This window comes from Epinephelus moara, chromosome 3, assembly GCF_006386435.1.
Source record: "Epinephelus moara isolate mb chromosome 3, YSFRI_EMoa_1.0, whole genome shotgun sequence".
Taxonomy (NCBI): Eukaryota; Metazoa; Chordata; class Actinopteri; order Perciformes; family Serranidae; genus Epinephelus; species Epinephelus moara.
Window position 1 is genome coordinate 34,186,814 of NC_065508.1, and position 60,948 is coordinate 34,247,761.

General features: G+C 41.1%; 4 protein-coding genes across 6 annotated transcripts; 2 read left to right on the plus strand and 2 right to left on the minus strand.

The window, feature by feature from the left end:
- Positions 1–1,894: 1,894 nt before the first annotated feature.
- On the minus strand, positions 1,895–4,133 carry LOC126387916 (endonuclease domain-containing 1 protein). Its single transcript, XM_050040693.1, has 2 exons — positions 3,811–4,133; positions 1,895–3,546 (listed from the first exon to the last, which is right to left on the minus strand). Exons 1-2 carry the CDS (start codon positions 4,111–4,113, stop codon positions 2,938–2,940), a joined length of 912 nt encoding a protein of 303 aa, XP_049896650.1. The 5' UTR covers positions 4,114–4,133; the 3' UTR covers positions 1,895–2,937.
- Positions 4,134–11,371: 7,238 nt separating this feature from the next.
- LOC126387699 (uncharacterized) lies at positions 11,372–40,846 on the plus strand. Of its 3 annotated transcripts, XM_050040316.1 has the most exons (22): positions 11,372–11,513; positions 13,819–13,951; positions 18,147–18,185; positions 19,323–19,446; positions 21,382–21,438; positions 21,670–21,889; positions 22,007–22,240; positions 22,372–22,527; positions 22,617–22,901; positions 23,785–26,381; positions 26,500–26,626; positions 28,343–28,448; positions 29,245–29,450; positions 31,086–31,252; positions 31,342–31,410; positions 31,501–31,649; positions 31,745–31,859; positions 31,956–32,143; positions 33,269–33,410; positions 33,495–33,621; positions 33,719–33,889; positions 37,717–40,846. In XM_050040316.1, the coding sequence occupies exons 4-22, from the start codon at positions 19,328–19,330 to the stop codon at positions 37,738–37,740; spliced, it is 5,259 nt and encodes a 1,752-aa protein (XP_049896273.1). In that variant the 5' UTR covers positions 11,372–11,513; positions 13,819–13,951; positions 18,147–18,185; positions 19,323–19,327; the 3' UTR covers positions 37,741–40,846. The 3 variants fall into 3 exon arrangements, 2 of the variants coding, with proteins under 2 accessions (XP_049896273.1, XP_049896274.1); XM_050040317.1 differs by lacking the exon at positions 18,147–18,185; XR_007569703.1 differs by lacking the exons at positions 31,956–32,143; positions 33,269–33,410; positions 33,495–33,621; positions 33,719–33,889; positions 37,717–40,846 and having other exon boundaries at positions 31,075–31,252; positions 31,745–31,858.
- Positions 40,847–45,412: 4,566 nt separating this feature from the next.
- Positions 45,413–48,529, plus strand: tmem88a (transmembrane protein 88 a). The gene is made up of 3 exons (XM_050041141.1): positions 45,413–45,922; positions 47,187–47,515; positions 47,987–48,529. Exons 2-3 carry the CDS (start codon positions 47,204–47,206, stop codon positions 48,272–48,274), a joined length of 600 nt encoding a protein of 199 aa, XP_049897098.1. The 5' UTR covers positions 45,413–45,922; positions 47,187–47,203; the 3' UTR covers positions 48,275–48,529.
- A 4,161-nt stretch (positions 48,530–52,690) lies between these two features.
- pcolcea (procollagen C-endopeptidase enhancer a) lies at positions 52,691–60,362 on the minus strand. Its single transcript, XM_050040988.1, has 9 exons — positions 60,210–60,362; positions 56,565–56,673; positions 56,210–56,468; positions 55,107–55,231; positions 53,993–54,129; positions 53,544–53,890; positions 53,379–53,456; positions 53,135–53,305; positions 52,691–53,041 (listed from the first exon to the last, which is right to left on the minus strand). Exons 1-9 carry the CDS (start codon positions 60,296–60,298, stop codon positions 52,911–52,913), a joined length of 1,446 nt encoding a protein of 481 aa, XP_049896945.1. The 5' UTR covers positions 60,299–60,362; the 3' UTR covers positions 52,691–52,910.
- Positions 60,363–60,948: the final 586 nt, after the last annotated feature.

Consider the following 60,948-nt stretch of genomic DNA (forward strand, 5'->3'; position numbering starts at 1 on the left):
TATTCTCAAATGTATGCTGTTGATATAAATATGTAAGTTATCCTTTCTAATGGAAGGCTGGATAAAATCCGTCTTATCCATTAAGTGGTGCTTAGCCTGTGAATGTTTTTCCATAAACTTGCAATCCTTTTTTTGGCGTAAAGCAAGCTGAGGTCTATACAGTAAATGCTCATTCATTTTACCTGTAGTTGTTTGTCTGGATATAAGCCCAACAAAAACAAAGCTTAGGGTCCAGTAATTTTTTTCAAATTATCGTCTTGATTATAACTCTTACCTCTTCCCAGAATTTTTAATCTTTCTGCACTGCCAAATAAAGTGAAACAGTGTTCCTCTGTTTTCTGTAGGCCTACATGTTGTGCCTTTGTCTGGTATGTTTTTGTTATAATGATATAATTCCACAGGTGTCACACGTGTTCACATTAACCATTTATATTGTGTGAATTTAAGGCTTGTATTTATATATTTAGTATAAGCATCAGCACACGTTGTATCCTAAGCTTCATCCGAAGTTTCAGATTGCAGGTTTTCCCTCCAGGTATTTAACTTGTACTGTGAATTTTTGGTTTAGTAAGATGTCAGCAAATTATAAAACTCTGAAATGACCTTTTCTCAAGCTATCCTTTATCATCATTCTTTTCAAAGATGAGTGTAGGGGTCTGGTCTTTTTTATTATTTTGATTTACTTTAACAAGGCTTCTTAGCTGAAAGGTATTTAAAGAAATGTTTTCTATCAAGCTAGTAATACCACCTCAGCTCATCAAAAGACAATGCATCCATTTTCAAAAACTTTTCTGTTTTTTTTTTTTTGTTTTTGTTTTTCATGTCTGAAATATTAAATCCTTACTTTTGGTTTAGAATTACTGGCTTGAGTTATTGCTGCAATAAGAAGCCAGTTATTAAATCCCACTGTGTCTAATAACTCTTGTGGTTGATGTGCACTGTCCAAATCATGTTTGTTATAAGTTCAGCAGATTCATCATAAACAGATAGCACAGTTGTTTAGATGACTGATGTTTATATTTAGCATTGTTCTTTTGTGCTTATCCTAATTACAGATAATGATGCTCTGTTGGTCTCTCTGTGAGCAGTGAAGGTACTCTTCCTCTGTCACTAGATGGCAGTGTGCAGCTATGATGGATAGAAAAGGCCTGCTGCATCAGAAAATGACTGAAAGTAAACCAGGCTCTATTTTAAGAAGAAGAAAAAAACTCCCTTACTTTCATTTTGGAATGATGGCTGATGATGCTTTAACAGCTCAAAAGCTCAAAAAGTGTCTTCATCTTCAGAACTGCAAACAGAAACGTCGCTCTCAAAACCTTTAAAGAAGATATCTTCGCCATCACATGAAACCAAGAACCACTTTTTAAATTATGACAAGTCAAATATGCCTTTATGATATGATATTCACAGAGGTAATATTTGAACATTTTTCATGTTTCATTGGATACCCAAATATTATTCTCATTATTCTTGTCTTTTAAATGATAAAAGTAAGATGGTAAGTTTGCAAGGGTTTTTAAGTCCTGCTGGTTTTCTAAAAGTTAAAGAACTCTGCAACGAGTTACGCAGCTGCCCATGGATTTTTTATTATATTCAAAAGACTTTTATGACTAGTAGATTTACTAAATGATTAAAGACACTAAAACCCATCAGACAGCCATAAAAGTCAAATCCAATTTTCATAACTGACCCAACATTCAAACTCATATGCTCAAGACTATCATGAAAGGAAGCTTACCACAGCTCTACAGTGGCATTTCATATGAATTTAAAGTAAATAAAAGCCTGAATAACACAAGCACATGAAGATATTTTATTAAATTAGCTGATTTGCATAACCTCCAACACAGCAGTATTATAATGTTATCCCTCTTCCAACAAAAGAGCTCTCCTGTAAAATGTGTCATGCTTTTATTTTTGATAATGAAATGAAATGATAATCAAAGATAACATTCTTACAATAAAGTTTTTAAGAGTATTACCAATTCTGTTTTTCCAAAAAAAATAACTGAGTTGCAAGAGGGATTTTAGATTAACACTACAGAGAATCAATATCTAATTTTTTTCAGCCCAGTCCTCAGAAGAAAATGTTGCCATTGTATGTTTCTGCAAATCACGTGTTACATTTTTACATTTTGTGAGTATCATTTATACGTTTCTAAAGCGACGCTCTGATTACATGTATATAAGCTGAGTTTGTCATCGGGCTGCAGACCATTGTTCAAGACCAACAAACAACAAAACTGGTCACTTTTTAGGGAGACATTGGTGCCAACAAAACCGGGTATTTTAAGCCAAAACATCTTTTCCTCTTTGCCTAAACCTAAACACGTTAACCACAGCACTGTTGAAAGTAAAAAGTTGAAAGAAAGGAAAGTTTCAATGGGTCTGCTACATCAGTGGGCCCCAAGTGGTGGCTCGCGGTCCAAAAGTAGGTCGCAGATCTATTCTGAATGGACCACATGTGACTCTGAAACATGTCAAGTTTGTACAAACACACTTGATTTTTAACTACAGTGAATTTCTGGCACAGAGCTTTTATTTTGAAGTGCTGTTTCCTGCTATAGAATGAGTGATTAATGGTTAACCGCTTAACAGAGACAGCAAACGAGCTCAATGACATGGCCAAACACAAGTATGGCCCTAAATGTATTAAACTGTGTGGACCTTGAACTAATGACTAAGGAGAAATCTGGACCCCAGGGCTGCACCAGTTGGGAACCACTGTAGCACATAAGAATGTACACATAAATGTAAAGTAATATTTGGCTACATAACCATAGTTTGCAGAAATGTACAATACTAACATTTATTCTGGCGATTGGGCTGATTTTTTCATCACTCTTAAGCACAAAAAAAGCACAAATGTCTACCATTATCTACGTTAACTTGAACCTAAGTAGAAACCCATGTGCACACAGAAGGTAGGATGAGCTATCAGATAGTATGTTGGAGGTAAAGAGGGAGGGGTGAGGGAGAGACGCAGTTGTCATAAAAGAGCTGAAGGTTCTGGTCAACATCAAGATTATTTTTCAGAAAGATCTCAAGCTCCAGCACTGGCATCTCATTCACACTGTTGCCCTCTCTGGCATTTTTGGCCAAGGCTCCATAAGACGGGAAGCGGATGCGAACATCATGGGGTGCGTTCCGGTCATAGTCAGTGCAGCAGTAAGCGGACCACACATCTTCGGGGATGGCCACGCGGTCTTGGTTGTTTCTGCGGATCATGTTGCCCCTGGTTGTCACTCCGGTCACGATGTAGGCCGTGCCCCGGCAGAAGTTGTTGAGGCGGACCCGGATCCGCTCCTCATACTCACGCCAAGGCCCGATGTTGAACTCGCGTATCTCTGGGACCACGTTGGTTAGAGTGTAGGTGGCAGCACGGTCGTGGGGCGTGGATTGGTGCTGGTCCGGGTTCAGGTGACCTCTCTCATACAAGACCACATCAGAGTAGTCATCCAGGACCGCCTGGCTGTCCTCAAACTTCATGTGGAGGTAGCCAGTAGGGAAGGGCTGCATGTTTCCATTCCCATCAACTTCTGCCAGCTGGGGAGACAAAAGAGCACTTAGAGTAGAGTTCTTTTTATATACTGGGAAACAATACAAAGCCAATAATGTCTGTGAGGCCTCTTTGTATCTGGAGTAGACCTATCGGCTATTTCAGCAGCTGGCATCCTCTTTGAAAGAGAGTTTATAGTTTTTTGTGAGCTACCTGGTTAAACAATGGTTAAAAATGAATAGGAGATCCTTTATGAATAAAGCATTTTTTACAAACAAACTTGAACTACTACACAAAGACAAGTCTCTGACCTGTGGCTCATACATCCAGGGGTAGTCCACACGTCTGTCTCCTTCTGTTTTCTTGAAAGTATAAGCTGAGTAAACTGGAATCCGCTTCTGGGGGTCGTACAGGGTCACATAGCGAGGTCTGTCAGCGTAACGTTGGCAGATCCTCTTCAGTTTGGTGTCGGTGAACCCGCGTGGTGGTGTCCCCATGTACAGGGAGTCCTTGCATCTCTCTACGTGATTAAAATCTAGAACAACTGTTGCTGACATTAGAGGCAAAAAACAGCCCAGCAAAGGAACAAAAAGGGAAGCTGGTGACAAATTCATGATCCGATCTGTCTCCTCAGTGTGTGCTATATTGAAGCTTCTGGAAAGCAATGGCAGAGAGGGTTTGCAGTTATGATTATGACAAATCAGATATGCAAAGCAAGAGTGCGAGCAAGACCGGCCTCATGACACATGTGGGCGTGGATGTTCAGGTCATTGCTTTAACCTAGGAATCTGCTGAATGCTGTGTTAAATGTTAGTTGTTCTTTTTCTTTTTAAGTTAAGCTACTGTAACAAACTTATGGATCCAGTGAGGTTGCGTCCATCATCTCCTCTGGCCTTAAGTGACAGGTTTGTCCGCAGTGAGTTCTTAATGAGGTTATGGTTTGACCTTTGAGATAGAGGCCATTCTATTATACTAATGGTGCCATCAAATGATGAGGCAACACGATACTGGATCATTGAGTCCCCAAGGGGTGCAGACAGTGCTGTCAAATGTCAAATTTTCAGCATGTCATTACTTTACATATTCACCTTAATGCCTCGAGTTATTCAGGACCAGCAAACCTAATCTGAAAAACTTGTGAAGGCTTTAATTTGAAGGCTTTAAATCCAAACCACTTGCCAAAATAATTTCCCCCTGCAAAAACATTTTGGCCTTGCAGGATCCCGTTGCTTCCTGCTCACAACTCACTCTCAAAGAGTTAGGTGATGTAATACAGGGACACTGAAATGGGACATTCAGAGACGTGCTATCAATGTCATAGTAAAATGCAAAACTGTCTAATCTGTTTTAGCAATGAACAAAAGGTCCTCAGTGAGCAGTATGCTTCAGAGGTACTATGCTGCTCGACATGAATGGTGAAGATAAAGTTTAACTACGCCACAGCGACAGAGACCAAACATGCACAGTAATCAAAGACAAAGTTGAATTGTATATAAACCAAATGTGAAGATAATGATGAATTTCAATAAGCAAAATAAGAAAATAACCCAGTGCTCCATTGAAACTGAAGAAACTTCATCTCCCATGAAGTAGAATGAGTTATTTCATAGCAAATGGCTCAATGTTCTGCCAAAATGGGTGCTTGACTTATTCTGGCAGCTCACTGTGTACAGAGCAATTAATCCATCTGAAAGTCTCTTCCTGTCTCCAAAGTTTTTTTGTCTTGAGTCCTTCATGACAGCTTGGACACATTATGCAAATTCTTTATCTTTATGGGTGCACAGTTTTCTCTTTCCAGTGCTGCAGGGGACACTTGGATGTTTTCTTTGCAAGTATCATTTGATAACAACATGCCATGTGGCTCAGTGGTTGCACTGACAGAGGGGTAACTGACTGATCCACTCATCAGCCACGTGTCCTGACACTGTCCTTGAGGTCATTACACATGCCCTGGGATTATCATCTCAGTTAGTGATGCCCAACCAGGGTTTCTCAAACCCTACAGGGGCACGTCTTCACATGCTAGGGGGTAGGTGGAAAGATTGTGGAGTAGCTCAAGTAATAACGAGGGCAAAAAGGGAGAGGAAGGGGAGAGAAAAAGAAATATGCTCATTTGGGTCATATTGAGTACCTGAACACCCCGGAGTATTCATTCACACTTAGCTGAAATTAATGACTAAACACTTGAATAGCAGCCCAATCACCAGAATAAAATGTTAGCATTGTGCATTTCTGCAAACCATGGATACATTACACATTTTTATGCTTTATAATATCATATCAACATTTCTGAAGTGAGGTAGTTTATGAGCGGACTGTCACCAGTAGGTGGAAGGGATGGTGGATGGCATGTCACCTATAGGCAAAACACCTACCAAGCTGCAGACCAACAAACAACACAAGCGATTGGTTTTTAGTGAGTCATCAGTGTGTTTTCTGCCAGGAAAGTGCCACTAAAAGCTTTTGTTTTTACTGAGACATCAATGCATTTCTAGCTTGGATTGTGCCATCAAAACAAGATCTGTTAACCACAGTGTTGTTGAACTGTGAGGAAACACAGAAGTTTCAACATATCCGCTATAATATACAAATTTAAAATGTGGCTTGCCAATATGCACAATGCCAACATTTATTCTGGCAATCGGATTAGAAATAGCTTGCCAAAAGCAGGTGATAAACTACAATCACATCACACTAGTTTTAGCCTCTTTAAATTGGCTACCTGTCTGTTTAAGATTGATTGTAAGATCTTATTAATTACCTTTAAGGCTCTTTACGGCCTGGCTCTAATTTATATTTCAGACCTTTCATCCCTTATGAAACTTTGCAAGGTTTGCGATCCTTGGACAGTGGTCTTTTTGTCTGTTCCAGAGTCCAGGCTAAAGAGTAAAGGGGACTGAGCCTTTGCAAGCAGCACCCTGATGCTCTGAACAGCCTGCCAGAGGAAATAGGATTGTCTCACTCAGTGTTTTCATTTAAGTCAGTCCTACAAACATACTTTGATCAGAAAGCATATCCTGATTTCATATGAGCTGTCTGCCTATTTTATTGCTATCTTATTGATTTTTTTTATTTCTTGTTCATTTTTCTTGGTTTAAGTTTTGGCCTTCTTGTGGTTTATCTTTTATCTTGGTGACACTATGACATTTTGGTTCATTTTAGTGTGTTTAATTTTACTGTAAAGCACTGTTTTGAAAGGTGCTATATATAAGTATCATAACAATATCCACTTCTATAATCAATAGAGTTACATAACAACTTGATGGACGGTGTTAATGAAGGAGCATGTGAGCTCATGTAACAGGGCTGTGTCAGAAGAGACTGGGAAGCACCTTTCTAAATATCTGAAATATAAAGGAAATAAACTGTGCTGCATATCAATGGATGGGCTGTCTGGTGCTGAGCTACAGTATACTGCCCTCTTCTCAAGTCGCTCTTATGCAAATGGAAACTGTTTGTCAGATTAGCTGGAGCAACAATCCCTCACTGCCCTAATAAGTCAATTTGAGTGACTGAGTGTGGTTATTCATCGAGGGACCAGCTTGCCTCTCTGATCTAATCCTGAGTTATGACAATCATAACTTATGTAGCTGGGGCTGATGATGCAGTTATGTGAACAGACATTTTTCAGCTGTCAGCATTTTTACCAATTAGAATTATAAATTCAGACCAAGTGCAGTCACGGTTCAGCTGCTCTCTGCTGCTTCATCAGTGGAGGAGGGAGAGCATTTTGCTGCTGCTGTGTTTAATGTTAGCACTACCTTAGAAGAAAATGTAATTACTGGTCACGATTTGTTCAAACAGTGGTTATCAATGTGAGTCATGGGGGCAGCACTTTAGGGTATGATTTTAAATATGACAAAAATCATACCTTCATCTGTTTATTTGTTTCTCTGAGTAAATTTCTGTAATCCTCAATACAAAGTTCTTTATAAACATTGTTATAATATATCCCACAATTCCATATTTTTCAGACTGGAGTGGAAAAGTCAAATTTAATGACCTGTCAGTTCAAAGACACGTCCAGCTGACCTGGAATAAATCCATTAGACATGTAAGTATGTTTTAGGCTGTTAGATGATTTAATGAATGATTAATTGACCCTGGTAAGTAGCTAGTGATTGTAAAAATGATAATATGACAATTGAATATAATTCATACTCAAGATATTTTACCAATTCTACTGCATTTTTCAGCACCCACATGGCTGCCAGCTGCCATATGGATACTTCACATACTGCACGTGCACAAAATCCAGGAAGTCATCATGCAGTAATACATGTCCCCCACTTAGAGGCAGTGTAGGCTTGATTGTTGCTTGTTTCCATTCCCTCTTCCTTGATGATAAATGCATAAAAATACAGATAAAACTTTTTAAAAAAAAAAAAATCCAACAACAGCATTTGTCATGTCTGTTGACTAAGAATTGTGATACACACCATAATTGTCATTTTTAATGTTTTTTTAGCATGAATCTTATTGTTTTTATGTCAGAGAGGTCCTCTTCACTGACAGGTGTACAGTGAGGTTATACAGTATTGTGTTGTTTCTGCTATGTAGGTTAAAGTAATATCTTTCAGTTTTGAAAATTCTGCTCAATGTTTCTCAGAATTTAACATGAATCATTTTATGAATTTGTATTAAATATATTATGTAACTTTTTCACATTAAAATGCCTAAAAACAACTAAACTAATATCATATATTTTGTTGTATTCTTACATGATCTGAAATGTTTCCAACAGTGCTTAAACCCAGAGAAATCTGTCATTTTAATCAAGGACACGGTCTGTGTCATTTGGTCGCTGTCACCTGTCAGTGGCTTCATATCCCCTTTGCGCATGCGTCAGGGTTGTGGTTGTATGAAAGAAGCTGTCATAAAATTACTTTTTATCCAGTTTCAAGCCACATTTTTATGATAAACATTTTAGATCTTGGTCACTTTTTACTAGCCTATATATTTTAATGGGATGAAGGATTTTAAGTTGGACATCTGGAAGTTATTATCAGAGAAACACAGAGCTAACATTAGAAGCAAATCAGCTCAAGGCCCTGCTGTGCTGAACAGCATCAGAGAAACACTGATCTGTAACATGAAACTGCTTTATTCAGTGTTTTAGTGGGTTAAATCACCTGGTCTATTTGTTTTGGAGAAGAAGAGACCTCTGCGGATAATTCAGCTACCAGTAAAAACCTCCTGGACAATGAACACTGAAGGAATCCTAAACTCAGTTGGAAACTGACTGCAATGAAAGCATTGCTCTGTCTTTTGGCATTGTGTTGACGGAGCAATCCCTAACAGCAGAAAATTATATATTATACATTTAAAGGAACAGTGTGTAGGATTTAGTGTCATCTAATGGTGAGGTTTGCAGAATACAACCTGCTGAAACTTCTCCCATGTGCCAAGCATTAACTCCTGTTTCTACCTGGCGTGAAATTATGCGCAGAGGTCTCTTCCTCTCCAAAACAAACAGAATGACTGAAATTAATTAATTAAAACTAGCAAAAACACTGAATAAAGCAGTTTAATGGCTAATAACTACGGTTCCTGACATAAAAATGCAAATGGCTCTATTTTGAGTCAGTGTTTGGTTTGTCTGTTCCAGGCTACTGTAGAAACATGGCGGTGCAACATGGCAAACTCTGTGTACAAGGACCCATTTCCTAGCCAACATTTGTATGTGGAGTTCATGTGGGCTGTAAATGGACTGAAAATGGGCCCTGTATAAGACTGTCCACGGGTTTCACATTGGCCCCACGCCAATTGCCCACATTGGTGGATTTACACAAGTGGGGAATTGGTAAGATGCACATTTTGGGCCCATTCCCACTTGGTACCAAGGTAGCCCTCGCATAACCCATGTGAGGGCCAACTTGTGTAACCCCACCCATATAGTGCCCATTTTTCAGCCCATTTACCACCCACATGGGCCCCATATAGGCCTACAAATGCTGGCTGGGTATGTAAATATAAGCAGGTTAATCTAAAACATAACAACTGTTATTTTCAGGTAATCATACACTAAAGAGAGCATATTTAGTCTGCCTAGGTAACCCCCTGAATTCTACACTCTTAAGTCGACTAAATTTTATCTTCTAGTTTTGGGCCGCTGGGTTTTTCCTTTTCCTTTCTTAATGTTTATGTTGCCTTGTGTCAGTCAGTTTAACATAGGGTTTTATCAGTGCTGTATTTTGTCAGAATATGAGTCAATTATTGGTTAAACAAAAACACATTTGTTACTTATTCAATTGTTGTTACATTACATTTGTGTTTAACGATATAACTTTTGCTTAAATTCACATTAGTATTATATCTATAACTGCTTCTTAAGTCCATGGGTGGCATTTTGTAAAACATTTGCTGTATCATTACATGACAGCTTTTTGTTTTTTCCCTAGTAACTTTCCAGACAGACCAGATGCTTCCTTCACACTGAGCTACAGGAGACAGTTTGTGGGCCTTCACTGAGCCACCAGGGGGCACAATTTAGCAGCTATTCCAGCCTATGAAGCTGTCCCTTCTTAGTTCTGCACCAAAGCCTTCTGATTGGCCCAAATACCCACATGGCTCCCGCATTGACCAATAGCGTTTGGGTTGATCGGGGGCTGTTGCTAAGGCACTTGAGAGGTAAAAAACCTGTCAGCGGGCTGCTTCCACCATTTCACTCTCACACTCGTCTGGCTCCTCATCAGCGCTGCCTCCGTCTCTACCTCTCAGCGTGCACTCAGGCACCGGCAGCTCTGCCTGCTTTTTATTGGTCGCTGATGGGTGGAGAAAAAAAAGCAGAGGGGGTGAGTGGAGGGGGTTTTGCATCCCGAGCCACAAAGTGTAGGCCCTCCCTCGTGAACCTGGAGCCGTAGCCCCACCTCCCCCCTGCTTCTCCTGTCACTTGACATTTGAGCTCAGCCAACACTCGCAGCCCCTCTGTCACAGTTTCACTCAAATTCATCCAAAGACACCTGGGCAAACAGCTCCAGCATGAGCCCCAAAAAGTGGGATATACCATTGTGCATATATTTGAATTTGATGTGTTATGATCTAGTGACCCTTTAGGGACTGTTAGTTACTAGAGGGAAGGAGGTGTTGCAAAAAAAGCAAAGGCACTCCAAATCATTTTTTAAACATTAGGAAGAGAGATGTGTTTTTGATTTGGCATAGGGAGGGGGCGTTCAACTTTAAATGGGTGTATTTTGTATTTATTTTAAACATCATCAGAACACTAAAACCCTCAAGTGGGTTTTAAAGGTATGTTTTCTTTAAAAATCCCCCAAGTCACACCATTTATCATGGCAAGAAATGGTGAAATATGGTTATTTATGGTGAAAGGAGGGTCATAAAATACATGTAGCTACAGGGAGGATCATGATTTAAGAAAGAAACATTACACTCCAGCCACCCCTACTCTGATAAGTAAAGTACAGTCCCTTCATGAAGCCATTAATATCCTATTTTTTCTATATGAGGAAAATGTGTCAACCACTCTGCAAAAAAACATGTCTGTATGAGCTCCAGAAGATTATTTTTACAGCTGTGGAGAAATTTCAAATACCTCCTCTACTGTACTGGCCACGTTCCAACTCTCACTTGCTCTCACACACACACACACACACACACACACACACACACACACACACACATTGTATAGGCAATACACACACCTACACACACAGAGGAAGAGGGAAATAAAGAGCCCCTCCAATGCCTCTGTCTGCTGTTTCTCCCCTCCTCCTGCCTCTTTCAGCTCGATGCAAAATGTGATAGATAAGATCCCCCCTCTCATTGGCTGGTGCCCGTGATTGGCAGCTCTTGGGCCCGCCCCCGTCGCTCTCGGTACATGGATCGGTCTGCTCGGAGAGCCCAAGCATCAGAGAGTGGAGTGGAAACAGGAAGAGGAGGAGAGGGGAAGAAAGAAGACAGAGGAGAGGATCGAGGTGGAGAGGAGTGAAAGGGAGGAAAAGGGGAGCAGAGGGGGTGTGTGGACCAAAGAGAGAGAAGACAGAAAAAGAAAAAGGTAAAAGAATAGAGGAGCAGCTGTATGTGCTATTTGCTTATGGCTGAGTGTAAATACAATACATGCATTGTGCTGTGTGGAAGAAGTGGGAGCTGGTATTGCTGTTAGTCTTGTGTGTGTGTGTGTGTGTGTGTGTGTGTGTGTGTGTGTGTGTGCGTGTGTGTGTGCGTGCGTGCGTGCGTGCGTGTGCGTGTGCATTTGTGTGTATTCTCTGTGTGTCATTGTTCTGAACAATCTGTCTTGGCAGAACATACTGCAGTGTGTGTGTGTGTGTGTGTGTGTGTGTGTGTGTCTGCAGACTGCTGCACATTCATGCATGAAGCTCACACGCACACACACCACACACACATATATATGCACACGTACAGTGCTCACGTGCAGACACAGTGCAGGAGCAGAAATGTGAAATGATGAATGTAGTGAAGGGAGACTGTTGCGGTTACACTCAGCTCTGTGGAACATTTAACTGTTGAATATCAGTGTGTGTGTGTGTGTGTGTGTGTGTATGTGGGAGGTGTACAGTAGTAAAGAGGCTACAGTGTCACCAAGCGTGATGATTAATGTTCATTTACAGTGTCTAAACTGTGTCACAGAAGTACTCAGCTCCGCTGAAAGTTCAGCTCAGACCTGCTGAGCGCTTTTGGCTTTGTTGGGTTTTTATCAAATAATTGTGTCAAATATTTGACACACTTTTGTTTAAAATAGAATAAACAAAAGGTAACAGGGGTTACTGTCCAAAGTACACCATGAACCCGATGTATGCTTCCAGTCAATGTGATTGCCGGCTTAGGTAACCACCTGGATGTGCTATTCTAGGTTACCATTCCTCGCACCAGCCAGCTGTCTGACACTCACTCGCACATGTGCATCCAGTGTCGTTTTCAAACCTGTTAACCTGCCTCATTGTCTTTGTTCACAAAAAGCTGTACAGTTTTTGCATTGTTTGCAAAAGACACCCCTCTTTCTTGTTCTTGACCTTGCCTTGGTACATTCCAGTACCCCTCAGAGGGGCTGTGCTTTATGGAGCATACACCAGGAGAAGCTGCTGTTACAGAGAGGGAGAAGGGGATAGAGCCGAGGGAAGCGGGGCTGCAGGGATGTTATTTTTAGAAATGTGATTGATATTCGGCTCATACTGTACGTTCTGTCTCTGTGATCGTGACGCTATTTTCAGGCCTGAATCCAATAAAATCATATATGTGCATGTGCTCAGGGAGAGCTGTCTGTCCAGAGTCTGTCTGTCTGTCTGTCTGTCTGTCTGTGTTGTCTGTCTGTCTGTCTGTATGCATGTTGTCTCCATCTGTTCTCTCTCCATGTCTCTGCTCCTGGTGTTTGCTAGGAGCCACCAGAGACAGGCCTGGTCTGCAGCCCATCCTTCCTTTTATGGTATAGGATCACTATCCTTACTACTTACACACACACACACACACACACACACACACACACACACACACACACACACACACACACATGCATGCAGAAAGTCTCTGCAAGAGATGCACATCTGCAGTGGTTCACTGCAGCTAGCAAGCAGCAGAGTGTGAGGTATGCAAGAATGTGACACACTGTTGGTTTGTCCAAATGAGGACACAAATTGGAGTGTATTTGCAGCAGTGTTCTACTAAACAGTGAATATTTTCATTCAGCAGATAGGGCAGCTAAAGGTTGCAGACATCTGAAGAGAGAACAGAGGATAGAAATGTGGAAGTATACATTCAATCCTATGGACTTCCACCATTTCACCCCCCTCTCACACTCACATGCAATCGCTCCCCTCCTTGCTGGAGGCCTTGCTCCCAGCTCTGGACTAAATGATATCATCGGTTGCCAGGGATACAAGGGACACAGCATGTAGAGAAAAGGGAGGGTGAGGCATAGGCAGAGCCATACACATAGCCTGAAAGAGAAAGGAAGAGGCTGGGATATTGGGTATCAAGGAAGAAAAGGAGCCTTGTTCAAACAAGTAGTGAAGGTAGCAAAGGGCAGGGCCATGAAGAGGAAAGATTGGAAAAAAGAAAGCCTGTCAGCCTGTCAGAGGTTACTGGCCCATCCTTCCTCTCCCATCTCATTTCATTCTCCTCCTTTGTCTCCAGAGGGTCAGGTTTGCAACAGTGCAAATGTGTGTGAAAGCAAGTGTTGTAGGAAATGAGAGACAATAGATAGAAAGGAAGAGAATGGCACTAATGGAGGAGAGATGCTGCCCTCGATTTGAGACAATAAAACCTTCCTGTCTTGTACATCTGTGTACCAACTGACTATGGCATTTCCTCACTCCCACTACTATGTGTGTCTGTGTGTTTGCCAGCTAGTGGAGGATGTCTATTTAAAGGGATCGGAGACCGCACGGGTCTGCTGTTCTGCTATTCCTGACTGACAGCATCATCGAATTTGGACCAGATTCTGTCCCCTCCCCCTTTTCTTTCAGTGCTTGTTGCAAGGTAAGACTGGTGACAGAGATGCACGTGCACAAACGCACACACAAGTACATGTCTCAAATCTACACTTAGCAGAAAGGATTGTTGGGATTGTGAGAGGTTAGACAGCCAAATAGAGGGTTTCAGCAGAGACATGGATGGATGCATGGCTATCCGTCTGTGGTGACAGAGAGATGACTGGGGTTTCCTTGGTGACAACAAGAGGGGGGGAGGGAGGAAGCAGACTGAGGGGTGCAGACAGGAAGTTTAACCCACCAGCAGGTGTCAACTGATTACCCACTAGTATAACACATTTAAGGGGACCTATTTTGTGCCTTACATATAGTGTCACAGTAAAGAATGATCATTTTTAATGTGGCCAAAGTTTACTTAAACGTGTGTAGAAGTATCCCTTCTGAGCAAAAAGCTCAGGTTTCCTCCTGTTCTGAACACTATGTTCCAACAGTTTTTTGTACTCTGGCTACAGTATGACATCATAGTGTGCCGGATTTCTCCACATGGTCATCTGTTCCAGGCATGCTACTGTACTCAAGTGTTTACATTATGTAGCCTACACTGCTACAGGAGGCTACATGCTAACATCAAGTAAAAAATGTAAACTTGGTTGCTGATGTTGTAAAATCCTCCCTGATTTTGGATCATATACCTGTTGGAACATGCTCGTTTGTGCTTTGAAGCTTTTATTAAAGATTTTCCACAGCATTAAGTGCAGCCACAGGTGTTTTTGAACAAACGAGCGTGCATCACACTGCTTAGCAAGAGCATCGTTCTCATCACACAAAAAATAGCGCTAACAAAACAGCGGGTGACATGGCAAGCTGTTGTGCTGCACGGATTGAAAAAATAAACTGATCGGCAAAAGAATGATTGACCCACACTTTAAGGAAATGATGTGTAGTTGCTTTTGGGTAAAATACAGGCAGCGCTAACGGCGATACTATTTGAACCTTGTCTGTAACATTACACAAGAAAATATAGCTGTGAAAAGGTAGAACTGGACACCAGGATCAGATGATCGTATTTGCAGTACACATTTTATTTCAGGTAAGTTACATCAGCCAACAAATTAATAAGAATTAACTCACATTAAAGTGATCTTTTACTTTAAAGGGAAAATTTAAGATGTTTTACATCTATAACGTTAGTTGGCTGCAGACATTTTAAGCGAGCTAGTGTTGCCAGAAAGCTGTCTAACGATAAGTTATGTAATGGCTCCCTATAAAATTTAACATTAGTGAGATCCACAGACTAAGCTGGCCAGGTTGTGCATACTAATGTAAGACATTATTAAAGTTATTGCACAGCTTTCTGGCAACTTTAACCAGCTTAACATTTTTGCAACCAACTTTACTCAACAACACAGACCAATGTCATTGATAAAGACATCTCAAATTTTCACTTTAAAGAAAATGATTGATGTTGATTGTGGTTCATTTGCAAGCTGTTGTTACTTGCAATGAAATGTGTATGTTACCGCAAATACGATCATCAGCTCTCAGTGTCCAGGTTTTTCTTTTCACAGCTGATACCCATGTGTATTTTCTTTCATGGTGATGTTTAGGAGGACATCTGTGCCACGGTATTCTGCTACCCATCTCCCATCTATTTGTACACTGTATTAGCACACAAGATTGCACGATGGTTACAGAGCTGATCTTGTATTTGTTTGTGTACTGAGCAGGTTCAAATAGTATTGTCCTTTGTGCTGCCTTTGTTTTTGCCCAACAGCAACTATGTGTCGTCACTGTGACATCAGCTCAGTTGCTCCTAATTCTTGTCTGCAAATACACTGCTAATGTACATGTAGCTACTTGCTAACTTCAGGGAAACATGTAAACTTAGTTGGCGCTGTTGAAAATTTCCTCCCAATTTTGGATCATATTCCTGCTGGAATATGTCCAGTTGTGTTTAGAAGCTTTTATTTGGATTTTTTCTTGATAGAAAGTTGCGCTATTCTCCGTTACAGTTACTCCCCTGCTGCAAGTACACTGCAAATGTAGATTTAGCTACATGCTAGCATTGGGGATTTGAAAGGAGTTTGAAAAGACAGGTGCTAAAACAGAGGGACTCACAAAGGGCCAATGCTGGTGTAGCACAGATAGTATGAGGAAAATAAAGTGATTTTTGACCATTAAAGCCTGTAAACATGTTCTACTAGAAACCTTAAAAACAGAACCTGAAAATGAGCATAAAGGGTCCTCTTCTTTTCTCATTTTGCAAAGCACCATGCAAAAACAAAGCCAGGGACAAAATTGTAACATTGTCACATTTAACACACTTTTAAACACACCCTTATACTATACTTTTTGCATTGCATGTTTTTCTCTTAAACTTACCTCACTGCGAAGCAGAGTGTATACCCAACGACAGCAACTTAACCTCTTTTGCACATGACATCATTTGGCCTCAGAGCTCAATTCCAGATGTCTCAAATTAACCCTGCACAGATGGATTTAATATAGGAAGCACAGAGCCATTGTTGTGTGGAGTCAAATTTAAGCTGCTGCTGACTGAAAGCTCCCCCTACAACACCGTACTGTACTGTACTAACAGTGTGTCCCAGCAGTGTGCAACAGGGAGGGTCCACAGCAGATGGTTTATCCACTGTCTGTGTAATGTTGCTCAAATACCAGCAGGCTCAGGGTTAAAACCTGATAAAGCGCCTTTATTTGTCAAAGAGATGGGAAAATTGCAACACTTGTGTCTGAAAATGTTGTAACACAAACAGTAAAACAAGAATTAAGCACCCAGTGACGGTGATGTGACACAAGAGGTGCCATTCTGGGCCACAAACAGGCGAGTCTTAGCATAAAGTTACACAATCAAGATCCCAAGCAAAGAAAGCTTTGATGCAAATGATGAAGAGGTTATTTCAGTTAGCGGAGAAGCTCAGAAAGCTGGTCTGTCAAAAAGCAGATTTTAGTGGAACAGGAGGTGATGTGAGGATTAGTGTGGATATAACCAGACATGCTGTGTCCATTGTACAGCTTTATCTAGCAACTAGTGGTATACAGCGCATGTTAGGATAAAGGCATGCAGTCTTCATTTATCTTAGCGGTGAACATTGTATGTACATAAAGGCCTTTTGTGTCTTCTTTCTACTCTGAAAATAAATTGACTCTAAAAAGCCTAAAGCCACAGCAGTCTGGCTTCAGTTGCTCTAGCAACTGCTAGGAAATGGACTCTTGAAGAGGCTGCTCACTTAGCTCACTCGGCGCTCACAGAAAGGTTGTTACACATCTGCTTACTACAGTCTTACTACCAAAAAAGCTGTATGGAACAAACTTGTAAAATGCACCACAAAGGGAAGTGGTAAAATGTTGCACAGCAGCTCGTCATAGTATTTATAAATAGCTGTCGGAAATGCATATAGAGGTGCAACCTATCAGTAGTGCAGCAATGCTCTCTTCAGCATGCATAGTTGATCTTTACAAGGTCAGCTTATTTCAACACATCATCAAACTCTGCTGAAGTGTTTGGTAGCAGCAGTGGAGACAGTATGACCTTTTTTTCTGCCCCTTGGTCAAATAAATGACTATATTCAACAGTTTTATTTTAATCAAAGGGAAAAAAACAATAAAAATGGAAATATGCAGAATATCTAGAGGAGAATAAGGGTTAGAAATTGCGATTGGACAGTAAGTGAATGACTTGAAATTCTGTTGAGACACAAGCAGCCAAACACCTGACCTCCAGAGCTCACTGTGCCTGTGAAAGTTGAGGCAAATGAAAAGAAGAAGCAAAGGTCTACTGAAGCAGCAGAGGATGATGATGAACTGTGAGACAGGGTGGAAGATGGGTACTGTTGCTCTGAGTCCTGTCAGAGAAATAAAGAATCAGGGCTTTTAGTGTAGGCTGAGGAAAATACTACAACAGCCTGCCCTGTTTTTGCCTCTCTGCTTTTCTTTGTTCTGAAAGTGGGGTTGCCATGGCCTTTCGTCTTAGTGCCATGGTTTTTTTGGGTTTTTTTTTGTATCATTGGATGGCCACGAGCTGTGGTGTCTGCTGGGCAGCAGTGATTAGAGAGAGGCTGAATGCACAATGCAGCTCTGGCTAACTGATGATAGGACCGCTGAACAGATACAGTGCAGCAGAAAATACAGCATGAGGAAACAAAATGTACTAGATACACTAAATGAGACTTGGTGCCAGAACAAAAGCAATGGTTGTATAGACACTGATGTTTCTCTGCTCTCAGGTGTGAAGTGGAGGGCCTCCCAAACACAGACCAAGACTGGTAACCACTGTTTCTATCTCTGTACTTTGTGGGTGTGTGTGAGTGTGCATGTGTGTATTTATGGCTGTTTACATGCAAACATGCACTGCCACAGTAGCATTTTATAGTATCACAGTAGTACTTACTGCCTTAAAGCATTTGTGTAAAGGTGTAGGTTATTATCAGCTGCACTGAGTGTGAGAACAAAGCTCAGCCGTTAGTTCAGATGTCACGCTTTGTAGTGTCACCAACCTCCAAATATATCTATGTGTGAGTGTAGTGTTTTTCGTCAGTGTTCAGCTGCTGCTGGAACTGGGTTTTACTCTACTGGATTACCAACTCAATTACCAGAATGGATGTTGGCATTGTACATTTCTGCAAACCACAGATGCGTTACATTTGTCATCTATTATGCAGGGGATACATTGAATCTTTATATGTCTGTCCGTTTCTAAAATGCTGTAGTAATGGTTATGTTTGGGCACAAAAACGACTTGGGTATATGGTTAGGAAAATTCATGTTTTAGATTAAAATTTTGGTGGGAAGGTCCCCACTGAAAACACAGTGTCTTGGTAAAACACAACCAGTTCTGGCGGCACTATTCCACCAGCAAATGCAGCAATGTTTCAGTAAAAAATACCCACTCATTTTGTTGCACTATTCCTGCTAGTAAAACAGCAACAGATCATTAAAAAACCAACCAGTTTTGTTGTTAGATATTCTTGAATAGTGGTCTGCAGCTTGGTGGGCATTTCACCAAGGTGTCACACCATCCACCGTCCAAGTCAGCTCACAGACATGTAATCAGAACGTCACTTAAGAAACGTTGACATGATACGAATGAAACATACAAATGTAACACATTTGTGATTTGCAGAAATGTGCAATGGCAACATTTTCCTCTGGTGACTGGGCTGTGATTACAGCGTAAACCTGTAGGCTTTTTTCAAATAATAAATGAGTGAATAAAGCAGTCCTCTTAATAAGCATTAAGGAACTAAAGCTTCAGTGGAGAACGCTGGTCATTGCCATTACATAAGCTAAGATGGGAGTGGTTGACACTGGCATGACATATCATATTTATTCATTTGTTCATTAATTTATTTATTTACCTAAAATCATAACACCATACGCAATAAACATCATTTGTGTTTCAGGCTGCATGTATCACCCAGCAGAGCTGTACTCTGGCCGTAACACGTGGGACTCCTATCCAGCTGGAGGACCTAACAGAGGACAATGGGCTCCTGTAAATGGTCACCCCTGGAGCCACACAGAAAGGTCAGCAGCGCCGTCACAACACTCACACACACTTAGTGTTTCTATAGTGTTATCTTTAAGTTCTAAAAGAACAGGTATATTCACAGGAGTACACATGTCATTTCACATGCGGTGGATATAACCTCTTATGTACTAACTGTACTATATAGTTTTCCTTTATTCACTGATCATACATCATGATTTTTACTCGTGAACACCAGCCAAGACCTCCAATAAGACTACACCAAGCTTCAGAGGAGTCAAAGTGGATATTGTTGGCTGTAACTCTTTAGAGAGCAGATACACTAGAAATGCCTTTAAAGCCTAGAGTGTTGGGGGAAAGAGTTGTCCGAAGCCTTCCTGACAATAATTGAAAGTCGGTGGGATTGGATAGTGGCACAACTTGAGGCTTGAACTTCCCCAGCAAGGGTCACTGCAGCAGGTGGGACTTCAGCCTTTGTTGTCTGGGCTGATTCGAGATAAGCACCACTTTAAGGGACTGACTGATTAACTGAACTGTGATGAGCATATTCATGAAAAGCTCTTACTCCAGCTGCAGCTGTGAGCGGGAGCCCATCTGCAGTTTAAACAAGAAAGACTCTGCTGAATGAAACTATAAGTTCTTCAGCTGAGAGAAGCCTCAATCTGACTATTCAGCTGCAGCAGCTGAGCGTGGCTCTGATGAATATGATTGTGTCTGCAGCTATGTGGTTTGGCAATAGTAATAATTGTGGCTCTGATAAAGAGGTGTGACACAAACACTAAACTGTAAATAATAAATTATATTTAAAAAATATGGCACTGACAGGTTTTGTCCTGAGCAACTTGCACTTAAAAATGTAATGTTCAAAAAACAGTACCAAAAAGTAATCCAATCCAGCTGAAAAATAAAGTCACAATCCTCCTTTCAAGGTCAAATTCAAGACTTCACTAAGCATGTTTTGATTTTAAAGGAATACTTCATCCACAAAATGATCATTCGTACATAAAAAACTTAATACATGTTATCTTGAATTCATGGGGAAAACTTGCACTTGCCTGCACAGTGAACAGAGAATCCAAAAAAGCTGAGCGTTCCTAATGAATTGAAGTAAACGGGGTCCACATTAACAACAGCAAAACTAAATCAAAACATCCATGTACAAAGTCTCACACAGCTCGTGCAGTGTAATCCAAGTCTTATTTATCCAGTCATACCCTCAGTACTTCCCAGGCACATGCATATTGGCTAAAACCTTAGTAATGAAAACAATGGATGAATAAAGAGAACTAGATTCCTGTTCATTTCTATGAAAGTGGCTCAGTGGCACATGAAGCCAAAATGGTTCAACTGCCCCTTATAAAATGGAAATAACTAAAAAAAAAAGGGAAATTAGTTATTTTGCACAGGTTGTAATCCTCAAAAAAAAATTATCCACTGATTTACAGACAGTTTTTCGTCTATTGTAAGTCAATAGGAAACGGTGTTTTTTGGGCCACAGGGCATCACCTTGGATTATACTGCACGGGTTGTGTGAGAGTTTGTAAGCAGATGTTTTGATTTAGTTTTACTGTTGTTAAATGTGTTTGATATGGTAACAATGACAATATAATAGTCTGCATGGGGTTATGTGATCCTTCAACCAAAAACGCTTTAATATCCAGCTATGCAAATAACTAAGTTAATTGCTACAAAAGAGGCTGTTTTTACCTCATAAGAAATAAAATGAACACCACTAATAAGAAATGCTCCTGAAGTAACATCTCATTTATACGTGCTGTAATCATCAACACAGATTACCATGACATTTAAGGGAAGTGTGCACATATAAAGCAAACAGTGGCAAAGAGAAGTCTGGTTCACCTGGTTTAACCTGACTTGTAGCCATATGCTCTTATGGGCTGTATGTTTTAAACTCTCAGCTGCATCATAGCCTTGAGACACTATAGAGTTTCTGTATGTTTTTGTCACAACAGATGCCAAGGAGGGCGCAATCAATCACATCATCCACCATCAAATCGTCTTTATAATAGGTGAGTAAAACAGTAGAAATATCATTTTGCAACTTATAGCACCGGAATTTATTTTCTTTATTTTCAGATTTTTAAATCAGTTGGATAGCCAGCTTTGCTAGTTCTGATTCCATCAGGGATATGAATATTTACTTGGTGTGTAAAGTCCAATTTGTGCCTGTCATGCTATGGCATCATTGTTTTGAACAGTTCTCGATAGTTGTTGCTTAGTTCAGTTGGTCTGTTTCTCAGGGGGGAGAGAACAGTCAACCATGTCCAGGATAAGGGGATCTCTAAGGGGCACAGACAGCCTCTACGTCTCTGGGATAGTAAAGAGCAGCCGTTTGAGGCCCAGAACTGGCACCACAACTCCACACGCTCATTCCACAACCGAGCTGGCACCAACAACGGCTATCTAACAGGACCAGGGGAGCGCTATGGAAACTGGGACAACAATGTCAGCAGCTCTGTGGTGAGACCTGCTGATCTGAAGCAATGTTACTTCCAAAGGAGTTCATATTGTTGATGGAACTAGAGGTGTGTCATCATTTGATTCTTTATGTCCTTTTTTCTCTTTTTTGTCTGTTAGCGTGGGGGTCCACGACTGCATCGCAACAACAGAGACCTCCAGTCCCCGCCGGAGAGATGGGCCCCCTCAGACTACCGCAGGAGCTTTCCTGACAGAATGATAAACAACAGACCAGGGGCCTGGAAACGGTCAGCCCTCCACCAGCGGCGGGACCAACTGCACCAGCACAGTCCACCTCCACCCCCTAGGGAAGAGTGTCTAGCCAAGAGAAGAAGAGACTCTGGCCCTGATCAGGTAAAGTTTGTTGACTCTGATTCCTTTGTTAGGTACAGCCTGTTTATCTGGCCCTTCATTTCTGTGCAATAGCACCACCCGTTGGTAAAATCCCATCTAGTGTGACAGGATGTTTCTGCTTCTCTGTTCAGTCATCTCATCCTGGATCAAGGCATTTACCTTTACTTGCCCACGCCCAATCACCACCTCGCCACCACCGCTGCAACCAAGACGACTGGAAGCCTCTTAATGACAGGGCGGGTCATTGCCACCACTCTGACCACAGGACCTCAACAACACAGCAACAGGTGAGCTTCTATAATCAGCACTAAAATAATTAATCTGAACAAACATTTGGATCACCGTTGATTTCCATCCCTGGTTCTGACATTTGTAGGAGACCTCTAAACTGCGAGCTGGAGGACATGGCTTCAGTAACAGTCACCTAGCGGCTCTAAACCAGAGTTGTGGCAGCAGACCGCAGCATCATGGAAGCAGGGGGAAGGTCGACCGGAAAATCTCGTCTTCACCAGCAGACCACACCCGTGTGCCTTACAGCCACCAAAACCATCATTACCACAATCAACGGCACACAGGCCATCCTAGGGCCCTACAGCACAACCTTCCGCTACACTCTCATGAGGAAAAGGACTCACGGAGCCATCACCACAAACAAAGCACAGTAAGAAGCAAACATTTAAATAGCATAAATATGATGAGTGTGTGATATTCTGTATCCAAATCAATACGGCCTAAATAATCAAGTGCACTGAACAAAAATTTGTAGATCAGAGAACTATTTTATGCAGACAAAAGACTTACTGCTCTCAAATTTTGTTCACAAATTTGTCACAGCATCATTACTACACAGGTGTGCCTCGGGATGGTCACAATAAAAGGCCACTCTAAAATGTGCAGTTTGATTACACTATACAATGCCACAGATGTCACAAGTTTTGAGGGAACATAACATTGGCATGCTGACTGCCGAAATGTCCACTAGAGCAGTTGTCCATGAACTGAATGTTCCTTTCGCTACCATAATGATATCTCTAATGTCATTTCTGAGAATTTGGCTGTACGTCCAGCCAGTCTGGATGTACCCCCCCCATTCCGTGGTTGTGCCTTATATTCTTAATGGTGAGGCTGCATAACGTAGCAATATTCCCGCCTTGAACAGACAGTGTAAAAGTGGCTATTGTGACCATTCAAAGGCACACCTGTGCAGCAATGCTTATTCAGCATCTTGATATACCACACCTGTCAGGTGGATGGATTACGTATGTTGGAGAAGGAGAAAGTGCTCACTGACACAGATTTTAACAAATTTGTGAACAAAGTTTGAGAGAGATGTATCTATTGAGTGCGGTTCTCAGAGCAAAAAATAAAAGTGTTGCATTTAAATTTTAGTACAGTGTATATGGAGATAAAAAACTTAAAAGCTGTTTATGCCAAGCCTAAGTTGCTACTATTATTATTTTTATCAATGTCAGTGTAACAGTACATGTAATTGAGCGTCCTATCCCTGAGCAAAAGTCTAAACAGTTGTAATGCTAACTCTGCAGGAACCTCAGCGCACTCATCAAAGGGACACTTCAAGAGATCGAGCCCACTCCAAGTCATCTGGTGCAGACTCTCCTCCCTACTCGTCCCTCCTCTGCAGTCCTAAAGATGGAGGTTCTACTGCCAGCAGTCCACGTGCTCCTTCCAGTCCCTCTTCATACACAGCAGCCAGTGGCAGAAAAGATCCATCAATCATTCATCAGTGCAGCCCTGGCCTCAGTGGACAGCAGAAACTCCAGGGAAGCCCTAATCACACCCCAAGACCTTTGTCTCTCACATCTCACGCTGGTTCAAAATCAAGGTTTTCGGATATCAAATATAGAAAGATCTCACAGCCCTTCTGCTCACGACAGTCTCCCCACAGCAGGTCAAGAGCAAACAAGCCTGAGAAGGAAATGGAGGAACACAAAAAAACTGATAAGGTGGTGAAAAAGGAGAGAGAGAGAAAGGGAGAAGTTCAGAAGGCAAACAGAAAGGGTGATGAGAGAAAGAGGCGGAAGAAAAAAGAGGAAAAAAAGTTGGCCGAGAAGAAAAGGAAGAGGGATAAAGCAGCAAAGAGGGAAAGGAAGTTAGGTTTGAAAAAAAGAGTAACTGAAAATGAAACATTTACTTCCATCCCTACTTTGAACTCTTCAGGAGAAGCCAGAATGAGTACAACTCTGTTTGCAGAGAATCAAGACCAGTCACCACACAAACACAAGCACAGAGACAGGGGCGAACGAGCGGAGAGGACACACAGGCCATCCACAAACACTCCTCGTCCCGGCTGCACCTCATTGCAGCCATCCTCGAAATCTGAAAATCACAAAATGCCCAAGAAGAACAGCAGTCCTTCCAGACTCCGTGTCAGGGAAGAGCTAGTACAGTCTCTTCCCAGGAACACCAGCCCTCACCAGACCAGCAGAAGGCCCACCATCGTGTCATCCCAATCAGATGAACATCCAAAAGCCAAGCCCGATGACACACTCCCCTCTGTTTTATTTAAAGCCTTAGCCCCTCTCAGTAGAGCATGTTCTATTAGCTTACAGCAGCCCATCTATAGCAAAGAAGGGGGGCAGGGAGGGGTTCTCAATGCCCCAGATCTACAACCTGTGGCTGTGATGGGAAATTTGAGAGAAATGGGAGACAACCTTGCAAATACTCCTCCTGTTCTCAGCTGGCAGGGCTCTCCAGTATCATCTGTGGGAGAAGATGAAGAGGAGCTAGAAAAAGGAGTGATAAGTAGACCTGTCCTCCAGCCCAGCCCCACCCAGTGCTTTTCTCCTCCTCCTGTCGACAGCGAGAGCATTGATGATATGAAAAAGGAGCCTTGTGAAGGCGCACTGGCTGATTATTCACACAATGGTGCATCTGAACTCTGCAATCTGCCTCTTGCAACAGAACAAGTTGTGGAGGAAGAAAAGGAAGAAGAGTTGGAAAGCAATGGAAAAACTGGCTCTCCTCTCCGAGAGCTTCGCCACCGTAAAACCGGTTTGGACGACGTCTTCAAGAGCCTTGCCACCTTTCTTGGGGGCCAAAGGATCACATGTCGAGGCGGTCCATTTGGGGGGCCTCCTGCTGGCACCACCAGAGGAGTAAAGTACTCTTCTTCTCTTGAATTGGGGCCAGAAATTCATGAGCATCAGGATTTCTCTCCCAAATCAGACCCTGCAGCATCCTCCAAACCTGGTAATCAGTCATCACCTCACACTACCTCAGACACACTTTTGACATCCCCCAGTCCAACTCATCTGAAGGAGCCTGTCACAGACACCCTGGCACAGGAGAATCCGGACGAAGTTGAGAACGACATAAAAGAGAACCAAGTGGGTAAGAATATGGAGATCCTTCCTGAGAGGACAGAGTCACCATTTTTGGATGGGTCACTGAGTGCAAAGCTGAGAGTGACCACAACACATACAGCCACTTTCACCAGCCTCATTACTGTCTCTACCAAGGAGGAGAGAGGACACAGCGAAGAGACAGCAAGCATAGGGACAGACAGAAAGAGAAAACAAAAGGCTAAGGATGGAGGGAGAGAGGGAGAGATCAAAATTAAGATAAGGGCAGAAAAAGGCAGTGTCATCTGTTCTAAAAACAAAGGGGATTTGGAAGAAAGGGATGTTTCATCCTCATTGCACGTCATCTCCAGGAAGTCACCCAAACCTTTCAACGATAGTACGAAGGGCCAGATTCCTCAGGGAAATCAAACCCCACGTGGCAAACACATCCGTAAAGAAACTGCAGATCTAGGGAATGCTGAGGTAAAGATAACAATGGAGAAGAAGGAAGATGTCAGTGAATTAGAACATAAGATATCCTCAGCAGCCGGAAACACAAATTCCAAGACCTCAAGCTCAGCGCCCACTGTAACAATCAATACATCCAAGTTATGTGTGTCTACACCAGCAAGTAAGCCTCCCTGCTCATCACCCCCAGTTGATCCGCTGAAACTGAAAGCATTGTCCATGGGCTTGTCTAAGGAACTGAAGATCCTTTTGATTAAAGTGGAGAGTGCTGGAAGACAAACATTCAACATATCAGAGGTGGAGGAGCAAAGAATCCCTCTATCCAAGATCAGTATCGACAACACAGGTGCTCAAGTGGTCAGATCTTGCAAGTGAGTGCTCTGACAACGATACTACTAGTCTGGGCGTGTCATTAAACTGTTTTGGTTCTCCATCTAAATTGTTCCTCTTCATGAGTTTTATCTTTTATTGCTCTGTCATCTTTTCCAGGGGGACGAGGGTGAAGGGGAAATTCAAGGAGTCGTTCCTGCTGCCTGCCTTTTCTGTTAAACCGAACATTGCCACAGAGATCCCAATTCCTCGAGAGAGGCTTAACCCTCCTACGCCAAGCATCTACGTGAGTCCGCACAAATTAGAATAGTCAATATGATCCAGCCCACTGAGAAATATCATCAGGTACTGAATCCTAAAACTATGTTTTTAGCCACGCTGGGGCAAACCAGGCCCAGAAGAAAATGCTGGCATTGTACGTTTCTGCAATCCACAGATCCATTAAATTTGTACATTGCTGTACATTTCATTTGTATCACATCAACGTTTCTAAAAATGTTGGAATATACGAGCTGCTCACTTGGTCATCAGGAGTTGGAGGGGATGGTGGAGGCATGTCATCTACAGACCAGTGTTCAAGACTGCGTCTGCTGCCGACATTATGCCACCAAAAGCGAGTATTTTAAGCCAAGACAGAATCTTTTCCAAATCATGACCAAGTTAACCACAGTATTGTTGAAATATAAATAAAACGTAAAGTTTTAACATGTCCTCTACATAGCAACGTACAAATGTAGCATATTTGTGGTCTGCAGAAACTTACAATGCAAAAATTTACTCTGGTGATTGTCTTGGCTATTGCCATGGTTCTAGGGATAGAAACATCAACCTGTAGGTCATCCATCACACTGCTCCAAATTGAAATATCTCAATGTCCGTCTGATAAATTGGCAGAAAATTTTGTACAGACATTCATGTTCCCCTCAAGATGAATTGTAAGGACCTCGGTGATCCCTTGATTTTTCATCTGCTGCAACACGTTTAATTAGCTGAACCTTTTATGACTAAAAGCTCGCAAAACTTGACACATGGCATTCCTGTCAGCCTCAGCTGTACTTATAAGTGCCATAAAAGGAGTCATAAAAGTGCACATTTTTGCATTCATCACACCCTGCTTCACACTAATACACACATACAGACTAACACATGCAACATTTAAAGGGACAGTTGACCCCCAAATCAAAAATACATACTTTTCCTCGTACCTGTAGTGCTGTTTATCACTCTTAAACTCTTAACTGTTTTGGTGTGAGTTGTAGGGTGTTTGAGATTCCGACCGTAGAGATGTCTGACTTCTCTCAAATATAATGTAACTGGATGGCACTCAGCTTGTGGGGCTTAAAGCACCAACAAAAAAAAAAAAAAAAGATTTGAAAAACTCAATAGCAATGTCTCTTTCTGACCCAGTTACTCAGAATAATCCACAGACTGTATTGAGCAGTTTCATTTTGGAGCTATTTTATTTCCACTGAAGTACAACCATCAGCCATATTGCCACACAGAAGGAAGCGTGCATCTACTCATTGACGTAAGGCTCGTGCTCATGACAGAGATGTAAACAATAATGGCGTCCTCCTCGACTGAGCTGTAATATTAGCTAGCTCAGTGGAGCTAGCAGTAGAGGCATGTTTCCTTCTGAGTGCTGATGTGGTTAGCGGTTGTAGTTCAGTGGAAAGAAACTAGTTCCTATATGAAAGTGCTCACAACAAGGTCTGATGAAGATGGTGAACATTATAAAACATATAACGTCAGCATTGTCATTGTGAGCATGTTAGCATGCTGACGTTAGCATTTAGTATTTAGCTCAAAGCACCACTCTGCCTGAGTACAGCCATTACAGTACATTCAGTGCATTATTTGAAATCTCTCAAATTATTTATTAACCTTATTTCAAGAGATCTACTGTACACGTTACCTACCTACTGTCAGTATTTATTATTTGTTTTCAGCACAAATGTATTCCGTTGTTCAAACGTTATGTGATTCTGCATTCCCTCTGCAGTTGGAAAGCAAGAGGGACGCCTTCTCTCCAGTTCTACTACAGTTCTGCACTGATCCCAAAAATGCAGTTACTGTCATCAGAGGCCTTGCTGGCTCCCTTCGTCTGAGTAACTTTACACATCACACTTATTACAGCTAATTGACCCCACTCCAGTTACTGTATTGAGCCCAACAGAGCTGATCAGATTCCATTCACACTAAATGAGTTTTTGGTCATTAGTAACACATTGCCATTAATTAGGGCCTTTTGTTCATTGTTTCGTGAAAATTGTCATGCAAGAAGCAGAGAAAGAGAAAACACTGATAGGGAAGGGGGCACTGTGGGGTTTATTTTACACGGAGTAGATATTTTACACTTGGCATTTTAGACATGAGAAATTTGGAGTCATTTCTATAATAGGCTCGCCTGCTCTTTCTCCACCTTGTATAGATGCTTCATTTTTCACAGTCATTGTGAGAACAATCTGTAAATACAGTGCCACATCCTCATAGTCACACTTGTGTCTTATAATCCATATGTGAATGCAGACCAGGTATGCTCAACCATGACATGATGGCTGGGCCACTGGTCAGCTGTACTAGGTACTGTACTATCAAATATCGTTGCTTTGAATGTTTTTGCATATTTCAGTGTATGTTTTACAATCGTTCGGTATAGATACACAAATTTCTATACCTACATCTCCTTAGTTGTATGAAGTAAGTAAAGTTTAGAGTCAGAAAGTAAATTAACTAACGCAACATAAGTGGAATTACAACTATTTGAAGGGGTTTAAAAATCCCAATGCCTTGAGAAACCTAAAATAAAAAATAATCCAAAAATTAAAAGAATTAACAAGTGTTTTTAAATTTGTATTCATGTAATAATTATCTCTTCTTTCTGCTTTCATTTCCCAATGTGAGACCTTGGCCTGTTTTCCACCAAATCCCTGGTGGAAGCCAATGCAGAGCATGCAGTGGAAGTGAGGACTCAGGTTCAGCAGCCCGCTGATGAGAACTGGGATCCCAGTGGTTCGGCACAGACATGGCCCTGCGAGAGCAGCCGCTCACACACCACCATTGCCAAATACGCCCAGTACCAGGCCTCCAGCTTCCAGGAGAGTCTACAGGTAGACATTTTCCCTCATGGCAAACACGTGTACACAGATGGTTTATTGTTTAGTGGATATGGATATGATTAAAGGCAATATTAATTGACTTACATCAGCCTGTATTGCAACTATCTTTAAAATTGAATCAAAAACTGGGCCTTCACCATTCAAGAACCACACATACGAACAGATTTGTTAAGTGGCAAGTGCAAGAGAAGTACAAGAGAATTTGTGTCACTCCACAATTTTTTCGTACTCAGAATTTTCTGCTATACTAGGTACAAATTAAATGAGAGGTCCGTACCTGTTGTACATGTCATTAACAGATAGTCTGCCCTTCATCCGTCTCTGTTTAGTTTGATCCGCCATTGCACCAGCAATGTAACATCACCTACTGGAGACTTTAATATGCTCCCATTTAATATCTCCATGTTTGTCAAATCCACCTTGACGGCCTCTCATATTGTTTTTTAGCATCTAACTTTGTCAAATATTTTGTCATTATTTCTGTCTGAGGACGGCTATGATTTGGTCGGATGAAGATAATCAAAGCCATGCTGATATTTAGTACAACAGCATGACCTTGAGTGTGATATTGCTTTTATACTTTATACTTTTTTTTAATGCTCTACAAGCTGTTACGAGCTGTCTTCAAGCTACCATTTATCAGCAGTAAAAAGCAGCAACAGGTTATGATTTGTTTGTTTATCTGATTATTTATTTGGCTCTGCCAACACAAATAGTGCGGCGACTGGACCGGGACTGGACTGTTGCCAAGGAACACACAAAACACTCTTGCACGCTAGCTCACTATTTTGTGTGGGTCTACACTTTACCACAGACCGGCTACTCTGTATCATGTAGGCTACATGTGTATGTCTTCATGTATTTAGCAACCAGTTCGTACACTTGCTGCATCTTTAACCACCTGAAAAACACAAGACTGGGCACTGGGCACTATTCTCATTATTCAGGCGTCTTTCCATCCCTCTGACCATTCGTTATTTAACTCAAATGTTATTTGCGGTAATATACTTCATTTTGCAGTGTAAAATTAAAACCCTTAATGTCAGCTACTTAACATAATTAATGTCTCAGAACTCCTGTAAAGCGGAGTGTTACATGCATAGCAAAGGTCCCAGTGCTGTTATATTGTATATCAGCACTCATAGAACGCCTCCTGTCCACTCAGAATGCTCAGTCGGGACTAACTGTTATATTAAAGAGCACAACATACAGTACGGGGATTGAGAGAACAGTTGCCAGGTTGTCACTGGGAACCATTTTCAGAAAATGGCAATCAATTCTGTCCAGTAGTTGCAGCAATAGAGAAAAGCACACACAGTACAGTTACTATAATTGACACATATAGTCTCACAGTTAGTTCAGCCCTTTGCACCACAGTTCTGCTCATTTCAAACTGTTTCCATAGAATAGCAAAGGAAGCACTCTTGTCTTTGTATTTAAACTGCCAAAGTAATGTCTTTGTTGGTTAGCTGTTAAGTATATGAACTAATGAAGTGCACACATGCTGCAGGTAAATAATAATATATTTCACATAATCTTTGTCCAAGGTTAAACTTGACAGTGACCAGTGTATGTATTCAAACTGTTAGCCAACCTGTCAGCTGAGCTCATGTAGATGTGTTGCAGGAGGAGAAGGAGAGCGAGAATGAAGAGGAAGGAGAGCACCCCAAGTCTTCAGACACATCAGCCGCCACAAAAGCTGCTCTGGCATTATCCGGTAAAGGCAGTCCTGCCTCGATTAAAGCCAATCCTGCTACCAACTTCAGCAAAGGCCAGCCTTTTCATGCCAACAGGTTAGCACAAAACTTGCATCTGTTTGTATGAAGAATTCACTGTTGCTGTGTTAACAATACTTAACTCAGACTTTGTTCATTTTCCACAGCTCAGAGCAGAAATCATGCGGGAAGATCATTAAATTTGGGACCAATATTGATCTCTCCGACCCTAAAAGGTGAGATTGTGTGGTCAAATTCTGCCCAATTAAACTGAGCTCACTGAGGGTCCTTGTTGTATCACATTACCTGCTGTGTGTTTTTACAAGGTGGAAGCCCCAGCTGCAAGAGCTGCTGAAGCTGCCAGCTTTCATGCGAGTGGAATCCAGCAACAACATGCTTAGTCACGTCGGTCACACCATCCTGGGCATGAACACCGTCCAGCTCTACATGAAGGTGCCAGGCAGCCGCACGCCAGGTCAGTGTTTGTCTGACAACACAATTAAGCACAAGTAAATCTCTGATTGATGTTTCAAGTTAAAGACTAAACTGACTGTCTGCACCTTTCATCAGGTCATCAAGAGAACAACAATTTCTGCTCAGTCAACATCAATATCGGGCCTGGTGACTGTGAGTGGTTCGCTGTCCATGAGCACTACTGGGGGGCTATCAACACCTTTTGTGAGAAGTGAGTGAAGAGGCTGTTAGATTTAACAACAGATGTAGCAATCAGCCACAAGATCTGTGCATCCTAAATTGCATTGTTGCAAATTGTCTCCCCCAGGCATGGAGTTGACTACCTTACAGGGTCCTGGTGGCCGGTCCTGGAAGACCTGTACAGCTCCAACATTCCTGTGTACCGCTTCATTCAGAGGCCAGGAGACCTGGTGTGGATTAATGCGGGGACTGTGCACTGGGTCCAGGCGGTGGGCTGGTGCAACAACATCGCCTGGAATGTAGGACCACTCAACTGTAAGTTATAACGAGGACCAAAAAATGAGAAAATAGCTCAAAGCTTAAAGAAGTATTTCACTGCTGGAAAGATGGTCTTTTCATAAAACTGGCTGTCTATGCAGTAAAAAGGCACAAACACTTCTGAAATTGGGGCTATATAACAAGAGAAAACAGAGGATAAAGGCTGTGGCATTTGCTTTTACTCAAGAGGTAGAAAACCTACAACTATCAGAATGCACTGTGCCGCAGTGGACCAAAAACGCTCCCACTGGTGGGTGATTTAATACGCGTTGCCCATCCAATGACACTGTGGCGGCGGGCTGGTACCAAGTAGTTCTAGATGTGGCTGCAGACACACTATGGTTAGGGTTAGGTAAAGATGTCTGGAGGGCTGTCTTGTAGTAACGTGACTGTGTTGTGTAGTGAAGTGAGTAGTTAGCAAGCATCCAGACCCTTCTCTAATAAATGGTCTGGTAGTTCAGTTGGGTCCCCAGGAAGTGCGCCAGACTTTGAAGCCAATTTGACATAGTGGCTTAACATTGTAACTAAAACTTCCAGGTCCATCACGTGATGCCATTGGGCCCCAAAAGACTTTTTCCCCATATGCCTAATCACATTGCACAAGAGATGTCTGTTAATCAGTGGATACATTTTTTCAAACAGTGAACTAAAATATGTTTCTGAAGACAGTTTAGGTAATGCAGTAACAGAATCTTGGTTTATATTTGACCAGCACTGCCTAGTTTTACTGTTTGATCTCAGTTTAAGAGAGAAAGTAAATCGAGAGAGAGGGGTTATGCTCTCTTTATTCTCTCTCATAATCCTTGGGTCTGTGGTGGCGGGCATACAAAAATGCAGAAGTACAATTTGTAGTTCGAGCAACAGCCCTAGCTAGAGCCAGTGAAAATGTGCCAAAGGACACAAATGAGCAGTGAGATCTGGGCACTGGGAAGATGAAGGGAAGTTTAAATTAACATAGCTCATTTACACATACTACCACCATTGTTATGACACAAAGCTGGTTGAAAATCAGCAAAGTATCCCCAGTCAGGTGTTGTTCTTTGTGTCAAATTACAACTTAAACACGCTGTTTAATTTGCCTGCTCTCAGGCTCACCACTGTTTGTGTTTTTTTCTCACCCAGCGTACCAATATCAACTCGCCCTGGAGCGCTATGAGTGGAACGAGGTGAAGAAAGTTAAGTCAATAGTTCCCATGATCCATGTTTCCTGGAATGTGGCTCGCACCATCAAGATCACTGACCAGGATACCTACAAGATGATCAAGTGAGATGTCTCTTCATGCGTGTCCCCATGTGTTTGTGTGTGTTTGTTTACATCTTTCACTAACTCTTCCTCTGTCTCCTTCAGACACTGCCTGATGCAGTCCATCAAGCACATCCAGATTCTGAGAGACCAGCTGGTGGCTGCAGGGAAGAAGATCTGTTACCAGAGTCGTGTGAAGGACGAGCCAGCCTATTACTGCAACGAGTGTGACGTGAGTCCCTCTTCCCCTGGCCTCGCTGTCTGTCCATACAGAAAAATATGTGTAAGTGGTGATAACTTACAGACATGTGAACACTATGTGTGTGCAGGTGGAGGTGTTTGACCTGCTGTTTGTGACCAGTGAGAACAGCAGTAAGAAGTGCTACGTGGTGCACTGTGAGGACTGTGCCCGAGCTAAGAACCCAACACTAGTTGGAGTAGTGGTGCTGGAACAGTATCGGATGGAGGAGCTGATGAGAACGTACGACACCTTCACACTGGTCAGTCTCACTTTCTAATCTTGTAAACCAACAGTACTTTTGAGAAAGGGTCTGAGGCTAGACCAGGCACGCACAAGTACCCCTCACTGCAGTGTGCAATTTAGGGCGGCACTCAATGTGGGTGGAGTCAAACATTTGAAACCGCCCATATTGAGTGCTACCGTTCTCATTTGACTTACTTAATGGCACCACCTGACAGCTGACATCAATATTGCATGAAGTATTCAATTATGAACACTGCAGCCTTGAAAACATTTTACACCAGTACGTTTTTTTAAATATAATCATTGCATGCATATAAAGAACTAAGGATTCAATTGCAAAAAGATCTCTTGGTTCTCTGGTGGACGAGCAGAGCACAGCCTGGAGCAGTGGGGCGAGTTAGAGGCTTTAACCAGGGCTGGAGAGGCAGTAATAGCAGGTAAAAGGAGAGCCAGGGCCTACAGGACATGTTAGAGAACCCGACACAGGGCAGGAGGTCTCAGGGTTCCTTGCCCGCAGCCAAGTGCCTGCTCTCAGCTGTCCTCCATTGTCCACACACCCTTGAACTTGCCTCCAACATGTTCCAAGGGCCCTGGCTAGTCTCCCATCCGCCTGGCTCTATCATACAGCCCCTAAGAAGCCTCCAGCAATCCCCACTGACCCATGCTGTGCTCAGCTCCTCCACAGAACCAGAGGGAGGGCAGAAAGTTGGTGGATTTCTTGCACACAGCCCAGGGCCCTCTGTTGGCTTTTCTCCAATGTTGCAATACCCCTGTATGTGGAGCTGTGGACTCTTTTTGGGGGGGAGTGGCTTCATAGGTCCTGACTTTGCAAGAAAAGCAGTGGGACCCATAAAAATGCAGAAATTCAAATTTGTCAAATTCAGTGCTTCATATTGCTATTTTCCAAGCTGTCATATTTTTCAGAGACAGACCGTACTGCACCCCGTAGTCCCTCCCCCTCACTTCCTCCTGTAAAACTACTTAGCTAGGAGAAGAGCAGACACTAGTTCTGGAGCAACTTGAATTCAGCCAGTACAAACCCTGACTCCCTGCCAGATCAACAAACTTTCTGTTGCTGCTGTTACATAGGTTAGACCCTGCATTGCACTGTGATCGTGGAACTGGTTTAGGGGCCATTTAACTGCCTGGGAAATGCGAGGTCAGGCGCTGGGTGCTACTCCTGTGCCTTTTTTGTTCCAGCTTTCAAGAGCATGGCAGCAGGTTGTGTCTGAGGTTGCCAAGCAACCTTAACAAGCACTGTATCATCGCCTGTTTACCTGAAAGTTTTCCAGGTGCTGTTTATAAGAGCAGATGCAAAGCACTTACAGCTGGCATTTAGGCGTACCTGCCACACATCTACATTGAAAATATTGAATTTGAGGGCGCAAAAAACATGCCATGTGTATGACCGCTTAACGGGTTAGCACTGGCTGAATTTGAGCTGCTACAGTAGATCCATCCACTCTCTTCACGGCAAAGTAGTTTCAGAGGCAGGGAGTGAGGCGACGCTCAACGTGTGTTTAACTGCACCACCTTGAGCATCACCTAAAAGTGCACACTACAGTAGGGGCTTCTTGGTACAAAAAGGATTATATATTACCTTATACATATATTGTTGCTTTTCTACAGTGTAAAGGTGAAGGGCTGCAAGCACAATGAAAAACTAGATATGCCAAAAACTCAGATGAGTTAAAGAACAGTGATTTTGCTTGTTTTACTCCACTATTTAGAATTTGTTTGTACTTTATATTGCTGTTGACTTTTTCCAAACTGAGCCATAACATTTGACTTCCTCTTCCAAGTAACCCATTGGTTCAAGTCATGTCAGTATAAAAAAAGAAAATCAGCTTTAAGGGTCTTGAAGTTTGCTTGCAATTGGCGATCTACTACAGTGAATACCCATATGTTAATTTGTTGTCCCAGCTGACATTATTATGACTTTGTTCAGCTGCAAGCAGGGATTGTTTTTCATTTAAAGTTATTGTGCCTTTAGATAAGTTTTGTTAAGGATAGGTTGACATGTTTTAAGTCTACCTTAAAGCAGATTGAAACAGTTTTGGGCAGTGTAATAATGCCTCCTGTTAATAGTGGTGGAGAAGAGATCTAATTCTAATGGAAGTGACGGGGGACAAAATCTATAGTACCCAAATGAATCCTAAAGGTCAGCTGAAGCTACCATAAAGCTTCAGCGATCTCAGGTAAACACATCAAGTGCTTGTGTTCCAAAGTTACAGTCTTTTCAGTATGGAATTCATTCTTGGTGTTAATTCAGACTGTTTTTTTGTGCTGACACCACTTACATTAGAATCTCAATAGGAAGGGATTACTTTTCCGCCAGTACTGATAACAGCAGACTGTCTCAGTGTATATATAGAAGAGGCATGAGAGTCCTTTTTTACGGCAGACTTGAAAAAAAGTGAACTATCCTTTTATGAGATCTAAGACTTGAGAGTGTGTTTCCAAACAGCAACGATTTCAATTCAAGACACTACATTTCGTCCTTTAACAATACAATACAAGACGGCCTGAGCCTCTGCTCACAGCTGCATTTTCAGACAACCATAACCTACCTTTCACGAAGCGGTATGAAATCTAAACTAAATGTTTGCTGTGGTGGAGCACATCTCAAGCAGATTTTCATCCCACTTTACCCCTTCAGTGCATGTGTAGTTAACATGCTGGAACATGCAAAACCACTAGTGTGCTTTCTTACCCAATAGCTGCAGCAACATCTTTTATATGTGACATTAACAGTTTTTATCATCCATTATAACGCTATCTGTTGTAGCGTATAGAATAGTATGTGGAAAAATATGATTTTTGGGTGGTGTTCACTTGTGCTGGAGCCTTTTGACATGCAAATACTTGATACCTTCCCCCAAAGATTTAAAAGTATGTTGTTTAAAAAGTGTGCCACAAATTAATTTATTTCTCTTCATTTCCTAAATCAACAAACATTGATGCAATTAATTCCCAATGAGTCGACACATAGTTCCCCAGATGATCTACCTTGTTTGAACCAATCCAACAGCATCCAGTCAAGTTGTAGGAGAGAGCCGATGATAAGTTACTGAGTACCAGTTAAAAAAACTTATACCAAAGAAAATGTACAAATACAAAAACCATACCGTGATCATAAAAAAAACAAAAACAAAAAAAACCCAATTTGCAGTATGCAAGACCTGTGGATCAAAAATGACAGATGCAGATGCAACAGCTTCCAACTTTGTTCCAAATTGTAAGTTTCACAAAGAACGTTTAGTCAAGGCTAATATTAACATAGCAAACAAATGCATAGCTAACTTTATTACTCTTATGTTAAAATGCCGTTACATTTGGTAAAGAGTGCGTCAGGACTTGTTTGGGACTTGAAACTCAAAGTTTAAGACTTGGGATATGTCAGTCTTGACTTGGGACTTGACTCAGGACTTGTCAGTCTTGACTTGGGCCTTGACTCGGGACTTTCCTTTTCTTGACTTGGGACTTGACCTGGAACTTGTCACTCTTGACTTGAGACTTCACATGGTCACTTGTCAGTCTTGACTTTGGGCTTGCCTCTCTTGACTTGGACTTACCTCCGGGCTTGTCAGTCTTGACTTGGGACTTGACATGGGGCTTGCCTTTCTTGACTTGGGCTTTGACTCAGAGCTTACCTTTCTTGACTTGGGGCTTGTCAGTCTTGACTTGTGACTTGCCAAACAATGACTTGGTCCCACCTCTGGTATTTTGTGTATATTAGATATTTGTAGATGTGGTGTTTAAATTGTTTCACCTGCAGACACACACACAGTTTTCCAAGATGCCAACTGAACTCTGTCTCTTCCTCTTTTTCCTCCCCTCTAGGCTCCATCACCCTTTTCAAAGTGAGGACTCGTCCCTGGTGTCTTTCAGCCATAACCAAAACTCTAATGGCAGCACAAATGTTGTCTTCAAGGCAATCTATTCCTGCAAACACTCTCTGAATCAGCCAATCACGTTTACTCAATATTGTTTACATCACACAATAAGGTATGGATACTCAGCCAATCCAACTATAGCTCACTGTCTTCCCCATACCAGCTGCTGATTGGACGTGTGTTTTGAAATAGAATGACTAGACTGGTACTTCACACGAAAAGCATTTCAGACATGTACAAAAAAAAATGTGAGCACTGCTAGCACTGAAAATCAGGTTATATGTTCAACGGACACTGCTGTGATTCAAAAGCGTCAAGTAGCCGGTTCTGTGTGTAAATTCAGGTACTTTTATGCAAATTCAGTAGAACTTTTTTACACCAATCTAGTTATTCTATATGTCCATGAATTTGCTGTGATTCTGTTGTACCAGCAGGGGAATCGCTTCACAGGAGAAGTAGCTGATTGTCACATTTGGCATCGTATTGGTTCCTGTTGTTTTTTTTTGGTATTCAGGTAAACTCTGACATTTGTAATTCCTGTCTGTATACTCTTTGAGGTGCTATTCCAATCTAATTTATTCTCGTTCGATACTTAAAGAAAGTTTTACCAGCCTAGAAGTACACCACATTGGCCTTGCAAACTGTATTTAGAGGAGAGGTAATTAGAGGATTAAACACACAAATAAGGATTTATGTATGTATTAAAAAACAAATCAAAAACTTTTATCAGTTTCTCTAAAATACGGGTTTACTAGAGGACTAATATGGTTTCATTCTTTGTTGGAAATCAAGTATGTAGATGAATAATTAGATTTTTTTGTTTTTTCACAAGTCCAGCTAAATAGTCGTCGGTGTGGTTTCTATGATACGCACGGAAAACAGACATAATGTCGTTTTTATTTTTGGAATGGGAGAACAATCCCAGTTTTATACCTCTTTTGTTGCTATGTTCTTGTTTCTAGATGACAGAGAAAATAAATAACTGTAAATTGTGAATGAATTTATAGAAATACACAGTGGTGTGCGTAGATGGGGTACAGAGGGGCCGAAGTTACCATTTAATGTTATTGTTAATGAGGTGCCAATTACAGTCTGTAAAACGTAATATGTCCAAAGAGACACACAATCATAATCTTTTAATGCAAAAGCCAATGAGGCCAAATAGATAATCAGATTGAATGGCACCTCAGTGTTTTCATTTTGCCCCAAACATCCATCCTGATGAGCAGTGGCGCCCCCAAGGGGAGAGTGGGGGGGGCTTTGGCCTCCACTGGCAAATACAATGGGACGCCGACATTACTGTCTGAGGCACTCTGATTTTTATGCTAGTGTGACAGTAATGGTATCTTGTGAAACTAGACAACCTAAGGCATCCATTGATACCAACCATGTCAGCATAGCTTGTCGTGAAGAAGGGTAAATAATGCTCGAGATTTAGGCTAGATTTTGGCCAAGGAACAACTGGCATGGCCATTTTTGAAATGGGTCCCTTGAACTGTCAACTTCAGATCTAAATGAAAATGGATTATTGGGTACTGGAAAAAGTAATATTATTACTGCCCAACACTGACTTTGACATTGTTTTCAAATTGAGTATATACTTCAACAGCATAACATACCTGAATACCTGAAACTCAATTTTGGATTTTGGTTTTTGTTTGCCACCTCAAGATTTTCAATGGCCCCATATGGCCACCCCTATAAAAAATTTCTGGGGACGCCACTGCTGATGAGGCACCATGCACTGCAAGAGGGGTTTAATATACTGTATTTCTAATTTACCTTGCTAAAGAGCACATGAATTGAGTCATGACAAGAGAAGTTTTTATTTTTATTTTCCCAACATTTAGACAGTCCTTCACAATAAAGGGTCTCATTTCGCTAAGGCTACACGACCTTTGGCTTCATATGTTAAAACTTTACTTCCTACATAACATTTGATTATCACTTACTGCAGCGGACTGTATTCACATGCAGTGAGTTGGTTGGGCCTATCTTCTATCGTTTGAATAGAGGTTCAGCATTACCGCTGTATAATCAAATAATTAAACTTTCCACAAATGACGACTGTCCACTTTCAGCCCCACCCTCTGTGCACACCATTTACTGTACATAATGTATCTGTTTTCAGGTTTACTAGGACAATTGCGTAGTTTTGTTCTCAATCAAAAATCTAATTTGTATATGGTCAGATTTGTCCACCTCAGTCATTTGTTTTCGTTGTTGCTGTATTATAATACACCCTAAAAAATATCCTGTTTCACTCTAGTTTAAATTACTGCAATGGGAACTTCTTCCCACTTTTATACCTCTTTTTGTTGTCAGTTTCTGTTTTTTGGATTACAGAGAAAATGGAAAATTGTAAATTGTGACATTATTTATACTGTACATGGTTGTTTTCTTATATATTTATTGCATATCAAAGGGTACTTCACTTGATAAGGGGCTACAAGGTATTTTAAAAATGTAGTTTGGTCATAATATGTGGATAGGGGAAGTGCAATCAGGGGGCAGTTTAATTTTCATGGTGCTAGACCCCTCCTTGCCTCAGTGCCCCCTCATTAAACAGCATATAATGATGTATGAACATACAGTATGTCAGTGATACAACTCAAACCAACCAGTTGGTGCTTAGAACCATTTCAACACAGTTTGCTGGTAACAGAAATGGAATGATGTCTTTGTACTGTATCTAACAGATCTTACAGGATCTTTTAAAAACGTTTTTTCCATTGTATGAAATTCATAATCTTGTGAGGCATTAGTGGTTTTATGATGAGCATTAGCAGTAGTTGTAATTCTTGACACTTTTGCAGAGACTTTTAGGGATGTGACTTTTAATGACGTCGAGGTTTCGGTTTTTTTGTGTGTGTGTCTTGTCCTCATTATTGGTATTATTTGAAGGAAGTAATGATGCTCTTTTTACTCTTGACTTGTTTGATTTATGCTGCACTTATTGTTTTCAAAAAGAACTCACATAGAAGAAAACCTGAGCCAGACCTGTCTTAAATCCCTCTGTGATTTTTCTGTGATATATTGTATTGTTGTTCGAGAAAATAAAATGTTTTGATAAATTATTCAACAACGAGTCTTTGCCTTTGGTTTCCTCTCTGCAGTCTCATTAGTTGCCTTCTGGTGTTTAGAGTTTGATTGATTCAGTCCTATTGCAGGTATTCAGGCATGTTCTCTCTGTATGTCCAAAGTGATATAACGGATACGAGTTGTAGCTGTTATCAGCTCTTGAGAACGAAGAATGGAATGCGAGAAAAATGTCTTTCTTTTCACTGTATCACTGGAAAAACCTTTAGGCTACTGCATGATTCAGTACAATTTTACATGTTTTCTAAGAAAGCTGTATTCAGTTCCAACTAAGTACTTGATAGGCAGTGTCTTCCAGGTTAAATCAGGTTTGATACTGTTATGATTAACTCAGTTTAGATATTAAACCATTATTTGAGTCATCTATCTTGCAGAGAGGCAGATTTATGAAGACATAGGTTTATTATGTGGCCCTTGTAAGGCCCTTATTTCAGCTATGCTAGCAGCATGGCATTTTGGCCAGCTGTGGACTGGCCAAAACTGAAACATCTCAACAACTATAGGATGGATTGCCATTAAATTTGGTCCAAATATCCATAGATCCCAGAGGATGAATCCTTTGACTTTGGTAATCCCCTAACCTTTCTCTTTCACTGACTTTAAATGTAGCACCATCATCTGGTCAGAATTTCAATTTTAAAATTGAGTGGCAAGTGCTGCAGCAATGAGGCCTAAAAACCCAGATATGAGTTTGCATTTTTGCATTCCTGCTTTCCTCATTTCAAAGACAATGAGTTTTTTGAATGGGTTTTTGGGAAGATGCCTGAAATAAGGTCTGTGGTTCACACAAGCTTTAGATTTTCATGTTTTGCTCTATGACAGTAAATACCCTGCTTGTGAATTTTGAAGCCTTTCGGTGTCTTTAAAATGGCAGTTGCTAACAAATGGCTTAATGAGACCACAGTACGTACCCTGAACACAACTTGACAGGCTTGTTGTGGCGGCAACGTTATGTCATGTAACCATGGTGTACTTTGTTTATAGCCTAACATTAGCATTTTACCTCTGGGGATTACATTTAAACTTCAAAATCATAAAAGTGGTGTTAATTAAAGAAGATTATCCTGCCCAACAAAGATAGTATTCAGTGGGAAAACCCGACAGGCTTTTTAATGAGGGAACCAGTGAAACGCTAACTTCCTCGTTGGCCTACAAAAAAAAAGGTCATCCCTGCAGCAGTCTTTTACCATCAGCCTCAGCTGTACCTTGCTAATTTGCTATCGTTAACATGCTTACACACTAAACTAAAATGGTGATCATGGTTAATGCACCTGCTTAGCATTAGTATGTTAGCATTTAGCTCATAGCACTAGCCTCCTGTGCCTATAAGTACAGCCTCACAGAGCTGCTAGCATGGCTGTAGACAATTAGTCTTGTTTTTAGTCGTCATACTGAAGAGTGTGTCACCATACAACAGCGAGCCTTGCATACTTTACACCTGTATTGTGCACAAGCTCTGTGTAATAAAGTTTCCACAAACACTGCCAACTACACCACTGATCATGGATGAGAGGCTCGTGCTCGTGACAGCATGAGTGGCATCCTTGGCTAAGATCTAACGTTAGCTTGCTCAGAGGTACAAGGTGAGCTAGCAATGAATGCATGCTTCCCTCTGCGCGGTGATACAATTGGTGGGTGTAGAAAAGAAATAGTTCCTACATGAAACTGCTCACAACAGGTCTGATTGTCTTGTGTAACCAGGTCATGATTTCTGGGAAGAGACATTGCTGTTTAAATTTTCATATGTATTTTTTTTGGGGGCGCTTTTAGCACATAAAGCTATGTAGTGCCTTCTAGTTCCATTATACTGGAGAGAGGGCAGACATCTCTACAATATCTCTGACACTCGATAACTCACACCAAAACAATCAAGACTGATAAGAAAGCTCTGATTTGGGGAGGAACTGTCCTTTTAATCTTATTATTGTCATATAAATCTAACAGTGCAAATACATGCGTAGGCGTACTGGGTGAGTCATAGTGAGCTGACGGTTCGTGGCTCCTTGCTCTCATAGTTCAAACACTGATATGTTGCAGCTGCCCTTCAGTCCTAGTTTGCAGCTGATGGCCACTGGGTGGTTCCACTGGACCAGTTTGTTTAAAGCTCCACAGTTGATTTTGAGGGAGGAAAGAGCAAAATTCATTTATTTTCCCTCCAAAATTTCCCTGATATAATTTTGTCAATGCTGCAGCCTCTCCATTTAGTTTGGAAGTATAGTAATCCAAGTAACAGAAAGTTATGTGAATAATGATATTATCAAACTCATGAAATCTCTGTTTTTCTTTTTCCTTTTTTTTTGGTAGAAGTGTGGCCTAGATTATATGACCAAGCTGTACAGACAGCTAATATACTGTCAATGATATAAATCAGGGTATAAACTAAAATAACATGACACATGACATGTATTTTTTACCATTTTAAAACAACAGATAGCAACAATAGTCAGGGCCACATGGAATCAGACTGTCTTGATTCCTTTCTATGAGCATAATAGAGGCTTTTCTTTCTGGTTGCTATTTTTGCCATTTTATTTCTACAGTCTCTCAGTCTCCAGGGTTAAAGGACACAAGATTGCTAAAACTGCAGATGCAGGGACATGTCATGGAACGTGGACACAGAGGCGGATATCCCGGTTCCAAGGACAGGAAGAGTGCTCTTCCTCTACCAACCCCCCCAGACTTTGACATACGCATATAAACAGTACACTCTGTGGCATTGTTAATGACAAAACCACCCAGTGTTCCTGCATTTTTTTAGCCAGTACATTCACAGACTCTTTGTTCATTTTTCCTCGTAGCTGGTAAAATGCCCTTACTCTCTCCAGGGAGTACCCCTTACCCTACCCCTGTGAAGAAATAAACAAAATGATGAGAAAAAATGAGACTTCATATCAAAATACCAATTTCACCCTTTGAACTGAGCCCCTCTGGTTTCTTATCAGTCCCATGACAGCCTCTTTTCTCCACCAAATTAGTCAGTGCCCACCCCCCTCTACCCCACCCCCTTCCTCATTTCCTTGTGTTTTCTGAGAGCCAAGCTCTGTTTTTCGTCAAAAAGGTCAAGGGCCAATCCTCTGTCATTCCAGCCTCTGAGACAATCTAGAGAAACTCTGACTTGGCCCTCACCTTTTTGTTTCAGAGCTCTGTGCTTTCGGAGTAGTCTAAAAGTGCTGTCTCAGCCCAGTCAGCAGAAGGAAATATTGACATTGTACATTGCAGCAAACCAGAGATATATTTCATTATGTATCTATGTTTCACATCAACATTTCTAAAGTGACATGGCTGATTTTGCCATCGATAGGTGGAGGGGATGGTGGATGACGTGTCACCTAGGCGAGACACCTGTCAGGTTGCAGACCCCTTCAGACCACTGTTCAAGGCCAACAAACAAAAGAAAAGGGTGCTTTTCAGTGACCCAGCCATGAAAGGCAGTTCTTTTTACTGAGGCATCGCTGTGATTCCTTCTAGGCTAGTGCCACAAAAAGCAGTTGTTTATTTTACTGAGACACCGCTGTGTCTTCAGCCAGGATAGTGCCACAAAAGCTATTGTTTTTTACCACTACATCACTGCATTTCTTGTCAGGAGGGCATCAGGACAAAGCTGCATTTCCTGCCAGGTAGGCGCCACAAAAAGAGATTATTTTTTTAGCAAGACATGGTTGCGTAACGTAATAGGGTAATAGTTTTTAATGGCTGCATTTCCAGCCTGAATAGTGCCATGAAAAGCAGTTGTTTTTAATGAGACATTTCTGTGTTTACTGTCGGAATAGTGCTACTAAAAGTGATTGTTTTTAAACCAGGACATCTGTGCGTTTCTTGAACGGCCGAATAGTGCCATGAAAAGCGCTGTCACATAATAGGATACTGTTTTTTCCTGAGACGTACCTGCATTTCCAGCCTGAAGTACAAAAAGTGCTTGTTTTTTATTGAGATTCTGCTGCGTTTCCTGAGAGGATAGCACCACAAAAAGTGCTTGTCTTTTAACAAGACATCGTTGCATTACCAGCCAGGTTAGTGCCATGAAGTTGGGTTATTTTTTCCTGGGACATCACTGCATTTCCTGCCAGAATAGTGCCAGGAAAACCAAGTATTTTAAGGCAAAACCATGATCTCTTCCTAACCCTAACCAAGTGGCTTTTGTTAATTTTGTTAATCACAGCATTAATGAAATGTAAAGACACATAAAGTTGTATCATATCTGCTACATACAACATAATAATGTCTCAGTGCTCACAACCTCAGCGCAGTATAGTATGGCCTACATCTTATGTAACAGTCCAACTAAAGACACAACAAGGGTTTACTGGCAGTTTGTGAGTTTTTATTCAGCATGAAAGTCAATACAAAAGCAGTTCTGTTGTTTCGAGTTTTGGAACCCACCTTATCAGTATTTGACAGTGGAGTAGAGAGAGTGTTCAGTGCGGGTGTAAAGTGTTGTGGATTGGGCAGCATACCCTGACTCCTCTAATCTGTCCAAATAAACACTCTTCCTCCCTCCCCCTGGATCGAGGGGTTATCACAGAAACCCTCCACTGCTCCCCTACCCAGACACTAACAGCAGCCTTTAACACAGCCCAGCCTGCTTTCTGGGCATTCGCATCAGAGGCAACACAGGATACACACTCACACACACTCGCACACACTCACAACCACTCAATCATATCTCAAACTGGAGTCGAGTGAGGAAACAGAATGTCAGGGAAGGAAGCGCTGAAGCCAGTGGGAAAGCAGAATTTGCCTCAAGTCTGTTCAGCTCTTTTCTGACCCACTCTACAGGAGGTCTGAGGGGGAAGTTTGGATTTATAAAAGTTCTTAAATATCTGATGATATTTTTGGAAATAGTCCAACATACAAGAGGATTTTAGATTTAGTTAGGTAGTAGAAAATCCACTTGGATACCGCTTTCAAGATCTGGATTTTCAAACAGAGAAGACATACATCAGGAGGAAATTCTTGAAATTCTCTTTGTCTCTGACCGCTCACCGCTCTCCAGGTCTTTCACAGTGCCATCATCTGCTGCCACAGTCAAGCTTCAGGAGGAGGTTTACCACACAGTGAGTACAAAAAACCCTATCACTATTTCTTTTTTAATGAAACCACGCTGGAAAAAAATAGAAAAATGTTAATCCTGATCCCAACATGGGGCTCAGTTTAATCGGATGAATGTAGTGCATCATTCTAATGAAACTCTCTAATTATGTTTCTTCACTAATTTGATTCCCATGGTTCTGAAGAGTTAGTTTGATTTCTGAAGTGGATCAATCTAAAAATAAGGAGGCTGTATTGATGACATCATCAAAAGGCAAGTGTTTGAGCTGCCCTATGATTGACTGGAGACAGACTTTACAAACACTCACAAACAGAACCCCTTGAAAATGAAAGCAAATCAAAAAAGGTTCCTCTGCCACAGGATTGTTGGAGAAGCTATAAAAGTCTGAATTTTCAGATTTCTATTGCTATGTGTCCAATCAAATAAGCTGTATCACAGCATCACAAACAAATGAGCTGATGACGGAAGGGGCGTACGAATTTGGTGAACTGTAATTTATTTAAAATGATGCTGACAGACAGAACAAAACTAAAATATTGCTTGTAAGCCCATGTGTTCACATGATTCTTGGCATAATAACAGTAGCTGCTAACACACTTGAGCGCAGAGGGAAATGGTGAACTCGCCCCTGTCATTTTCTCATCACTGAGTTTAGAAAAATAAAAGTGAAAAGAGACATGAAAATAAAAGCTTGCACTCCATCTACAATTAATGTGTAAGCAAAGTTGTACATGGCATTTGTTCTTTCAGAATTAAAGTCATAATATTGTTCTGACACGCTGATTAGTGATCCGTGGGGTTTTTCAGAATTTTCCAGCTGTTCCTGGCTCATTGTTCTGGGCCGTGGTTATCCTTGAGTTTGGAGGTGTGGTCAGTGGAGCCCATTTCCTCGCACTTAGGGCTGTGCAGTTATCTGTGTTGACTTTCCACACCTTTCACCACATTATGTAAGGAACCCATTACTTAATGGATTAACATTCTTTGGCTTTCCATGATTTTAGTGGATTTGCTGAAGAATTCACGGCATACATGGAAGAGATTTTAGCACAACAGAAAAAACAGTTTGATATCATTTTTCAACAGACACTTAAAATACTTGGCACACTCTGATAAATAAGCTTCATCTCAATATTGTAAGACACAAATTCAGTTTAAGCAGATTTTCAGTTCTATCAGCAGGGTTACATTCAAACCACCGCAATCCAGAATTATAGGTAGATTAATTACTAATGGAATCATTGGGCTGACACTATTTCTCTTTCTTGCAGCACTGACCACAAGAAAGATGAGTCTGTCACGGAATGGGACGCTGGAGAAGACAATGTCTGAGCAGGGCCACTCTGAGCTGGGCTCCCCCTCCAGAGCGGGGTCAGGGGTCGTTGTGCCGCCTCCATACTCAATGGGTGGCAGCGAAGCTGCTGCTGAACCCCCACTGGAGTTAAGGGGCTCTCTAGACTGCTGGGCATGCTCTGTGCTGGTCACTGCACAGAATATGATCATAGCACTGATCAACGGTGGGCTGGCCACCATCATTTTTGGCATCATTCTCACCCCTGCTCTCGCCATGATCATATTTGGCTTCCTTTGCCACTCCACGGTAACAATCCCTTGTTGAAATCTTTTTTTTTGACTGATTGACAGAAGTATGAGAGGTTCCAAGAAATCTTTTGTAGTAACAGGAAATGATATCGACTGTCAATCAAACTGTGGTTTTCAATCAAACTACGCACAGAGAAACAAAAATGTTTTTCCAGATATTTGATACTGTTTCCCAAAATCTTACTAGATTTTCCTGGAGCTTAATTTTAATTTTTTGCAGCTGTGACTAAGCTGCTCAAGTTCCTTTGTGCAATGCGTTGTGGGACAGCACTGTAACCTAACAGCACACTAAAGAAATCCAGCATATGCCGTGCACACTGACTTTGAATATACTAAATAAGTCATTTCTCCAATGGGAACATACTGAAGAACTTGAGGTTGCTGTGCATGTGTGTGTGTGTGAGTGTCCTCCAAACAAACTCCTTGCATCCATGCTATTACTGATCCATTCCCTCCTCCTGCTCTCCAGGTGCAGCCCCATGGAACATCCCTGTATTGCTCAGACATACTGGATGATGCCGGCTGTGTGGCTCTGCTGGTCGTGGGCTTCCTGCTGCTCACCCCTCTGCTAGTCCTGGCACTCGCCGCCTTCTGTCGCCTAGCCCGACATCTCCAGCTGGGAATGTGTTTCATCCCTTATAGCCGCGCCGTCTACAAGAACCTGCCCGCTTCACGCCAACGGAGAGGTGATTCAGGAGGCTGTTGTGGAGGGCAGGGAGGTGGAGAGAGGGAGGGGAAGGGGAGCGTGTGGGTGTAGGAGAGGAGGATTGTATTTGGTTGTAATATGTATCTCTGTTTATTGATGAGAGTTGGGTTGTTGTTGAGTTTGGCTCTAATGCAAATTGCCACTGTATTTCTATTTCTATTTCTATTGCTAAAGCCATTGTAAAAAGCCATCATATGTCATCATTTATAGTGATTGTTTGTACATCAGTATTGCTTTTTTTTATACAAGTTCAATATATTGAATGTATTTTATACCTTTTTACAATAAAGTGTCACTCAACCTGCCGAGCTTTATGTTTGACATCTGCAAGCTGAAACAGGACAAACTGTGAACTTTATTCAAAGGGGAACTACACATTTTCAAAACTCAAACATGTCTTATGCTCTTAGACAGTCCAAAAATATTTGTCAGCATGAACAACTCTCTCCCAAAACCAGAATCTAGAGTGCTACACTCAAATGTGATGTCATAAGTTCAAAAGTTTGGAGCTGCTTTGAAGACAATACATGCTAGATGCAAACATGCTATAGATGACACTGAGAGCACCCAGGGGAATGTTCTCAGTATAGATTGAATCACAATGTTTATTCACAACATCTTCCAGGCAGAAAATCCATGTGTCAGGTAAAGAAAAATCAAACAGCCCAGAGCAAATGCTGCCCTGATTAGTTGCTGGTCTACTGTGGCCTTGATTGGTTAGTGTGTAAGGTGAAGTAGTATAAGTAGTATATATATATATTTTTTTTTTAACACAGCTAAAATACATTTGGCACAGCAGCACAGCAGAAACATCAGACAGGTCGGACCACAGTGTTTAACTATATATCTTCAAAAGTTAGAGTTGAAAATGACAACAGAATTAGATAAGTCTGCTGATGTTATGTATCTCTGCGACTGAAATCATTTGTTTTTCTACCCAGAAGTGATTGTTGTTAGTGTGAAGTCAGGATGATATGGTCTATATGGGTAGATTTTCTGTTTCCAGAAATGAGAACACCACAATACAATAAAGCTCAGGGTATAAACAAGAAAAACATTCTGTGATCCATAAAATCAGTCTCCCGTTTATTGTCTATGGAGCAGCTCCAGACTTTATACCCTATGGCATTACAAGTTTGAGACTTACTTCTCTGGTTCCTGGCTTTGAGAGTAGCTCATGTTCACAAATGTTGATTGGACTTTTCTAGGCTGTGGAAATAAAATATTGGAATCCTTAATTTGGGTGATGTTCCCCTTTAATAGAAGGAGGTGAAGTTTAAAGTCTAAAGTGCATTTTATGTCCCATGCAAACTTTCATAGGCAACATTATTGTAAGTGTGTGGATTTGGATTGCAGTGATCAAGGTCATCAGGATGTAAAGGCAAAGCATGTTTCTTCTTGTTCTGCTGTTCCACAGACCTTCATGGGACAATGTTTTTCAGCTGTTCTCCAGCTGCCAAACACATGTTGCCTGTAGTGTCCAAACTAGTTACAAGCTACAGTCAGTCTTCAAGGCGTAGGCCTGGGCAGTATTTATTTGCTACACTACGAAAGGCAACCACACACCAACCATCTGTATTAATCATAAGCTAATGTAATCATTATAATAAATAAACAAATAGCCATTATTATTACAACGAGCTATAGTATTACGATGTACCACAGTTCTGTGTTTGAACAAGTAGTGGTACAGTACCCCAGCAGTAGCTGTTGCTCAACTGCTGTGGGTAGATACAATCAATTAAAAACACTGTACTGTGTCTCTATTTAATTACTTTCAAATCTATTAAAAACATGGCAAACTAGAATGTAATATGATTGTTATGTAGGCTATCACTGTTAACTGTGAGAGTTTTTTTTAAGTGTTGTATGTCATAAGACATGTCATAAAAAAAGTCATAAAAATGTCAGAGTATATGTCACATAAAAGTCATAAAAAAGTCATGGGCCCTGATTTATTAAATGAACATACAACAGAAATCTGGTACTTGTTATTTCCATGCAATGCTCAGCATTTATCAGTATGCATATAAGCAGAGGCTACGATCAAATCTCACGTCAGGTCTCAGCTGCTGTACACAAGTTTGAGTCAGCATGGACTTACGGTGCAGCAGTAAATCTGGCTGAGGTGGAGAATTGATATTAGACCATATTCTGACAGGCATCTAAGTGTTTGCAGCCACATATTTATCACCTGAAAAGTGTATGACCGCCACATGGACGCTGTCTATCACAGCTGGCAGTTGCCTGGCTCTGTGGGACTGATTCCAGGCTGACTAAAGGATGAACACTGCTGGTGCCTGCCCCTAATTTATTTAAAACTTATTAAGCACTGACAAAGCAAAGCATGTTTAGATCAATTATCATTAAAACATCAATAAAAAGAAATAATTAAACCTGCAACAGTGTAAATATTTAAATACAAGTAGCCTATGGGCTGTGCGTCTGTGTCTCCTCAGCTACTTTTTACACCTGAAATGGAAGCAGACCCAACATGCCACAAGCTTCTCAGTCTGGGTCAATTATAAGCTTTTATATGAATATGCTATTAAAGCAAAATACTATTATATAATATAGGCTATTTTATTAATATATGTAGGTTATAGGTTGGTACATATCATGGATGTGTAAATTAAATATTCAAACTTCAGCTGCAGTTTGATGTCCACTGCAACGCTGCTCACCACAGTAGTGATTTCTTTCCATACTACATTTTTCTGACTTCCTTCAGGCTGCCAAATAGAACCAGTTGGTTAAATTGGACCTGGGATGTCAGCCTTTCAATTTCTAGCTCAAAGAAGTGCCTCTTCTCGGCCATAATTGTAGCCTCTCCATGTCGTAAATTCTCGGGGCAAGGCCTCTGAACCCAGAATATATTGGGGCGGGATATGTAAATGATAATTGTTTCCAGCTGACACATTTATCAATGCCCCATCACTCCTGTGCTGTTATCAGTGAGATAAGAACTCATGAATCACATGGGAACCCTATCCCAAGATGATTTCTGCACTCATATTTGCGCTGGTACATTAGATTGATAATAGACGGCCATTCAGTTATCAAGACTTTGAGAACCCTAGCCTAATCTTTTTTCCCCCTTAGATCCCTCTGGATGGTTGGGTTGCAGAAGGTGTTGATTGAAAATCCTCCACCCACCCCCAGTGTGAAATAGTCTAGGTGATTATGTCCCTGGCATACGCAGTAGGTACATATGCTATCTGGTTCATAGGTTATCATCTCTGTACTCACACTGGCCATTTGAGTTTTTCTTAAAAGCAGCAAGCTCACTGTGTATGTATTAGCAAAGACATCACAGGGTCTTGCGCATGATTCATTCTGACTTTTACACATCATCTTTTAATTAATATGTTCTTAATGTTGTTTGAATTAGTAGTTCGTTTAAATACCTAAAAATATGTTCATATTTGTTTATAAGTATTAATACATCTCAATACATTTCAAGTCAGACCAAATAACTGATGTTGTATCAAAGAATGACTTAAAACAAAGGAGTCTAAATTTATTTTTGACCTTCATCTACCTCTACTGGAGACTGACAGGAACTGCAGATTTTTGCCCTTTCTAAAAAACTGTACATTGACTCAGAGGGTAAATGCGGGCTCTATATCAATGGCATCAAGCAAAGCAGGAAATCTTGACTTTGAACCTACTTCATAAAAATGTCTTCAGTCTGTGGTATCTTCAGATGACTTTCACTAATTAATCATTGTTGTGTGTGCCTGGAGTCTGGCCCTTTGTGTTTGTTCAGCAGATACGTGTTAAGTGTGATTAATCTACATATTTTTGAAATACTATTCACATGTGTATATTGACACAGTATTTGACATCTTTGTTTATCCAATTAGGTGTATCTTTATAATAAAAGATTGACATAATTTGATATTATTTACTGCTGGAATAGTATTGCTAATTAGCAGTAGAGCAATAAGTAAAATGTAGGACTTGTAACTGTTTTACTTTGTAGTATTCAGGTTTTAATTTTTCTTTCAGTGTGGACATTCACAATCAGTTCATTTATGTATTCATTTTCTTCATCTGCTTATTTTTTTCTGAATGACATAGAGCTGATCCCAGACCATCCTGAACAGGTCATCAGGTCACCATAGATATCAAATAAAGGACAGCTCTGGAAGTTGAGATCTAATAACACAATGTCATCATAGGAAATTTTAGACATTTCACTGTTCTCATTTTACCTCTAACTACATGAGCATAATAATAATATAAAAAAACTCAAGCAAACACTCTGGGGTCATTATTCTCCATGTAACTCTTTATGACTAATGGTCAACTCATGCCACAGGATTGTATATATCCGCCTGCTTTGGAAGAAATTAGTTAGAGTTAGCAATAGGCTTGCATGCTATTGCCGGTCATATCCACTGGGTGGAATCAGAGGCACTGTTGGAGAGAAAGCCAGAGCTGAATAAGAACACAGTCACACCATTTGAAAGAGATATAAAACCTTTATTTGTATATAAATTAGAAACATTGGGTTTGGCAGATGTTTGAATAAAAGCATTTGCATTCCTTTAAATTGGTGGGTAAAGCTGTAATTATGTTTTCATGTAATATTGTGCTTTAATAGATCTGCATTTCACATTGTAATGTCTGGATTTTTGGGTTTGATATGTCATCTGAATTTCCCGTCCTTCACAGTGTGAGGCTAACAGGGTTGGTTCTGGATATTTGTTAATAACCTGTGATGTGGGGCTTTGTATGGAGCTGTGAATGCACCGGGTGCCAGGGTACCACGTCCTTCGTCATCCACCTGACCCATGATAATGTAGTTGGCACCTAGCAGAAAGGAAAAAGGGACCAGAAAGATCAGTATTATATTTGTGAGTAAATGTAAATGGCAATCTGTGATGTATGTGTTTGTGTAAATACCTCTGCGGAGTAATGGGCACTTCTTGCACTGTGACACCAGCTTAACTGACATGGTCTCTCCCACTTGTGTGATTGTTAGTCGACCTGCCTTGTAGGCCTTGATGAGGGAGATACTAATATGGAGAGTGCCGCGGGGCCCGGGGCTCAGAGAAGACACCTTCCCAGTTAACACTGGAAAAAGGAGAGCTCGGTCAGAACACACATCTCATTGGTTACTTGTATATGTAAACGGTTGGAAACATACCAAATTCACTGGCACAGAAACTGGTCTTGATGGTTCCATCTCTTTTACAGGCTTTGGCACAAAGAGGATTTTGAGCGACTGAAAACATAAAACATAAAATGTACATTAGATATACATCTTCTGCACACTGAAACACAAGCACAGCATGCACATAATTTCACCCACCAGGCCTCTTTCCGTTTGGTCTTGTGACAGGCGGCCTCCTGTCCTGGCCTGTGGTACCCTGTCCACGGCCTCTTGTGGGTTTAACTGGTTTGGGGTTCTGGGTGGGCTCAGGTGGCACATATCTAGCAGTGGGAGTAGGTGGCTTTGCAGTGACAGCAGGACGTTTAGGTGCAACAGGTCTGACTGCAGGTTTTGGAGGAATGGACCTCGTACCGGCTCCTGAGTTGACTGTTGGTATCTCAGTACCATGTGGGACGCTGCTATAGTGGGCGAGGAATCCATCAGATGTCACACTGAGGTCAGACACAAATTGGACCAGAAGCACGTTGCCACTGGTTATGATGGGCCTGGACAAGAGACAAATTGAAAAAGATTTGGAAAGTTTAGAGTAGTTGATTTAAAATAACTTTGAAGGCCAACAAAGAGCTTTAGAGATTTCTGTCACTTACTGTGGGGCCCGATCACCACAGTATTTTCCAATCAGCCGTGAATCATCTCTCTCTCCGCCGTTAAAGAATGCCACATAGTCAAACCGACAATAGGTGTCAGCCTCCAAGACGAACTTATCAAACTTCACCTGGATTACCTGGTATCAAAACGGAAACAGGAATATGATTATAAATTGACAAGTAACTTAAAGAGATAGTTTGAATTTTTGGAGATGGGTTTGTATGAGGTACTTCTCCATAGCTAAAGTATTCCATACAGTAGATGTCAGTCAACACCCCCCCCAAGTCTGACAAAGCAGGCTGGAGCCCAACACTTAAGGCAAGATATGAAATAATGTGGATGGGGGGCAGCAACAAAACATATTTTACCTAAAAAAAATTATACCAGATTAAGTGTACACTATATTGAGAGTATTCTCACAGCTTTACCTTTTCATCAGGCTGCCTGTGCCAACAGGAAAGCCGTAACCAGTTCCCCATCCCCCAGTAATTTTAGCTTGCTGGTCACGGGAGCTGCTGGTCTACCAATGCTTTGATCAGTTAGTTATTTTGTGTTATTGTGTGACTTTGGTGAATCTGAACTAACCTTTTAAATGCCAACGTCACACAATAACACAAACAAAATAACTGTTTGAGGCAGTGGTAGATCAACGAACATCTCCTGTGTTCAGCAATGTTAAAACATTGTTTTTCTCAATGGAGTCTGGCTTTGAAGACAGCAATATAACGGCTTCATTTTCCCATTGGAAGTCACTGTCTGACGATAAGGTAAAGCAGTGAAAATATTCTAAAAAAAAAAAAATAGCATACACTTAAAGTAATATTGATATTTTTAGGTGGGATTTTTTTTAAAGTGGCAACATATTTTGTTGCTGTCCCCACCACATCAGTACATTGCTTAGCTTCCATGTCGGGCTCTAGCCTGACTCTCCAAATTGGGGGCGTGCTGACTGAAATCTACTGTATGTAATATACTGTCTATAGATAGGTATACCGTACAACCCCGCTTCAAAAAATCTGAACAATCCCTTTAAAGAGCTGTTTTCCATGTCAGGTTTGTGAAGACTTTGGAAAATAAAATGGTTCCATGCTGGGTGATGAGTGTGCTGCCGACCATATCAGGCTCCACAGTGATAAGCCATGAGCAGCTGGTCCCTGGAGGGTATTTCTTGTCGGGCCAGTTGGGCGTCATGATCTCTCCCTGGGACTTTGTTATCTTCCCCCCGCAGAACTGCTCGTCTGAAACAAGTTGTATACACTTCATGAGAATAATGACGAAAGATAACAGTAGAAAATACTCTTCGAAGTACGCAAAGTACTGATTTTATTCACTAACTTTTTCTTGATAACTTCTTGACTTTTAAGTCAGCTTATCTGGAAGTTAAAGTTCTTAGTTGCACAATGAAGAGCTGCTATTTTTAATCCAGTTGTTGATGTTGGCAGAGTCAGAAGTGTCCAGAGGTGAAATAAACTGTTCAAGCTCAGGGGCATAGCATGGAACTTGAGGCCCTGTGTGGGCCCCGTCCCCCCGGCTTATTACATCTGTTTTTACTTGTACAAGTAACTTGGTCTTTTCCTTCTTTATCATTTTTGGGCATTTTATGCTTTTATTAGAGCAGATAGTAAAGAGATACAGTAGATGTGGGGGGAGAGGGGTGGAATGTTGTGGTTAATGGTTGACACATGAACCATAAGTAACCAGGGTGCCCCCACGTATAAATAACTTAATAACAACCATACCCATGTATCTACAGTGATTATTGGGCTTATCAGTTATGATCTTGTACCACTTTTAAGGAAATATTACTCAAATATATCTGTGTTATTTCCCTCATGGTTGGTAGAGCTTTAATGTGCCCTGGGCAAATAATATAGGAGGTAGAAAAAAAGCTATATTTTTTGGGCTTGGCACTGAGAAAGAGTGTGTGTTTCATGATAAGAGACAACTGAACAAGATTTCACTGTAGTCTTGTTTTACAGTTACAAGTTAAGTTATGATAGCTTTATTAATGGTTCATAAGTAATTCATTTATAGGTAAATTATAGATCAAATTTTGGGTTGCAAAGTTGTAAAAAAATCCATGAGTATTTACCCCTCCTAGTTGATAGTAATGGAGTTATATAATTTATAGTTTGTTGCTATGCCCATGGCTGGACATATTCGTAGGCATGATATAAAAATTAATAGATAAATAAATAAATATTGTGACCACATACCATCTACATACGGTTTGGCTCCACTGAAATAGGCCACAAACCCTCTGCCCTGTGTCTCTCCATCAGACGCCATCTCTAACATCATGGTGTTTGTGGTAGATATAAGGGCGCCAGGCCGGAAAGTTCCACAAAAGCGGCCTAGTTTTTGTACCAAGTTGGAGTGGCCGTTGTAAACATCCAAATAATCGTAGCGACATTGTGAGTCAGCCTCCAGGTCAAAAATGCGGAAAGAGAGCATGACCACGTTTCCCTCTGGGACCTGGAAACCAGAGAGGTTGAATATGAGTCAGACACTGAAACACTGAGTGAGAAAGGCGTCAGCGTTTAGACATGCTGCAGCTGGTAAGTGACTCACAGTAATACGCCAGGTACATTTGCTGTTGGGTTTGTAGAAGCTTGGGAACCCCTCACTACCGACAAAGCCTGACTCTGAGACCAGGTCTCCTCCACAGTAGAACACAGGCCTGTGATGAAGGAGACAGACAGTGGGGGAAATATTAGTATTGGACAGTATTAATGGCATTGTAGGTCTTGGAGACATTGAACTATATTCATACAGGTCCACTGAGAGTTGCTCAACTCCCTCAAATACAACTATTGTGACTGACTTCCTTTAGCAGTCTTTCTCTTAACTCTGACTACTGCAGGACACTGAGGTATTGTGGAACTTACTGGAAAAACTGTACTGTAGGCTAAACAAGAATTTTCATTGTCTGGCCATCAGACCACAAGGTATTACTCAACAGGGAGTATTGTGGCATATGATTTCTCTGATTAAAATCTGACCTAAGATGACCTAACAAAGCTAGCAAAAACAAAAGGTTGTGCCACCAGCAAGTTGTGTCTGTGTCAACACATAAGCTCTGTTGCAAGAACATGTTTAGATGAAGATGATTTATTAACAAAGATATCCTTGTTTCCTCATGCTTAGTTATGAAATATTACAGCCTTAAAATAGATGTGAGGCCTCACTTAATTTGAAAAGTCAAGTGCTGAAAATGGTTGTTATGTGGGAGCCCCTAAAGTCTATTAAATAAATAACCTGCATAAGCAATTTTGAAATTAAAAGTCATATGAATAAATACATTAATGACAGTTTTTAATTCATTTTTAATAATTTGTGTGTAATATTACTAATACATTTGTGAAATAATTTTCCAAACTTAACTCATGATTATAAAATGTTATGTTGGCATTAAGGGTGCATTTGGATATATTCACTCAAAGACGTTAACAAATTCAGAGCGTTGTTGGAATGTAGAGTTCGGTTATTTAGAGCACCACACTAATGGAGCAGCAGAGCACACTCTGTTTGGGGAGATGGAGCAGCAGAGCATCAAGTGAAGTAAATGTGTGATTAACTTAACTGTTTTTTAATTAATGTAGAAATAGAGAGTTTTCTTTCTTTGAACAACAGTGCTCATACTTTAGTGAAGAGTGTGTGCCAGATAAGATTTATGAATGCACCCTAGAATAACTGAGTTTTACAGTTGAATTTAAAGCTAACTGTTGAGGCAGGGCTGTGTGCTTGGTTTATTGCTCAGCATCAAAGCAAAGAGACAGTGTTAATTGCAGCAGCCAACATTAGCTGGTTTATTCAAAGTTTCCTCAGCAGCTTTTTGATTCTAAATGTGTTCCTCAGAGACAGACTCAAGACTCTGTGATGAACATAAGACAGTCTTTCTCTGTGGTCACTCATCCAACAAGAGCACACTAACACTGCTAACTCTGCTTACACTGGCTCCTCACCTTGATGCCGAGTAACACTTTAAGATCACAAGCTGGGCTAGCTAGTTAGCTGGCTAGCTAGGTAGCACGTTCAGCCTTGTTGAGCTAAAGCTTAAAAGCTAAAGACGTTTAGTTAATCTGTCTGTGTACAGTTTTTATTTCCAGTAGCAGCCTCCACTTGGTTAATTTAGAAGAACATTAGCATTATGGTTGCTCTAACATTAGCCAACAGGAGCTAACTGGCTAAATTTGGTGTCAACAGAGTTTGCTGGCTCAAAAGACTGAGGGGGCTGTGAAAAATTGCGAGGAGGCGTTTGATTTTCATAGAATAAAACTCACTGATTTAACCATGCAGGCTGAAAACTGCCCAAAGTATTAACATTTCTAGTGTTTTTTGGTGATTTTTAAAGTTTTGACTACAAAAAAAAATCTAAGGTAAGACATAATTTGTAGCTGTAAATGTATCAAGGGGGAATTTTGTTCGACAGTTTACGCTGTGAGTCCTTGACAAATATATACTGCTGAAATCTGTGTTGTCTGTGGATTTGTTTGAGGTGTCGTTTATGTAGACAGAAATAAAAGCTAATGGGAGATAATGTAATGTGGGCATGCACCATGATCTGACAGAATATTCATTTTGCCCATCTGCTTTCTAAATTGGGACTTGTTTGACTACTGTTTTAGGTAGAAGTTGTTATGTTATGCGTCGTGACTGTCCCCAGGTGTTTCAATGCCCTGTGATGCATTTGCTAATGAAGGAGTTATCCTGTCCCCACAGGTGGGGGCTCTGCGGATAACATGGCTCCAACAGAGGCAGGAGGTAGGCTAGCGTTAAGTGAGATCACGGTGACTTTATGAAATGAAATAAAATTGGGGAGAAAAAAAGGCCATTATGAAATAAAACTTTGAAAAAGGGCAGTTTGAAGTTTGTCTATAATGATATTCAATTGCTTTCCAAGAAAAAATGAATGAAAATGAATGATGAAATAACATTTCATAATCGCCCCTAATGACTCGTGGTTTAACATGTCTTCAGTCATTTATAACTGATGGTTTCTTTGCACAATTTATTCATGGGATTATTTATTCAACATTTTCTTTATTTATCTAATATTGAATATTTTGGGGTCCCACAGTTATTAAATGACAACACAGTAGTAAAAGTGTTTCAACCGATATAGGCCTAACACCTGTGAGATAGTGTTTGTATTTGAGTTCATTTAAAGATTATAGTTGATTTTAAAGCGTAAAGGTTCTGGTTGCAGAATCATCATTAACCTGTTAAATATGAAATTTTACCAAAGCTTACAACTGATGATTATCACATGGTGTCATGGACATTAAAATCATTCTGGATGGGTTGCCATGGTTTACAGTGTGAGAGCGCTTCTGTGCTAGTCACAATATTGAAGGAAGAAAAAACATTTTGCAGATAGCTGACAGACACATTTAACAGCTGTCAGACTACTCCAACAAAGTTATTTTGTTACTTTATGTCATAAATTTTGTTGCTTTCCAAACACTTAGAGCTCACTGAATGTCAGAACTTGTTTCGCAGAAGGGAAAATTTCCTATTTGTGGCTCTTGCCAGCAGGGTTATGACTAGGCCTACATAAGACCCGTTTGTATACTTGTGAGCCAAGAAGAATATGCCTGTTATGATGAAGTTACTAATTTTTGGCATGTTACAGGCATTTACAGTTTGTGGTGCGGAGAGTTGTTGTTTTGGCTCAACTGTGAAAATTATGTTGTTTACATTATTCATAGAAGTAAGAAAGTAAGAAAAACATTTTAGCCACCCCCCATTCTGAAGAAGTAAACATATACTTAGATGCAATGGAAAAACAGTTTCCCACAAACTTTGCGCTTAGAAAGCAGAACCCCAACAAAGTCCGACGTTTGCTGATTAGAGCCAAGATGGCCAGACCCAGAGCCAAGTTGTTCTGATTCGACCCCACAGGCAGAACCAAAAGCATTAACATCTGTGGCGGCTCAGCCACTGCAGACTCAGCACGCCTCACATCATGAGCCAAAAACCAACAGGACAACTCTGTGCCCAATCAAACAGCGCACTGGAAAGAATTCACTTACAGAGACAGGAAAGAATTCTGAGTATTTTTAGTTCTTAAGTTACAGATCTTATGGGCTCAATTAGTTGATTTTTTGTTAAAACCAAGAATTACAGCCTCACTTACAGTATCACAGAAGTCATATAAATCAGGATTATAATTAATTTCACTGAGTCACTGTCAAGCACAGACATTCTCCTCACCTTGTGAAGTTGCTCTGCTGAGCCTTCGTCCATCCTAGACTCAGAGATAGGACCAAGAAGAGACCCCAGATGCAGTCCACAAGCATCATGATGCAGCACACACACAAGACGAAGGAGACTGTTGCAGAAAAGGGAGATGGCAGCAGGAGGCAAGAGGTGAAAGACAGTGGGGGAGGCCGCTCGCTCGGGATGGGCGGGGAGTCTGAATTAGTGGGGAGGAACTGGGGGTCGAGAATGGATGAAGAGACGGACAGAGATGCTGAAACAACACCAGCAGCGACAAAGAGCCCAAGGGGGGGGGGGTGACGTTAGTGGGGAGGGAGGAGGGCAAAGGCTCTAATTAGAGCCAGATGTTTGTGAGCGCTAGGAAAGAGGTGCAGGGGGGGAGTTGTGTCAGAAGTTGTGGCTGAGGCTTTGTGGACACTCAGAGAGGAGTGTAGCTTTTTGCAGCAGATGTTTCTGGGTCTTTACATGGTTGGAACTTAAGTTAAAGAAGCTTGAAATTTGGTTTGGCTGGCTGTTAAATCCGTTTACATTCATACGCTGATCATTATGCAGGGTGCACAGGTGGGTCCAGAGCCTGAGGCACTATGAGCTGTAGCACTCAACTGGAAGGGCCATAAATCCTTACATTCCAATACAACATCTGAGACCTGTAATTTACTGAACAGAATCATTACTTAATAAAATTATTACCTTTAGCCAAGTAGATTAAACAGCATATATACAGGATGTAAAA

What these genes read in the sequence shown, in the direction of transcription:
- LOC126387699 (XM_050040316.1), top strand. Translation starts at nt 19,328, where the DNA reads ATGTATCACCCAGCAGAGCTGTACTCTGGCCGTAACACGTGGGACTCC. An exon ending in CCCTGGAGCCACACAGAAAG is followed by an intron (nt 19,447 to 21,381) that starts GTCAGCAGCGCC and finishes TTGTCACAACAG; the next exon opens with ATGCCAAGGAGGGCGCAATC. An exon ending in GCTTCCAGGAGAGTCTACAG is followed by an intron (nt 29,451 to 31,085) that starts GTAGACATTTTC and finishes GATGTGTTGCAG; the next exon opens with GAGGAGAAGGAGAGCGAGAA.
- pcolcea (XM_050040988.1), bottom strand. Translation starts at nt 60,298, where the DNA reads ATGATGCTTGTGGACTGCATCTGGGGTCTCTTCTTGGTCCTATCTCTG. An exon ending in CAGCAGAGCAACTTCACAAG is followed by an intron (nt 56,674 to 60,209) that starts GTGAGGAGAATG and finishes CCTTCATCACAG; the next exon opens with GCCTGTGTTCTACTGTGGAG. An exon ending in TGTGGTGATCGGGCCCCACA is followed by an intron (nt 53,891 to 53,992) that starts GTAAGTGACAGA and finishes TCTCTTGTCCAG; the next exon opens with GCCCATCATAACCAGTGGCA.
- tmem88a (XM_050041141.1), top strand. Translation starts at nt 47,204, where the DNA reads ATGAGTCTGTCACGGAATGGGACGCTGGAGAAGACAATGTCTGAGCAG. An exon ending in GCTTCCTTTGCCACTCCACG is followed by an intron (nt 47,516 to 47,986) that starts GTAACAATCCCT and finishes CCTGCTCTCCAG; the next exon opens with GTGCAGCCCCATGGAACATC.
- LOC126387916 (XM_050040693.1), bottom strand. Translation starts at nt 4,113, where the DNA reads ATGAATTTGTCACCAGCTTCCCTTTTTGTTCCTTTGCTGGGCTGTTTT. An exon ending in CCTGGATGTATGAGCCACAG is followed by an intron (nt 3,547 to 3,810) that starts GTCAGAGACTTG and finishes TTGTCTCCCCAG; the next exon opens with CTGGCAGAAGTTGATGGGAA.